The sequence below is a fragment of the Lithobates pipiens genome, unplaced genomic scaffold (assembly GCF_037356315.1).
Source record: "Lithobates pipiens isolate NorthernLeopardFrog02 unplaced genomic scaffold, aLitPip1_a1.2 Scaffold_18, whole genome shotgun sequence".
NCBI lineage: Eukaryota > Metazoa > Chordata > Amphibia > Anura > Ranidae > Lithobates > Lithobates pipiens.
Window position 1 is genome coordinate 460,251,725 of NW_027507758.1, and position 57,831 is coordinate 460,309,555.

At 41.2% G+C, this 57,831-nt stretch overlaps 1 protein-coding gene across 1 annotated transcript; it reads right to left on the bottom strand.

Annotated features, from left to right (window-relative positions):
- Positions 1-21,450: 21,450 nt before the first annotated feature.
- Positions 21,451-53,321, bottom strand: TM4SF18 (transmembrane 4 L six family member 18). Its single transcript, XM_077488266.1, has 5 exons — positions 53,061-53,321; positions 33,909-34,004; positions 32,840-32,982; positions 31,270-31,450; positions 21,451-25,881 (listed from the first exon to the last, which is right to left on the bottom strand). Exons 1-5 carry the CDS (start codon positions 53,235-53,237, stop codon positions 25,867-25,869), a joined length of 612 nt encoding a protein of 203 aa, XP_077344392.1. The 5' UTR covers positions 53,238-53,321; the 3' UTR covers positions 21,451-25,866.
- Positions 53,322-57,831: the final 4,510 nt, after the last annotated feature.

A 57,831-nucleotide genomic window follows, 5' to 3' on the forward strand; every position in this document is an offset into this window, starting at 1 on the left:
CATGATATTTAAAGCAATATTTCACTTCTTTTTTTCACTTTAATCATCATTAACCAGTTGCCGACCGCCGCACGATGATGTACGTCGACAGCATGGCACGGGCAGGCATATTGGCATACATGTACGTCCCTTGCCTCCCGCGGGTCGAGGGCCCGATCGGGCCCCCGCCCGGTGCCTGCGGCGGTCGGTTTTCGTCCGGGAGCGATCCGGGACGAAGGGGCGGCCATTCATTCATGGCCACCCCCACGCGATCGCTCCCGACGAATAGGAATCCCCCGTGACATCACTTCCTCTCCTGTAATGTAAACACAGGAGAGGAAGTGATGTATTCTCTCCTCCGTGTCGGTATTTTTCGTTCCGACACGGAGGAGAGCGGATCGGTGAGTTGCACCAACACTCTACACACACAGTAGAACATGCCAGGCACACTCACACCCCCCCGATCACCCCCCCCAATTACCCCTGCCCCCCAGTCACAGTGACACCAATGTCATTTTTTTTTTTTTTTTTTTGCATTGGTGTCATTTGTGACTGTAATAACTGTTAGGGCAGTTAGGGTTAGCCCCCTTTAGTTCTAATGTACCCCCCTAACCCCCCCAATAAAGGTTTAACCCCGTGATCACCCCCCGTTGCCAGTGTCACTAAGGCTGGGTTCACATTGCAGCGGTTTATGAGAACGAATGTGATTCGCACCGCACTGCAGTGCAAATCACATCCGATCTCTGTGCGATTCGAGTTCAGCCATTCGCCGCACCCGCCACACCCGCCGCACCCGCCGCAAATTCGCACGGGACCCTTTTTTTGGCCCGCAGCAGAATCGGATCGCATGGGTGTTCACACCATGCGATCCGAGTTTGCAGATCGCACTGCGATATGCGAACTGATCTGGGGGTGTCAGTAACATTTCACTGACACTCCCAGCAGTCCGCATAGGGCAGTGTGAACTGCCGCCGGGAGGCATGCGATGCGGGAACCCGCCGCGGATTCGCGGCGTTTCCGCATCGCTCCAGTGTGAACCCAGCCTAATAAGCAATCATTTTTCTGATCGCCGTATTAGTGTCACAGGTGACGCTAGTTAGGCAGGTAGGTATTTAGGTTCGCCGCAGCTTTTTATAGCGCCAGGGACCCCCATATACTACCGCATAAAGCCCCCTGATTGCCCCCTAGTTAACCCTTTCACCAGTGATCACCATATAACTGTTACAGGTGACGCTGGTTGGTTAGTTATTTTTTTATAGTTTCAGGGCACCCGCCATTTATTACCTAATAAAGGTTTAACCCCCTGATCACCCGGCGGGTGTCATTTGTGACTAATAACTGTTAGGGCAGTTAGGGTTAGCCCCCTTTAGTTCTAAGGTACCCCCCTAACCCCCCCAATAAAGGTTTAACCCCGTGATCACCCCCCGTCGCCAGTGTCACTAAGGCTGGGTTCACATTGCAGCGGTTTATGAGAACGGATGTGATTCGCACCGCACTGCAGTGCAAATCACATCCGATCTCTGTGCGATTCGAGTTCAGCTATACAGATAGTATGGCTGAATTCGTGTCGCACCCGCCGCACCCGCCGCAAACTCGCACGGGACCCTTTTTTTGGTCCGCAGCAGAATCGGATCGCATGGGTGTTCACACCATGCGATCCAAGTTTGCAGATCGCACTGCGATATGCGAACTGATCTGGGGGTGTCATTAACATTTCACTGACACTCCCAGCAGTTCGCATAGGGCAGTGTGAACTGCCGCCGGGAGGCATGCGATGCGGGAACCCGCCGCGCATTCGTGGCGTTCCCGCATCGCTCCAGTGTGAACCCAGCCTAATAAGCGATCGTTTTTCTGATCGCTGTATTAGTGTCACAGGTGACGCTAGTTAGGCAGGTAGGTATTTAGGTTCGCCGCAGCTTTTTATAGCGCCAGGGACCCCCATATACTACCGCATAAAGCCCCCTGATTGCCCCCTAGTTAACCCTTTCACCAGTGATCACCATATAACTGTTACAGGTGACGCTGGTTGGTTAGTTATTTTTTTATAGTTTCAGGGCACCCGCCATTTATTACCTAGTCTCACTAGTGTACCCCTAAATTTAGGGGTGTCTACTTTCCAAAATGGGGTCATTTGGGGGGGGGGGGTTTGTGCCATCTTGGCATTTTATGGCCTTCAAAACTGTAACGCCCTTAGAAAGCCTGAAGGCGGTGCTTGGTTTTCGGGGCCCCGTACGCGGCTAGGCTCCCAAAAAGTCCCACATATGTGGTATCCCCGTACTCAGGAGAAGCAGCAGAATTTATTTTGGGGTGTCATTTCACATATGCCCATGGCATGCGTGAGCAATATATCATTTAGTGACAACTTTGTGAAAAAAAAAAAAAAAAAAAAAAGTTTGTAATTTTCCCGCAACTTGTGGCAAAATATAAAATATTCCATGGACTCAACATGCCTCTCAGCAAATAGCTTGGGGTGTCTACTTTCTAAAATGGGGTCATTTGTGGGGGTTTTGTGCCATCTTGGCATTTTATGGCCTTCAAAACTGTAATAGGTAGTGAGAAGTGAACTCAAAAATTTACGCCCTTAGAAAGCCTGAAGGCGGTGCTTGGTTTTCGGGGCCCCGTACGCGGCTAGGCTCCCAAAAAGTCCCACATATGTGGTATCCCCGTACTCAGGAGAAGCAGCAGAATTTATTTTGGGGTGTCATTTCACATATGCCCATGGCATGCATGAGCAATATATCATTTAGTGACAACTTTGTGAAAAAAAAAAAAAAAAAGTTTGTAATTTTCCCGCAACTTGTGGCAAAATATAAAATATTCCATGAACTCAACATGCCTCTCAGCAAATAGCTTGGGGTGTCTACTTTCTAAAATGGGGTCATTTGTGGGGGTTTTGTGCCATCTTGGCATTTTATGGCCTTCAAAACTGTAATAGGTAGTGAGAAGTGAACTCAAAAATTTACGCCCTTAGAAAGCCTGAAGGCGGTGCTTGGTTTTCGGGGCCCCGTACGCGGCTAGGCTCCCAAAAAGTCCCACATATGTGGTATCCCCGTACTCAGGAGAAGCAGCAGAATTTATTTTGGGGTGTCATTTCACATATGCCCATAGCATGTGTGAGCAATATATCATTTAGTGACAACTTTGTGTAAAAAAAAAAAAAAAATTTTTTTTGTCATTATTCAATCGCTTGAGGCAAAAAAATAAAATATTCAATGGGCTCAACATGCCTCTTATCAATTTCCTTAGGGGGTCTACTTTCCAAAATGGGGTCATTTGGGGGGGTTTTGTACTGCCCTGCCAATTTAGCACCTCAAGAAATGAGATAGGCAGTCGTAAACTAAAAGCTGCGTAAATTCCAGAAAACGTACCTTAGTTTGTAGATGTGACAACTTTTGCGCAAACCAATAAATATACAATTATTGACTTTTTTTTTACCAAAGACATGTGGCTGAATACATTTTGGCCTAAATGTATGACTAAAATTGAGTTTATTGGATTTTTCTAATAACAAAAATTAGAAAATATCATTTTTTTGTTCAAAATTTGCGGTCTTTTTACGTTTATATCGCAAAAAATAAAAATCGCAGAGGCAATCAAATACCATCAAAAGAAAGCTCTATTTGTGGGAAGAAAAGGACACAAATTTTGTTTGGGTACAACATTGCATGACCGCGCAATTACCAGTTAAAGCAGCGCAGTGCCAAAGTGTAAAAAGACCTCTGGTCATTTACCAGCAAAATGGTCCGGTCTGAAAGTGGTTAAAATCAGTGCTCCCAAAATAACGACCATTTAAAAAAAAGTTTTTTGCATTGATCCATGTCCCCTGGGGCAGGAGCCGGGTCCCCAAACCCTTTATAGGACAATATCTTGCATATTAGCCTTTAAAATTAGCACTTTTGATTTTGAACGTTTGAGTCCCATAGACTTTAATGGGGTTCTAAAGTTTATACGAATTTTAGGTCCATTCAAAGGTTTTGGTGCGAAGCGAACCGGGGGGTGTTCGGCTCATCCCCAATATCAAGCATCAAGATAATTTGAGTAGTCCCTGTTAGCAGAAGTAAGGCTATATGCCTACTAGGCTTACAAAAAAAAACACCAGTTCCCTTTGCTAATAAAAAATAAAAAAAATGAAACATGCTCATATCGAGTGTTTTTTTACATGAGTTTAGGAGAGCTAGGAGTGTTTAGCATTTTTAACCCTGGGCTTAAAATATGCCTCTAATCATCCTAGCCTGCATAGATACACAGGGTAAAATTTAGCTTCTTCTACAGGCAAAAACACAAAACTCCTGTAGAAGCAGCCCTCTTTAACCGCTTGCCGACCGTCATTCAGGGAAGGGAGCTCTGTGTTGTAAAGAGCACAGAACTCCGAACACTGACAGGTGATCCTGCTTTTTTTTAATTCCCTGCAAGGCAGGGAAAAAACAACAAGATCACTTAGTAAAAGCAGCAATAACACACACAGTAAACTATGTTAGGCACACATTTAACCCTTTGAGCGGCCCTAGATGTTAACCCCTTCCCAGCCAGTGTAATTAATACAGTGACAGTGTATAGTATTAACACTGATCACCGCATTAGTGTCACTATTGATGTCAGTGTCAGTTAGTAAGTTGTGTACCCCCCAGCCAGTGTCAGCTATTATTATTGTTATTATTATACAGGATTTATATAGTGCCAACAGTTTGCACAGCGCTTTACAACTTGGGGACAAGAGGGGAATCAGAGAGCCCTGCTCATTATAGCTCACAATCTAGGAAGTGTCAGGTTGCCTGTGAAACTATCACAGACCCACTATAAGTCACAGATCAATAAAAATTCCAGTATCCATACCAAACACTATAACTTTCATGCAAGCCTGATATACAGTACACCTATTGAGCTTTATTAACCAAAGACCTGTAACAGAATACATTTTGGCCTAAATACATGATGAAATTAGATTTAAATTTTTTTTATTGGATATGTTGTGTATATATTTTTCAAAATGTTCCATCAGTGTTGTATGACTGCAAAACTGGCAGTTAAATTACCCCATTACCGAATAGCAAAAAAATGCTCAGGTCACGAGGGAGTAAAATTTTCCACAGATCAAATGGTTAGGCCAGTGTGCATGGACCTTTATTGTCGGTTCACTGAAGGGACTTGTCATCTGACAAGTCACGCTCCATTCAGTGCAATGAAACTGTTCCGAGTCATTCCGACTTAGAAAAGGGTTCCTGCATTACTTGGAGGCGACTTCAGAGAGGCTTGCATTGATTACCATTAAAGAAGTCCTTTGCAAGCGGTGCTGAAGTCGCACTGTGTGGGGCGGCTTCAGAGTTGGGAGACTTTGAAGCCGCCCCAGTGTGAACCGAGCCTTATAGTTATATATACTGCACAAAAGTTTATCTGGAATTATCATATTAATCTCTGTAAACCTCTGCTGATTTCTATCAACCAATCATGCACAGATGGGGCCTTCTGTTCTATGCTGGTGGGCTGGTCTCAGCATGGGGTGAACAATTGAAGTGGAAGTGTCTGGCTCAAAAACAAGAGGCGTCAACAGTCTTCTGACCAAATCAGTGTTGGTGCCTTTAATGGTCCCTATAATGAGGGAACTCTTGCTGGCCCCTGGTGGATGAGGACAGACCACTGCCAAAGTGTCTAAGGTCTCTGCCTTTCCAGCCACAGGGGAATCGAAAGTCAGCTTCACTGGTAGATAACCATCAAAGGGGAGTCCCAGACCCTGAGTCGGTATCTAGAAGGGCCTTGGTGTAGACTCCCTCTACTTGGATGGGGACAACAGGAGAAAGGTCCACTAGCTTGTTAGGGAGCTTAGAGGAAGTGGTGGCCTTGGCCTGTTAAGTGGATTGTATCCGCACTCCTCTCTTGTGGAGATTTAAACCAGTTTAAGTCTTTGCTGAGTTCTGGGAGTCAGGTGTACATTAACTCTCCGATGCCAGGCAGCCTGTGTTAAAAGGGTTGGGACACTGGGTTACTTTGAGGCAACAGGGGCCCTCTGAGAGTGTTTGGACTCCCGCTGCTGTCTCTTTGCGTCTTTGGCTTTGGAGCTAGCTACTGTAAATGTACACCTGGTTGGCTCCTTCACTGGGCTTGGGTACACCCGTCGATAATATTCCACACCTCCACAGTTGAAGCATACTTCATTATAACTTGCCCCCTTACCAGAGGCAGTAGATGGAGTCAGAGGCACACTTGTCTTTGTGACACTCTCATCAGTTGTCTTGGTGATTTTCACAGCCAACAAGCTCATCATCTCCATTACCTAATTACCTATGCCATATGAGACTTCATAGCGGCTATTTCAGAGTTGTGCTCTACTGCTCCCACAGAGTCGACTCCAGCCAGAGGTGCAGAGGCTGGACGAACAGCTACTTGCTTGTCATCGAACATGGCCTCTTCTTCTCTCACTGCTTTGATGAGTTCAGGGTATTTTAGGGACATAACACCCATAGAGGTCTTCAGTTGAAGCCAGACTGGGTCGGAGCGCAGGGCCCCCTTCAAGATTTGCTGTATTCTGGCCTGATCTATAGCTGTAGGCATCATTCCTTTTTTCAGCAAAATCTGATATAGCATCTTGTTCAGCCGTCTGATGTATTCAGACAGGCGTTCAGCTTAGAGTTGAAGGGCATGTTCAAATTGATAGATCAGGTCATCTACTTTCTCTGTCCGCCCAAACTCCTCCTGTAACATGGCCAGGTAATCATAAGCCCTACAGGTCATGTTATAAATCTCAAGTTCCTGATAGCCTCCTCACAAACTCTCACTGATGCGTTGCATCATTTGGGCCTCTGGCAGGTCCCACTCTTCTAGGGTCTGCATGGCCTGTTCCATCCAGACTTCATACTCTTCCTATCTTGTGGGCAAGGGCTGCTTTCCTGAGAAGATCCTCAGCTTCCGGTATCCTGCTCCAGAACACACCGAATTGCCCCTCTGGAATTTTGATACAAATTCTCCCATGACAGTGAGCCAGTGGTGTCGAGGAGGGAACTTCTTCCACTATTGTCTCAACTTGACTGGAACTGGTGGGACCCTCATCTGGAACCTTCAGATGGATTATGTAAAGCTCCATCTTGTTGGCCAATTGCACACTGATGCACACAGATGCCTATGAAGCTTTCAGGAACTCCATGCTTCCACTCTAACAGCGCATGAGTGCGGGAGGTCCCACGGTCTGTTTTGATAGCAATCACCCATACCTTCCTGTCTGGGGACAGCGTCTTCACTGCCTGGCTGATTTGTTTTTTAGTCCAGGTCTTGCTTGGGAAGTTGAATACCATGCTCAACTCTGAGTGGGCGCCTTCTTCCTCACTCCACTGATTAGCAGCAGCAAGGTCAATCCTGGTGCTTGTAGGGGAGTTGATTGCAGAGTAGCAGAAAATCCCGGATACGAGCCGCCACATTTAGAGATGCCCCCAAAGGAGCTGCTTAAATTGGTTCAGACCATTACTCTGCCTCTCAACACCAGGAATGGCCTCAGCCCCTCTGGCACACTTGGCAATGTGATTAATAGAATACCACAGTAAAGACACACTGACATAGTTCAACTATTAATGTTTTTTTTCTATTTATTTAGGCAGAAAGAACTCAAAATGGTATTGGCCAGCCAGATGCCAGACTAACAACCAGGATTTGGTTGAAGTGATTTTTATAGTGCTCAAACAAATATGCAAATAGACAGCATCAATACAGTCAGTGACAGATAATCCGTATACCTTCTTCAAAATTATTGAGTACTTGTAGATATTACCAATACTAATGAGGAACCCCAGGCCAAACTATTAACCGTTAACTCTAATGAGAGGTCTGACTTAAAGGTAATGGTATAAGGGGCCTTGTAGCAGCAATGACAGCAATGTCCCCATTGCAGATCTGATGGTCTTTACTGGCATGGAGGAGCTCATTAACTTTTATCCAATAAGATGTAGTAGCAAGCGATAGGTTTATTGAAATGAGGAAAGCTAAAGATGTCTCTGCACAGTGTTCAAAGTAGATTCAGAAAAGTATTCCTAAGGTAGAGATGTCTGTGCAAAGTGTCCCATTGACTCTCTCAAAAATGACCAGGCTGATTCGATGCCTCCAAGACAAGCACTCATGCAGCGGATCCGCCGTATTGATATCCCGATGTGAAGCTCAGTACACAGGTTGGCAGGCGACCGGAGTAGTGCTGGATGGATGTCAGATGAACAGCAAACAGAGCCAGGCTCCCCTCATCTGGGTTGGCTGCAATCCCCCTCTCACAGCGACAGGATGGTGTCCACATGAGGGGATCCAGGAGCAAAGAGACTTGGGCCTAGTCCCCCCTGTACTTTTATAGTCTCTCCTACAATTTTCTTGACTCACTGCAGAGCATGTCCCACACATCCTTTCTCCTTCTACAGTCTTTCCTTGAGTGGCTGAGTTCATTCTGCCAATGAATAATTAGGGGAAAGGGCAGAGTAGGCTGTCTCCCCTGTGCAATGTCTGTGAGAAGAAAAGGAGGGAGGGTGAAAGCACTCTTAGCCCTTGTACACGCGGTCGGAGAATCCGCCGGAATGTGTCCTATCGGACCGTGTTGTCGGATAATCCGACTATGTGTGGTATGCATCGGACTAATTCCATCGGAATATTCGTCGGACCCAATTTTCCAACTTGTTGGAAATATTTCCCGACAAACTGGTCCGATCGGACATACTCCAATCATGTGTAGAGAATTTTGATCGGACCAAGTGCCACGCATGCTCAGATCAAATTCCTACATCAAAGCTATTGGCTACTAGCCTGAATGTAGTCCCATCGTAACTAAATTACGCCATCACGTTCTGAAAGATCAGATTTTTCGACAACTTTGTCCGACCGTGTGTATGCAACAGTTTGGGACAAGATCCGACGGACAAGATCCGACGGACAAAATCCGACGGATTTGGTTGTCAAAATCTCCGATAGTGTGTGCCGGGGCTAACAGAACTGATAGCCATGTCCCTGTTTAATGAGAGTCCTGGTTGGCTTGGCACTGTAATCCTGATGCAGCAGCCGCTACATATGTAACCCAAAATGGTGTCTATTGGGAGCATTTCAGGATGTATAGTTAACGGGTAGAACCAAAGGTTTCCTTATGCCCGGTGCACACGTTGAGATTATCGGACAAATGATTTTCCGTTTTGTTTTTTTTGCATGCTAATCTCAGATCAAATCTGATGAGTTTACTAAAGTCACGAAAATAGCAGCCGTACTGATTAAATGAAAATTGTGCAATCTGGCATTATAAGAAAGATTTTTTTGCGCATGTCCAATCGAATAATAAAGGATGAATTGTCGTGATCGCCTCTCAAAAGCTCTGTATTAACGATCAGATTATCGTAGATCACTCCAAAATCTTTATTTTTCAGACAATTTTCTGATCGTGTGTACTGGGCATTAGACTAATGCTCTTCTATGCTAAGAAAACACTTGCTCTGCATTGTATAAAACTAGATGATCCCCACTTGGGTCTAAGGAAAAAACTGATAACTCAGAACCTGTCACTTTATAAGCCGACATGCGAGGCGAGAGGTTTCCCCAAAAATGTTCTTAAAACATGGGGACCATGGATAGATTCTCAGGATAATAGTGACTCCTTACTTCACTTAGTCACTGACTCTCCGCCATAGTAAACACTTTCCTTGAGTCTACATATGTTGATAAAGGAGTGATATGTATACAAACCTATTTTGATCTTTCATGACTTCATGACCAAATGGGAAACATGGGTGAGCAACAGTTACTATGCTATTGTGTGTTCACTTCACTATAGTTCGGTACCCCGTAAGTTTATGGGTAATTGTGTTGGTTTTGTTTATATGTATTCTTTGTGTATCATTACCAATATACTACTGGCTAGTACTATATGGACTCATATTGTTAATTCTGTACAATTTATACTGGTAATATATTTCCATTTTTATATTGTACATATGATGAAAATAAATTTTTTGAATAAAGACACGTAAAAAAAAAAAAATTTGCCTTTTGTAAAATCATCCCTGTAAGTTTCAGTCTACATTAGTTCAAAATTTGATTTGATCAGGAATTAGGTAAGGAGGGAGGAGTATTACATTAGAAATACACACAATATATCACCTGGGGTGGGGGGGCGAAACGTGTCAGTGACTGTGGGTGGTAACATAATTTCCGGCCGGTGAGACACAGGTCATTGTGGCCTTCTGGTTACGGTTTTATGCTTATTTTTTCCTATACCATGTGAGTGGGTATATTTTAAACGATTTTATTTTATAATAAAATGGAATTACGCTATATGGATCTTTCTCTGCCATTTATTCACACCATATACAAGCATACCATTGCCCAATAATTAAAGAATGATGAAGGAAGATTACAAAGCCCATAGCAACTGGAGTGACAAAGGAGGACTACAAAGCTCAGCAGACCTAGGATATTTGCACACGCACATATGACATTGGGAGTCCATAGCAGCTGGTGAATGAGTGGGCACATAAGAGAGGAGCACGATTTGCACCGCATTTGAGTTTACAGCACTTGGCACTTTAGCGTGATGGAATTTTAGTTCACTATTGAGAAGATTTGAGATAATGGACTTTATGTGAATTATGATGCATTGTATTTGATTTATTTGTATTAATCATTCATGGTTGATAGATATTTATTTTGTTTATATTCAAACGATAGGTAATGGAAATAACTCATATAGTGTAGTGCTCTTTATATACACTTTATCACTATTAGTTCAGAATGGCTGGGGAGAGTGCATTTCAAAAGAGTTTCTCTGCTTCAAAATCTCTCAACTATAACTGTGAGAATTTTAAGGGCTTTTGGAACATATCCTTTACCATTGTGTTGCACTTATATATCTTGGTTTATTATTTCCTATAGTGGTGATTATCTCATTTAAAAAGTTTGAAAAATGTTTCTTACTTTAACATTTTAAAGACAAGAATTTGATATATATAAATTCGGATCCTAAAAGTCCTAATAATATTTTATCAGAATTTTTCTCTTAGCAAATACACATTGTGACCCAGTTAGCAAATACAATGTGACCTAGAGGTTGTGTTTGTTAATCATTGAGACATGTTGTGCAAGGTGCTTTCCATCATTAGGCAACATGTAACCCTTGCAAGAGAAAGCACACAAGCCATAAAACAACAATGCTTCTGTTTGGATGATATATACGACCCTGTCCTCAGGGCCCACTTAGGCTGCTTTCACACTGGGGCGGTATTCAGGCGTTACAGCGCTAAAAATAGCGCCTGAAAAGAAACGGCCCCTTTAACTCCAGTGTGAAAGCCGGAGGGCTTTCACACTGGGGCGGTGCGCTGGCAGGACAGTGAAAAAAGTCCTGCTAGCCGCATCTTTGGAGCGGTGAAGGAGCGGTGTATTCACCGCTCCTAAACCGCTCCTACCCACTGAAATCAATGGGACAGCGCGGCAATACCGCCGGCAAAGCGCTGCTGCAGCGGCGCTGCAGCGGGCGGGTTTAACCCTTTTTCGGCCACTAGCGGGGGTTAAAACCACCCCGCTAGCGCCCGCAGACCGCCGCTAAAACGACGGTAAAGCGCTGCTAAAAATAGCGGCGCTTTACCACTGACGCCCACACCGCCCCAGTGTGAAAGCAGCCTAACAAGCCAGGTTTTATGTATTACCTTGGGGAGATGCAGACTAGAATACTGCAATCACTGAGCAGCAAATGATATCACCTGTCATGTATTTCAGTTATCTTGCAAACCTGGCCTTTTAATGGGCCCTGAGGACAGGTTTGATGACCACTGATATACGAAGATTGTTGGAATCACTTCAAGTCACAATCTTCTATCTCTCGTTCGCATTGGATGTGGCTTTGAAATCACGCTTTGAAGTTCACTTGAAATTGCATGATTTCAAAGCCACATGTCACATGTGACTTGGCTGATATCTGTGCGACTTCATGCACGGATGTTTATGCAAGTTGCACCTGAAATCGCCAAAAGTAGTGCAGGCACTACTTTTTCAAATGGCACAGCACCACAAAGCCGGCATTACACTGATTTGAACAATTCCGTTGCCGGCAATAGGGTGTGATTTGTCATGTGATTTGGACCTATCAAGTCACACCAGTGTGAATGGGGGCTTATGAAGTTTGCTGGATAAAAATATGCTTGTGCTCTGGGGTCAAATTAATGTATGTTGAATGAGAGAATGAGTCAAGAGATAGGCAACAAACAATGGTAAAATGTCTGAAGGATAAAAAATATCAAGAGAGACCTCAGGAGCTTATTATATACAGTATGGAGGAAAGAAGGGAAAGGGGGGCATGAATGCAGCATTTAAATACATTAGAGGTGTAAATGAGGTTTAGGGGGGCAGCATTTCAATAATAAGCTAAGTTTAAGAAAACAAGGTCAGGACCTCAAACTCGCAGGAAGACAGTTCAAAATGAATCATATAAAGTATGTTGTACTGAAAGAGTAGTTGATGCTTGATATAGACTTCCAGCTGAGGTGAATTCAAACATGATTGGGACAAACATAGATCTACTTGGTCGTTTAATATACTAACTACTGTATTCTTTTTTTTTTAAATCTGCAGTTACATCCATGGCAATGCCTAGTGTATACTATACTGTAACTCCAGCAAGTACAAAACACTTAAGCACTTGGGCTTTTAAGGTACCAGATTTTGATTTCAATAGATTTTTATTGAAAGCTTAAATACAATAACAAATTATATTTAAATACAGTGCACACTTGTATTATAAAAGTCAATAGAATACCGAATCTACAGAAAATAAACCCTGATAGTTATTGAGCAAGGCAGAGCAGTAAAAGGTATCTGGTGAGAATCAGGCAAAACTTGAAATAAACACTTTTTTCATAACAACATCTTCATAGCATTAGAACCAATGATTCCAGAGAACCCATAAATGAACATCGAGGACGAGCCTCGTGGATCTGACACCCCATATGGGAACATTGCTGTGTCGGGACCCCCGAGACCCCAACTAACCCAGGCTTAGGGTTCCATGAAACCTCCTACTGAAAAATCAATATCGGTAAATAAATGCATCAAAATGAAGGACAATGAATAATATTAAACTAAAGATAACTAATCCAAGTGAACCAGATAGGATAATGAAAATCTAGATACAGATCTGAAGCCAGAGGTTTATGATCTTAATGAGGGTGTAAGCCTCACGATGTACCTATACTAGGCCCGATAAGAAGCACTAAATCATAGGTAAAACAGAACCACAATAAAGAAGAGAGAAAGAGAAGAAAAGAAGAAAGGAAAAGAAAAGGAGACAGAAAAATGATAGCTAAAAAGGAAGCAGTTCTCTCTCACCCTACAGCAGCCTGGATTCCCCGATCAAGATAAGCACTTAGCGGTATAATTTATCCAAGGATCCCATATCGCTGCATGTTTGTCTACCGTATCAAGAAATATGCTTACTGTTTTTTCTTGTACCATGATCCAAGAAATTTTCCTTTTGACCATTCTCAGGGAGACTGTCGTTTTTTTCCAAGCCCTAGCAATAGAGATTTTAGTTCCGACCAGAATAAATCTAATGAGTTGTTGAGTTGATTTCGGGACCCCATGCAAAGGGAAATTGAGTAAAGCTATTTGAGGTGTTTTATGAATGGGAAAGGATGTGATCTTCCGAATGATGTGGAAAACCTTGTTCCATATATGCCTAATTTTTGGACAATCCCACCAGATATGTAACATAGAACCTATATGGCCACAATTTCTGAAACAAAGGGGAGAGGCATTCGGGTAGATTGTAGCTAGTCTCATGGGCACCATGTACCATCTCATAAGAATCTTCAAGTTAGCTTCCATGAGAGTCACATTCAGAAAGCCTTTGGAGGCCATAAGAGACGCCGTATGCCACTCCTCTAAGGACCATTGTTGTTGTAGATCTGTTTCCCATGCCCGCATAAAAAGTGTTTTACCTTCCGCCCTGGCAAGAGCGCGATAGATCACCGATATCCCTCCCTTCTGTTCCATGGCTTGTCCACACCAAAGCTCGTATTCAGTGATAGAAAGAGGGGGGTCAGTTGAAGACCGAAGCGACTTTAGAAAGTGGTAAATTTGATTGAATCGGAATCTTTCAGTATCGGGCAGATGATGCTTTTTAATATAGTGATCCAGAGAGAAAGGACCAGAGGGCGAGATAAAGTGACCAATCCTGTATAAACCTTTATCTATCCACCAACGGAAGGCCATAATATCCTGCCCCGGCGGGAATAGTGGATTCCTAAAATTGTGGGAGAGTGGTTTCCAGTGTGAAGTGATATTATGATTATTTTTCAAAGAGTCCCAAAGAGCTATGGAATGGGAAAGGGTAGGAGCCATCATGGCTGGTCTGGACTTAGGTGTACTCCAGAGGAGGTAATCTAAAGTATGGTTAGGTACCGCCTGTCTCTCCATGTGAACCCAATCTGGCAGAGAAGTTTTAAAGTAAATAGTAGATAATTGTGAAAGCTGCGCCGCCTGATAATATGTAAGGATGTTTGGGACCCCTAAACCCCCTTGATTTTTATTGCGGAAAAGCGTATTTTTCGAGATTCTGTGACCCTTAGATCCCCAAATAAATTTCAGGATTCTAGACTGAAAACTACGAATGCGGTCCTTAGGGACAGGGATAGGTAACGACCGAAAGAGATACAATATCCTTGGCAGAAGCGTCATTTTAACTGAATTAACTCTTCCCAGCCAGGATAACTTAAGGGTATCCCAGAAGGCCAGATCTTCCTCTAACTTTCGGAATGTCTGGGGGAAATTAGCTGAGTACAATTTGTCAATTGAAGCCGTAAGGAATATCCCTAAATAAGGGAGGTTCGATTTCGCCCAATCAAAACGGAAAGTATGTTTAAGGTGTGAAACTAGAGTAGGTGTAAGGTTGATATTAAGCACTAAGGACTTGGCATAGTTGACCCTTAACCCAGAGATATCGCCAAAATCATTAAGGAGTTTGCATATTACTGGGAGCGAGGTGGACGGAGAGGAAATGAAAAGTAGAACATCATCAGCAAATAAAGCACACTTGTGAGTTTTCGGTCCACAGCTTATCCCCTTAATATCAGGGTTTGCTCTAATTGATATGGCTAGTGTTTCAATGACCATGGCGAAAATCAATGGAGACAAGGGGCATCCCTGCCTTGTGCCCCTGAGGATCGAGAAGGGGTTCGAGAAATATCCCTGCATCTTTATTCGAGCCTCTGGAGTCGAGTAAAGTGCGTGGATGATGTTCATGAAATATTGTCCAAATCCCCACTTTTCAAGAGTAGGGAACAGGAACGACCAGGAAACTGAGTCAAACGCCTTCATTAGATCCAGTGATAGGAGACACCCCTGTTGAGAAGGACCCCCGTCCCACTTGGACTGCATCAGTGAGATTATGTCCACGGCCCTCCTTATTTGATCTGGGCCTTGTCTCCCCGGGATAAAGCCCACTTGGTCAGCATGTACGTAAAAGCTAATGAATTTAGAGAGACGATTCGCCAAGAGCTTAGTTAAGATTTTAAGATCGTTGTTGATCAAAGATATGGGTCTATAATTAGATACGCAGCTGGGGTCCTTCCCAGGTTTGGGAATAACCGTGACAAAAGCTGAATTTAGGGCTTTATCCAAGGGAGAGCCAGATCTGAGGTGATTAAAGAAGCGTGCTAGATAAGGGGCAAGAGTTTGCGAGAAATGTTTATAGTAAGGCACCGAGAAACCATCTGGCCCCGGTGCCGAATTTGACTTAAGGTCCTTAATGACCCCTTCTATTTCTTCTGCAGAAATTGGAGCTTCCAAATCGTCCCTGTGGTGATCCTTCAATGTGGGGATTTGGATTGACTGTAAGAAAGAATTAATGGCGTCGGAATGCGAGCTACTATCTGCCTTGCCATAGAGGGAGAGATAGAAGTCATGAAATGCATCCAAAATTTTAGGGGGATTCTGGGTTAGAGAACCATCCTTCATTCGGATTTTGGGAAGTGAAAACATTTTGGTTTTAGGGGTAAGACGTCTAGCCAGACGGGTACCAAGACTATTATTATGTTGGTAATGGCGTCCTCCCTCCCATCTGAGTTCTTTTTCAGCCACTGCAGTAAGTGCAAGATTTAAAGCGTTGCGAGCTACATCCAACCTATCTAACGAGAGTTGTGTTGGGTTAGCTTTATGACTTCTGCTAAGGGAAGAAAATTCCCTTTCAAGATTGCGAATTTCTGCCTTACGAGCCTTGCGTAACCTAGAAGATATTTGGATGAGGACTCCCCTAATGGTGGCCTTATGAGCTGCCCAAAGCGTTGAGGGGGAAATGTCTTCCACATCATTGATGCGGAAGTAATCTTGGATATGTTGTTCTATTTCCGTAACATGTACCGGGTTGCTGAGAATGGAGGCATTTAAACGCCAATGAAACTCTGAACGAGGGATCGAACCTCCCTGAATGGATAGCAGGACCATGGAATGGTCCGAGTAAGCAGAGTCCCTAATGAAAGACCGACACACTAGTGGGATATGTTGTTGGAGGATAAAGAAATGATCAATTCTTGCAAACGTTTGGTGAGGACTAGAGTAGTGAGTATAATCCCGAACCTTGGGATTAAGTTCCCTCCAGGCATCGATCAGACCATAGTGATATAATTGTCTGGCTACCTTAAGGCTCTGCTTAGTCGGACGAACCCTATCCCTTCCAAGGGGTCGTGATTTGTCAACCCCATAATCAAAAGCTAAATTAGAATCACCACCGTAAATAACTATTCCTTCCGTCAGTGGAGACAAGGTGCTTAGCATGGATTGGAAAAACTTTGCTTGCCCCTTGTTGGGAGCATAGTATGAGATAAGAGAGTAAATTTGTTCATCAATAATAATTTTAAGAAGAAGAAATCTCCCCTCTGGGTCTTTAAATTCGGAAACTAGAGAAAATTGCACCCTTCCGGAAAAGCAAATACCCACCCCCTTGGTTTTGTTGTCAGAATTAGCCAAGTAAAATTTAGGGAATTTTGCGTGAATGAAAGAGGGTTGATAAGATTTCGGGAAATGTGTTTCTTGAAGAAGGAGGATATCAATTTTTAGGGAGTGACAATGCTGGAAAATCTTTTTACGTTTGATTGGTGAGTTAAGGCCCTGCACATTATGGGAGGCTAGTCGCAAAATTGGTTTGTGGTGGGGAGTGTTAGCCATGGAGCAGAAAGGTACCGAAGGTAGGGATATCCTTATGACCTACCTTCTCGCTTGTTACCAGTTGCAGACTGCGAAACGCCGGGGACAACCACCATGCTGCCCTAGGAGCCATAAGGGAGAGAGAGACCGCTTCCTGAGCTATAGCATAGAGAGAAAGGAGGAAAAAGAAGAAAATGAAGCAGACAATAAAGGAAAACAAAAATAAAACATACACAAATTTCCCTGGTGGGGGATAATATCGGCTCCTCCCACCGAAGGAATACGACATTTCTGTCCTCACAACGGAGGAAACGTCCAGTCTAGATGCAACAGGCCCCTCAGGAACTGTCCCACCCAGAAAGGAAAGAGTGCTCAGTAGGAACGTCCCAGCCCCCACAACACCAATCTAAAAGCAAGCAATATAGAATTAGCAGAGAAAACTGAACACCTGTAGCAAGCCATAACTAATGAATGTGATATATGACTTGGACACCACTTAGGCGTTGTAAAGGGGTACAAACGATATGAAACAATAAACCGAAGGTCCTGAAACCAAAGAACCTAAAAAGGTTCAGACTCCATAAAAAGATAAAAAAAAACAAAAACCACAAGGAGTCCCTAAGCAAAAGAAAATTTTTGTGCCAAAAATAGGACTATGTCCTTGTCATGGAGGAAGACCATCTTTAGCTTTCTTGTGTTTGGGGGAGATCCAGAGTGAAGTGAGAGGGCTGGATGGTGGCGGACGTTTGGCCATCCCAGAAGAAGCAGTCTGCATGGGGGACGGTGGATCCGCAGGGAGGAGGCCTAGCTTGCGGAGCAGCAGTTCTCCTTCATGGAATGAGGTGAAGCGGTGAGGTTTTCCGTTATAATCAAACTTCAAGCCAAATGGGAATAACCACCAGTACTTAATGTTCTTCTGGGACAGGATTGTCAGCAATGGTTTGAGTGATCGCCTTTTTTGGATAGTAAAGGGAGAAATGTCAGCATATAGTTGAATTTGGTGACCCAGAATTTGTAGTTGGGGTGACGAACGAGCTCTCTTCATCACCTCTTCCTTGACGCTGTAGTAGTGCGGTTTAACCACTATATCGCGCGGGAGCCCATCCTGACGTGGGGGGCCCAGTGCTCTGTGAGCGCGATCCAGCTCCATTCGGTGTGATCTGATATCAGGGATTAGGGTCTTAATGAGTGAATGAACAGCGTCATGTACATCTGTTACCGATTCAGGGAGCCCCCTGATGCGGAAATTAAGTCTGCGGGATCTATTTTCCAAATCGTCGATTTTGGCGTAAGCCCCCTCAAGTTGATCGTGTAGTTCCTGGAAACGATCGGAATTCTGGTTCACTCGATCGATCGTGGCGTCCATTTTAAGTTCAATACTTTCAATGCGGGAGCCTAGCATATGGAGATCAGATTTAATATCTGAGGTAATTCTAGATGCCGTCTGCGCTAGCCCCTTATCAAGCAGCTCTGCAAATCTGGAGAACATAGCAGACATGTCCTGTGGTTGAGGGGACTGGGATGGCTGAGGTATGAGCTGAGCTGCGTTTATGAAGGCTTCTGTATGTGGTGATCTGTGTTCCCCTTCAGGAGATAGGTTAGGAAAGTCCTCCAGTGTATGCTGAATGAGTGAAATTGTGGAAGCAGGGGACTGTGGACCTCCCTGGAGCTGATGGGGGAGGCCCCCTCCACATACCTCTGCATGGAGTCTGTCCCTCCAGGGAGAAGAGCCTGACGCTCCAGTGAGGGCCTCGTGAGGCGGCTGCTCCGCCGCCATCTTGGCTATGTCGGCCGCTCCGGGGAGGACAGCGAGACGGGTACTCAGCCCTCTCCTCGCTTTCCCTTTAGGCATCCGCCAGTGCCCTTGTGTCGGTGGGAACCTCCGCCGTACAAGGCGCCGAGTTAGTCGCCGGCGTTCAGCTGCTGGGCGAGCGGGAAGGCTGGGACGTTGCGGAGCCCTGTGTTCAGGCGTCCATCACAGGGCGCCGCGCATGCGCACTCCTAAGGTACCAGATTTTAAATTAATCACAACCATACAGTATATCAACATACGTAATTTTACTTTACATAAAAAAGGAAGCTCAGCAGACCTAGGATATTTGCACACGCACATATGACATTGGGAGTCCATAGCAGCTGGTGAATGAGTGGGCACATAAGAGAGGAGCACAATTTGCACCGCATTTGAGTTTACAGCACTTGGCACTTTAGCGTGATGGAATTTTAGTTCACTATTGAGAAGATTTGAGATAATGGACTTTATGTGAATTATGATGCATTGTATTTGATTTATTTGTATTAATCATTCATGGTTGATAGATATTTATTTTGTTTATATTCAAACGATAGGTAATGGAAATAACTCATATAGTGTAGTGCTCTTTATATACACTTTATCACTATTAGTTCAGAATGGCTGGGGAGAGTGCATTTCAAAAGAGTTTCTCTGCTTCAAAATCTCTCAACTATAACTGTGAGAATTTTAAGGGCTTTTGGAACATATCCTTTACCATTGTGTTGCACTTATATATCTTGGTTTATTATTTCCTATAGTGGTGATTATCTCATTTAAAAAGTTTGAAAAATGTTTCGTACTTTAACATTTTAAAGACAAGAATTTGATATATTTAAATTCGGATCCTAAAAGTCCTAATAATATTTTATCAGAATTTTTCTCTTAGCAAATACACATTGTGACCCAGTTAGCAAATACAATGTGACCTAGAGGTTGTGTTTGTTAATCATTGAGACATGTTGTGCAAGGTGCTTTCCATCATTAGGAAACATGTAACCCTTGCAAGAGAAAGCACACAAGCCATAAAACAACAATGCTTCTGTTTGGATGATATATACGACCCTGTCCTCAGGGCCCACTTAGGCTGCTTTCACACTGGGGCGGTATTCAGGCGTTACAGCGCTAAAAATAGCGCCTGTGTAGCGCCTGAAAAGAAACGGCCCCTTTAACTCCAGTGTGAAAGCCGGAGGGCTTTCACACTGGGGCGGTGCGCTGGCAGGACAGTGAAAAAAGTCCTGCTAGCCGCATCTTTGGAGCTCCTAAACCGCTCCTAAACCGCTCCTACCCATTGAAATCAATGGGACAGCGCGGCAATACCGCCGGCAAAGCGCCGCTGCAGCGGGCGGGTTTAACCCTTTTTCGGCCACTAGCGGGGGTTAAAACCACCCCGCTAGCGCCCGCAGACCGCCGCTAAAACGACGGTAAAGCGCTGCTAAAAATAGCGGCGCTTTACCACTGACGCCCGCACCGCCCCAGTGTGAAAGCAGCCTAACAAGCCAGGTTTTATGTATTACCTTGGGGAGATGCAGACTAGAATACTGCAATCACTGAGCAGCAAATGATATCACCTGTCATGTATTTCAGTTATCTTGCAAACCTGGCCTTTTAATGGGCCCTGAGGACAGGTTTGATGACCACTGATATACGAAGATTTTTGGAATCACTTCAAGTCACAATCTTCTATCTCTCGTTCGCATTGGATGTGGCTTTGAAATCACGCTTTGAAGTTCACTTGAAATTGCATGATTTCAAAGCCACATGTCACGTGTGACTTGGCTGATATCTGTGCGACTTCATGCACGGATGTTTATGCAAGTTGCACCTGAAATCGCCAAAAGTAGTGCAGGCACTACTTTTTCAAATGGTACAGCACCACAAAGCCGGCATTACACTGATTTGAACAATTCCGTTGCCGGCAATAGAGTGTGATTTGTCATGTGATTTGGACCTATCAAGTCACACCAGTGTGAATGGGGGCTTATGAAGTTTGCTGGATAAAAATATGCTTGTGCTCTGGGGTCAAATTAATGTATGTTGAATGAGAGAATGAGTCAAGAGATAGGCAACAAACAATGGTAAAATGTCTGAAGGATAAAAAATATCAAGAGAGACCTCAGGAGCTTATTATATACAGTATGGAGGAAAGAAGGGAAAGGGGGGCATGAATGCAGCATTTAAATACATTAGAGGTGTAAATGAGGTTTAGGGGGGCAGCATTTCAATAATAAGCTAAGTTTAAGAAAACAAGGTCAGGACCTCAAACTCGCAGGAAGACAGTTCAAAATGAATCATATAAAGTATGTTGTACTGAAAGAGTAGTTGATGCTTGATATAGACTTCCAGCTGAGGTGAATTCAAACATGATTGGGACAAACATAGATCTACTTGGTCGTTTAATATACTAACTACTGTATTCTTTTTTTTTTTAATCTGCAGTTACATCCATGGCAATGCCTAGTGTATACTATACTGTAACTCCAGCAAGTACAAAACACTTAAGCACTTGGGCTTTTAAGGTACCAGATTTTAAATTAATCACAACCATACAGTATATCAACATACGTAATTTTACTTTACATAAAAAAGGAAGTTGTACAATTAAACAACATCTACTACGACCTAAAAAATTATCCTGATAAGCATTACTATTGGTGTACCCAAAGCAGATATCCAACCCACTACAAACTTAATGCATTAAGAGTCAAGGCTCCCAACTATAATGTCTCAGAAATTTAGACAAGAAAGGGGGGGGGGGGGGAGGAAGGGTCACCAATAAGCCTTACACATTTCACAGCCAAAGCCGCTTTATTAGGAGCAATATATATATCAGAATCTGTCATTTAATATATAGAGTAGTAAATGTATACAGTAACAGATTATGAAAATCTAACAAGCAATATTAACATACATATCATATATTCTTTATCATATTATATCTTCTTACCCAAGATGTATGTGATTATCCAGTCCTAGCCATTGGCTTGTAACCCCCTCCCTGAAGCAACTTTGGCTGCAAAATGCATTGAGCTAATCAGTGACTCGTCTGTTCCTCTCCCTCTTTCTTGCAAAGGCCTCATCTGCCAACGGCAGTATATATGACCCATTATTGGTACAGATCAGTTGGTTATCTTGACTTTTATTGTAATACAATTGTAGAGGGCTGAAATTTTTATGTACAAATAAAATTCTCAGTACAAACAAATGGCAACTGCTCCAGCCTATAATTGGCCTTAACAGCAAGGAGCACATGGAAGGGTGACACATATCAAACAAAAATAAAAAGAAATAACCAAATTGTCCTAACAGTTCACTTTAAAAACAGGGGCTTAGTTTGTACACATTTGCAAAGATATAAGCTGCAGAGGGTGTGACAAGGCACCCCAGTATCATCTGCAGTCATAACTATATACATTTTGAGAACCTCCGTAGTAGGAGCAAATATACATTAATGGATAGATTGAGGGCAGGCTTACCTGGTGGGAGCCCACTGGGTTACCTGGAGGGAGCCCACGCCCAGCAAATAGCACAATGGCAGCAAAAGTGTCCAGTGCCCCCCCACCACCAAATGACCAATAGTTCAAACAAATGACAACTGCCCCAAGCTATAACTGGCTTTAACAGCAAGGAACACATGGAAGGGCAATGCATGTCAAATAAAAACACAGAAAACTTCCAAGCTCAACTTTTCTATAAATAATCTTTGATCATATTGGCATGATATTTTCACCACATATTGGTAACAACCCATGCAATCTATACATACAAAGAAACCAAAAGAAATAAGTTCAGAAATATAAGGGGTTGTAAAGTCAGAAGGTTAAAAAGCCTTCTGTGTGCAGCAGCCCCCTCGGCCCTGCTAATATTTACTGGAGCCCCATCTCTGTCCAGCGAATTCCACGAGTGTCTCGGCCATCTGGGGCTCACCCTCATGATTGGTTGAGACACAGCAGCGGCGCCATTGGCTCCTGCTGTTGTCAAAGTCAGTTAGCCAATCAGGAGAGAGAGGGGGTGTGGCCGAACTGCAGCTTCGTGTCTGAATGGACTCACGGAGCTGCAGCTCGGCTTGGGTGCCCCTATAGCAAGCTGCTTGCTGTGGGGGTACTCAACAGGAGGGAGGGGCCAGGAGCGCCATAGAGGGACCCGAGAAGAGGAGGATCTGGGCTGCTCTGAGAAAAACTACTGCAACCGAGCAAGTAAGTATGACATGTTTATTATTTTTATAGAAAAAAATGAGTCTTTCGAATCACTTTAAGTTATGTGTACTAAAATGGAATGACATAGGGAAAAAGTATTGAACACGCTAACTAATTTACTTAATATTTTGCACTAAATCCTTTGTTGTTAATGACAGCTTCAAGACGCCTCCTGTATGGAGAAACTAGTCACATGTATTGCTCAGGTGTGATTTTGACCCATTCTTCAACACAGTCTTCAAATCCTGAAGGTTCCGTGGGCCTCTTCTATGAACTCTAATCTTTAGTTCTTCCGATAGATTTTCTTTTGGATTCAAGTCAGGTGATTGGCTGGGCCGTTCTAGCAGCTTTATTTTCTTTCTTTGAAACCAATTGAGAGTTTCCTTGACTTTGTGTTTGGAATCATTTTCTTGCTGAAGTGTCCACCCTTGTTTCATCTTTATCATCCTGGTAGATGGCAGCAGATTTTAATCAAGAATGTTTTGGTACATTTTTCCATTCAATTACATGACGTTTGCCAGTACCGTATGCTGAAAAACAGCCCCACACTCTGATGTTTCCACCTCCAAACTTCACTGTTGGTATGGTGTTTTTGGGGTGATGTGCAGTGCCATTTGACCTCCAAACAAGGTGTGTATTATGGCATTCAAATAGTTCAATTTTGGTCTCATCTTACCAGACTATATTCTCCCTCTATTTTACAGGCTTGTCTAAATGTTGTGTGTGATGGACCCCCGTACTTCTGAGGAGTATGTCCGCCATATTAGCTTCCCTTGCCCAGTACCAGTATGATTCAAGATCACTCTGCTCACCCGTCACTTGTCGAGACAGAAGTGTAGGGTGAATAAAAGCATAAGATGTTATTGAAGAACAGACATAAGTATATATCTCTGGAGACAATTCCCCCTCCTTGTTGGCATAGAGCCACAGGGTGGGGTAAACTGTACATCCAATCACATGAGGCACAGGTAGGTAAACTGTACATCCAATCAAATGAGGCACAGGTACATTCAAACATTTAAACAAATCTATAAACAAAAACTGGGCATGCAGTCAGCAACTAGTGGTACTGAAACATTTAAACTTTCAACAACTATTTAAAACAGTAACTGGGCACGTAGACCACTTCTTTCATGAACAGACCTGTTAAAGGAGCTTCTCCTCTCCTATGACTTGGGCATGCGTGCCTGCACACAGCTCAAATGTCCAATGCCAGTGTTCTAAACATAGTGTAAACAACATGGCTGGTTCAGGGGTAAAATGAAATGCTGAGTCCAGTGTGGTTGTACTGAGTCTGGTTAGATCAGACGAGACTGGGCTTCTCACCTTGTGCCCCTAATATAGACATGGTAACTTACACATAAGAGGGGGAACTGAAAAGGGAGTTTCCTGACCCCTCTAAGGTAAGCTGATGAGCCCCCCACTCAATGTGACTCATGTCACATTGTGCAACAAACTTTGAACAAGCTTCAACATGCTTTTTCTTCAGCAATGGAGTCTTGCATGGTGAGCGTGCATATAGGCCATGGCGGGTCAGTGCATTACTTATTGTTGTCTTTGAAACAATTCTACCTGCTAATTCCAGGTCTTTCTGAAGCTCTCCACAAGTGGTCATTGGCTCTTGGACAACTCTTCTGATAATTTTTTTCTGTCAGAAATCTTGTGTAGAGCACCTAGTCGTGACCAGTTTATGGTGAAATTATGTTTTTTTTTTTCCACTTCCGGATTTTGGCCTCAACAGTGTTTACTGGATCATTCAGAAATTTAGAAACTCTTCTGTTGGATATTTTGCAACAATAAGGTTGCAAAGCTTTTGAGAGAGCTCTTTGCTTTTACCCATCATGAGATGTTTTTTGTGTGACATTTTGGTAATGAGACACCTTTTTGAATGAATGAGTGACTTGTAAAGTCCTACCTATGTGAACTGAATCATCTCAGGATGCTTTTGCTGCCGGTATCCATCTGTGATATAGCATGGTCCGTTGCCCCATGGGGTCCTGACAAGCTTACAAACACATACACATATTTGGCCAATATTTTATTTATTTTTTTGACAGGATCTAATAAACCTACCAGCATGTCTTTGGAGTGTGGGAGGAAACCCATGCAGGCACAGGATGAACATGCAAACTCCAGGTAGATGGTGTCGTGGTCGGGATTTGAACCAGCGATCCTGTTTAATACTTATTTTACCTGCTGTATACTATACGTCTATCTATCTATCTATCTATCTATCTATCTATCTATCTATCTATCTATCTATCTATCTATCTATCTATATATATAGATATATATATAGATATTTATAGATATATAAATATATAGTATACAGTATATACCTCAAAGCTACACAGGAAATAAATCCACTTTGTGAGCATCAAATGTCTTCGGAAATACAAATATTACCATATAAATATAGCAGTGACATCATTACTGTGCTGCACAGTAGAGAGCAGAGCTGTGGGAGTGGCCTAACAGTGATACCCACTACATACAGGATGTCTGCAGAAAACTATAGGAGTGGCAGATACAAGACCAGTCACCCTGCACAAGGGGTGAGAGCAGTAGCGACTGGTCTTTGTTACAGAAAGCTCCCAGACGGAGGCAAAGTTTCAGGGTGGGTTACTGGACAGATCTGGAAGTCATACTCAAAGAACACCAAGATTCAAGTAACAATACATAACCCTCTTGTATTTAGACAATGTTTGTTTATCCTGGAGTTTAGCTTTAAGGAATAACAGGATTATTTTCCATTCTTCAATTCATATTTCATATGTTATCAGGCTGCAAAAGGAAAAGAGACATCATTATCCCTGTTGGGTTTGTATGTACTGTAAGCTTCTTCACATGCTTCCAACCAATCATATACAGTAAATAATTATCCTTTAAATTACAAGTCAAATCTCTATTAATAGCAAATACAATAATCATTACCTTTCATTATTCAAATAAAGATAAATGCAATATAAACCCAATACTAGTGTAGAGGCACCCCCAGGTCTTGCAGAGGAAGCTCAGTCTATCACATGGATGTGAACAAATCAATAAACCCAAAGTCTTACCAACAACACCCCCTAGTGATGGCATCACACAGTGCAAGGGTAAAAAACACATACAGGGTAGAGGTCAAAGAAAGATCACAAAAAGAGCAAATCACAATAATCCATCAAAAAAGCTAAATATCTGGAGTATTACATTAAATACACTTGTATGCATTTCTATCTTTATGTCTGTGTTTTCTATGAATCTATTGTCTTTGTCTTATGGGGAAGGAGGGGGGATTTACACTCTTACACCTGTTTACTTTTGTCACATATGGGGTGTTTGGGTTTGTATAGTATTTTTGTGGCTATTTGATGATTTCTCATTTGTCTAGCACATCACTTGTTGGTTTATTATTATTGCATGTCACTGATTATGGGTGGTCTGAGCCTGCCTGGTGTTTGCCATGTGCAATGGCAGCCATCTATGTCTGAGTGTCTGAGTTCAGAATTTGCCATTTTTATGCAGGAGCTATTTCTGGATAGCGATGTTTAAGCTAGGATTTTGTATGTTTTTCTTTTTTTGATGTATTGATGTGATTTGCTCTTTTCGTGATCTTTCTTTGATTCCCCTGGACAGTTCAGGTTTTGAATCACCAGGGTAAGGTTCACCAGGGTTGCCAGCTGTCTGGAGGGCTAACTGCAGTTATCTAAGCCAAGTGTCTATGACACTCTCTCACCCACTGCCCAGAGCCAATACAGTTCTCTCCCCCCCCCCCCCCCCCACCTCACATGGATGAGAGAGGAGAGACGTCTCGATTTGCTCCTCCTGCCCCTACCCCTCTGTATCTACCTCTGTGTGGGTGGAAATTTGAAGCCCAGCAGCTAGCAAATACATTACATGGTGGATGAAAGGTGCCAATGCCTGAGCCTCCATCCTCGGGTGAGTGAGCTCACCATCCACCATCTCCCCCTTCCCTCCCTTCTCTCTCTTACCTGAGTGAGTACACTAAGGCGAGGGGGACTCAGATGTAAGGGGTGCTCTGCAGACTCTGATGTAAATGTAAGGGGGGCTTGGGGATCCCTGATTTAAGGGGGAAACCTGGGAAGTCTGATGTAAGTGGGGGCTTTGGTGAGCAGAAACCCCCTTACATCAGAGTTCCTGTCTACAACAGAGTCTAGGTGAATTCCCCCTTAAAAGAAGAAAACCCTGTATGTGTCTTTTTACCCTTGCTCTGTGTGATATCATCACTGGGGGTTTTGTTGGTGTTTGGGACTTTGGGTTTATTGGTTTGTTCACTTCCATGTTGTAGTGTCTTGAGAAAAATGGACTGAGCTTCATCTAAATGTTGACAATAAAATAAACTGATGTTTTGACCTCCTCTGCAAGGCCCATGAGTGCCTCTATACTAGTTTTGAATTTGTGAGGATTTCTTAGTGGGTTAGCACCTGGGCATTTACATCAATCATAGAGTGCCATGGCTACCCTTGGGACTGCAATATGGCTATAACATGAAACAAATCAAAAACATACAGAGCTAATTTCTTTCCTCCTTTAACTGAATATATATATATATATATATATATATATATATATACAGTATTTCACAAAAGTGAGTACACCCCTCATATTTTGTAAATATTTTATTATATCTTTTCATGTGACAACACTGAAGAAATGACACTTTGCTACAATGTAAAGTAGTGAGTGTACAGCTTGTATAACAGTGTCAATTTGCTGTCCCCTCAAAGTAACTCAACACACAGCCATTAATGTATAGACCCCTGGCAACAAAAGCGAGTACACCCCTGAGTGAAAATGTCCGAATTGGGCCCAATTAGTAATTTTCCCTCCCTGCTATCATGTTAGTGTTACAAGGTCTCAGGTGTGAATAAGGAGCAGGTTTGTTAAATTTGGTGTTATCACTATCACTCTCTCATACTTGTCACTGGAAGTTCAACATGGCTCCTCATGGCAAAGAACTCTCTGAGGAGCTGAAAAAAAATTGTTGCTCTACATAAAGATGGCCTAGGCTATAAGAGGATTGCCAAGACCCTGAAACTGAGCTGCAGCACGTGGCCAAGACCATACAGCGGTTTAACAGAACAGGCCTTGCCATGGTCGACCAAAGAAGTTGAGTGCACGTTCTCAGCTTTATATCCAGATGTTGTCTTTGGGAAATAGACATATGAGTGCTGCCAGCATTGCTGCAGAGGTTGAAGTAGTGAGTGGTCAGCCTGTCAGTGCTCAGACCATGCACTGCACACTGCATCAAATTGGTCTACATGGCTGTTGTCTCAGAAGGAAGCATCTTCTAATGATTATGCAAAAGAAAGCCTGCAAACAGTTTGCGAAAGACAAGCCAACTAAGGACATGGATTACTGGTGTCAAGTGTGTGTGGCGGCAACCAGGTGAGGAGTACAAAGACAAGTGTGTCTTGCCTACAGACAAGCATGGTGGTGGGAGTGTCATGGTCTGGGTCTGCACGAGTGGTGCTGGCACTGGGGAGCTACAGTTCATTGAGGGAACCATGAATGTCAACATTTACTGTGACATAATGAAGCAGAGCATGATCCCCTCCCTTCAGAGACTGGGCCGCAGGGCAGTATTCCAACATGATAACGACCCCAAACACACCTCCAAGATGACCACTACCTTGGAAAAGAAGCTGAGGGTAAAGGTGATGGACTGGCCAAGCAGGTCTCCAAACCTAAACCCTATTGAGCGTCTGTGGGGCACCCTCAAACAGAAGGCGGAGGAGTGCAAGGTCTCTAACATCCATCAGCTCCATGATGTCATCATGGAGGAGTGGAGTAGGACTCCAGTGGCAACCTGTGAAGCTCTGATGAACTTCATGCCCAATAGGGTTAAGGCAGTGCTGAAAAATAGATTGGATGGATGAATGGAGTAAGCATGTATTAGGTGTGGGTGACTTGTTTACCCCACCCTCTTTTATGCGTTTTTATTATTATTTTTCATTTACTTTACTTCTGAATATCATATTACCCCTTATTATAGATTGAACACGTGCTCTGCTCCTGATGAGTGGTACAAAGGCCACGAAACGTGCGTAGAGCTATCATATGCTGTGCTTCTTTTGAATACATTTAGATTCTGACGTTACTATACATTACCCTAATTGGTGCACAAAGACCTTGGTCCTGCAGGCATTATGCTACATATGCTTTTATTCAATCCTGCTACGGTGAACTTTGGAGTTTTATTATGATACTTTGTGATATTCATGTTATTATCATGCTGTACTATTATTATTACTATTACCATTATCATGTATTGTTTATTACTTTGTTTATCATTGTATTTATCTCTTGTAAATCCAACTGCAACGATTAATAAAATTCCTATTAGTTCACCTTGTACTCTCTTGCTACCACATACTTCATGTAAAGTCCCAATGTTAAATTTGTTCCCCCCTCTTTTTTGAATACAATAGGGATGGAAACGCATTACCTTACCGGGCCATGGTTTCATTTAAAGTCCCGTGGGATGGAAACACATGACCTTACCAGGCCATAGCTTCGTTAAAAGTCCCAATTAATGTCCATTATGCATCACAGTGCTGGAAAATAGACATTAATGACTGTGTGTTGAGTTATTTTGAGTGGACAGCAAATTTACACTGCTATACACACTGTACATTCACTACTTTACATTGAGGCAAAGTGTGTATATATATATATATATATATATATATATATATATATATATATATATATATATATATATATATATATATATATATATATATATATATATATATATATATATATATATTATATATATATATATATATATATATATATATAAATCTATATATCAATATAACTGTACACAAATAATGGATGAAAGCATACTAAATCCATGCAACCTTTCCTAGACCCCATAAATTATTATAGTGACAAAATACACACTACTAAAATATTATTGATAATGTGAACCTTTTTGTCATAGTGCAATTCAAATTACAGCCAAACAATAGAGAGCTGACTAAATTCACACACTGTAGTCACCTAATTATTTTGAATTCCTCATAAATATCTATTATACTATAGATTAAAAAATGAAAACATCCTGGATAAAAATCCCACTACACTTGTGCCCAGAAGAAAAAATAGCAATCAGGGAACACATACTTAAAAATAAATAAACTGAATTAGTGAGCATCTTCTAAAATAGTTTCCATAGATAAATAGTTTTTCTTTGATCAGCAAGCTTGCTGATGATAAATGTAAAGTGAACAATACTCAATGTGGATGAGGAAATCCTCCCCACTGTGCTATTGTATTTTAAAAGTGGGACTCCGCTGTCAGAATACACTGATGAGTGCTGCAGTTGAGAGAAGCCAGTGGTTATAAACTCAGAAAAAAATAAAAACCTGCATGACAAAAGCCCCATACACACTATCAGTTTTTCTGCTGAGTTTTTCCTTCAGATTTACCAACACCATATAATATGAGGTCAAACCTTAGGAGTTTCAATTTATATGCAATTAGGCAGGCCCTTGCACTACATGGTTTTGGTAAACCTGAAGGAAACCTGAACCTGAAACCTGAAGGAAAATCTGATAGTGTGTATGTGGCTAAAGGCATAATGACCTAGTATGCATTGCATACCTGCTCATTATGAAAGACTTACCTTAGATCAAAGCTCTTGTAGCGGTCCCTGACCGGCAACATATCTCCTGGAGTTATTTCCAGGCTTGCGGGCCTCGGCATTGTGTTTGGACGGAGCCGCGATGACGGTACTCCTGTGCATGCGCTCGGGAGCCGCCGGTCTTGGCACAGCTACTAAAAAAACAGCTTGGATGGGCCGTTTCTTCAGTGCGCATGTGCCAATGATCTTGGCACATGCTGATACAGTGAATATCTCCTAAACTGTAGAAGTTTAGGTGATATTCACAGTATCTACAGGTAAGCCTCATTATAGGCTTACCTGTAGGCAAAAGTGGTGTGACATGGTTTACAACCACTTTAAATCGACTTCTCTCTAGAGGGAACGGCCATAGATGGATCAAAATTCACCCAGTCCCAGCTGAACTGGCCAAATTTCAATCCATCTATGGCCAGCTTTAGTTTAGTATATAACTGGAGTCCAAGTGATTGGAAAATCCCATCCAACTATATTGATGTTGTTAAAAAAATATTGTTACCAATATTGTTACCATTTACCTGTGTTAAGATCCTGTGAGTCCCACAAAATATATCTCTTAAATCAAATATTGTTTTACAGAAGCAAATGATAACTTGTAAAGCACTGAGAACAATTTGGATGGAAAATAAGATGAGGTTCCATTGCACCACATAGTTAGGCTCCAGACACTGTGACCATGTTGAAGAATCTGAAAGATACCTATAAAAAGAACCCACATAGATAAGATAAGGTAATATTTTATTGTCATTGTATACATACAACAAAACCAGGATGATTACATTAATACAATAAATGTGTATGAAACCGTATTTATTTCTATCAGTGCATACAATAGGGTTGGTGTGTTCAAATGTCTCATCAGCTAAGACTACTACTGCTTTTTCAAAGCATAAAAAACTCTATGATTTGGCCATTCCCACTAGTAAATGTGGTTGGTCTACTTAGGGGCAACTAGGCCCTCAGAAGCTGTTAAACGTATAACTTCCCCGGACATTTGATGGAAACTCTGTATGGTGTCTAACTCTTAATGAGCTCTATGTAATTATCAAAAGCTATTAACCACTACCTGTACATATAAACTTCAATTTTGATGTCTAGAGTGTATTACATTGCAGCCTGGTTTGAGCATTGTTCTTGCCTGTACGTTGAGGTGTTGTTCCCAATAAAAAAATTTCAATGAGAAAAAAGCCTCATGAGCAACGAAAGGCCGGAAAATGTTGGTAGGGGTACTCCTTGATTCATTATCTGAACACATTTAACTCTTTAGTAAGTATTCAAGTGTAACACAAAAAAGTATTGTACACTATTTCAGCTTAAAACTCTAACAAGTAGGATATTTATAACAGAAGAGACCCTATCAGTCTTTTTTGTCTTAAACCCTTGACCCTGTTCACCATGCCGGTCAGCATTTATGTACACTAAATCACGTATTCACAGCATACATTTATGGCACTGCTCTTTGTTGTGTTGACGTGACTCCTGTGCACATGCATGGAAGTGATGTCATCGATGTCTGGTCAATCAAGTGGCCAAGGAGTCTGAACCTGGAAGCAAGGCCAGGAAAAGACGTAAGTGCTCCTGACAGCTGAGAGCACGGAAGATGATCACTTGACAGGTAAGTCTGCCATAATGGGCTAATATATGGTGTATACTAGTACACTATGCCAAAAAGCTCCCAGGGGCAATTTTTTACGCAAAATTTTAATTCCACTTCAAAGTTTGGCCCTGGGACTCATACTCGTACTGTTAGCAGATTGGTAAAATGATTGGTAACGTTTTTGTCCGGCAGAAACAGGCAGTCCTATGATAGCTCTATGGGTGGGCGGATGTAATTGGACTCCGCTGTCCATTTTCATCTGGCTACTCCTGATCTGCCACGTTTAGGTCTGGAAATACTGTTTTTTTTTTGGCCTAGACAGACTCGGAGGACACAAGTCCGTTTACAACCACCTGTCCATATGGCTGCATGAAGCTTCCAATTAGGTCCTCCTGAAAAACTGACAAAAGGACCTAAATGAAATCCCTGTGTGAAAGGTCTCCTACAGTAAATGTTTTTATACTTTTGTATGTAAGAAAATAATGCAGTACCCCCCGGCAGTGTTGGCAAATGGGTACTTCCATCCATCTGATGTCCTGCAGTATGGACCTTGTGCTATTCCCAGAGCAGAGATGATCAACGTATATGCTGAAAATAACATACCCAGGGCAGCAAACATCATTGATCCCAGCTTCTGAAAAACACATTAATACAGCAGAGTTTAAAGTAATGTTTGACCTAAATAGTACATTTATATATTTTAACTGGTGAATTTTAAAACATATAATAAGAAAAACAAAAGTGGTGTTTCTGTTACAAACTACACAGAAGCACTTTTTAGTTTTTACATCATTTCACTTTGTTGAAGCTTTTTATGTAAAGATTTATGTATGCGTCTGTTTTCAATGTCCCGATAGCCCTATTACATTTACCCTGGCATATGCATTAGTTGTCCTCTTTACAAAGTATATAATGCTATCAATGAGTTTTCTGCAATGGCAAGGCTGCTTACTAAATTTTACTTAAAATCTTGGTGTAGTTTTAGGGCCCATTCAGACAAATACTACTATACTCCTGTTGCTCTGGCAGGAGAAGGAAAGGTGCTGCTTTCTCATACAGAAGCCGCTCTGCCTGCCCCACCATTCATTTTGTGAATGGGTTCACCTAGTACAGAGAGCTTCTTGATTGGCTAAAAGGAGAAGAGGCATGGGCAGAGTAAAAGAACATGATTCTGCAGGGTGGAGCACTAGAAAGTATAGGGATAGCTATTCTCCCAACACTCAATAAAAGTTTAAATTATAAATCAAAGAGATAAGTCCACAAGGTAGCCTGCACCCTGTTGGACTGAACCCATAGAGATCTGGCACATTTTAGGAAGTGACTAAATTCTTGGAGATTAGCTTTATCTTTTTAAACAATATCTTTCTTCAAGAGGTAAATTATTGAAAATAGAAACTGACACCCTACTTCCAAAAGGTCTCTGCCTTAACATAGCAGCAATGAAAACGAATGATCCATGTAAATTAAATGGGCACACATTTTTTTCTTTCTATACTATAAATGAGGCATGAGGCATGAGGCAAAGGTCTAAATAATGAAAAATAAATAGATCATACTTACTGGAAAATGTACATAATATCTCTTTTTCCCTGAACAGCATGTTGTACAGCATTTATAGAAATCCACTAGTAAAAGTATTGTGGCTATAATAATCATCTGAAATAAAGGAAATAAATGTACATAAGGCAGATATAAAATACATGTTATTAAACCGTGCTTTGAAAAAAAAAAACAGTTGTGCAATCAGTTTTTGTTCCAGTGAAGTGCATTTGTAGCATCTCTGATCAAAGCTCTCTAGCTTCCCATAACTTTCTCTTACCTCCTTCTCAACCATTTAGCAGCTTTAAAAATGAAATTACCTTTTTTTGTTATTTTCTTTACTTACCTAACCGGTGCATTCAGCACTGTAGTCGGTGCCTGCATCAACCGATCCCTCTTTGTGACATCATCACACTATGGAGCCTGAGAGCACCCCACCACTGGACAGCTGACTGGAAAAGTCCACGTCACCCAGGCAGTGACGCAGACACATGAAGATGGACTCCTTCTCTGCAGGGAAGTCTTGGAACTCGATACATCACATTATCAAGGTAAAGTATTTAGTAAGTATCTGAGGCTTTCAGTTTGAGATTATACAAAAAAAGTTTAGTTGGGGTGGGGTGGGAGTTATTTCAGGGTTATTCTAGGTTTTAAGCCAATCACAATGTAAACATTAATTTGTAACTTACTGTAATGAAATGGGCACATATGAAGGGGTCTTAAGAACCAACATTACCTTTGGTAAAGGTGTCCTTTAATTAACTACTACTTGCCACCCACCTGGTAACCAACTTGGCTTTAGCACCAGCTATCACAAATAAAAACCTTACCCCTCAAGATAGTGATGAATCAGAAGTTTATGCACTTGCCATCCTCAATATCCTGATTTGTTCAAAAATGTAGATACCATGCTGATCTTGACTTCAAAATCAATGCAAACCCAGTCCTGCAAATGTTTTTCAAGAGGAGATATTGCTAGTTTCAAAACAATATCCGCAACAAAGGTTTTAACCTTTTAGCCTGCATTCAGGGTAAAAAAAAATAACAACCAGAAGGCGAAAGCCGCCCTCCTGAACCCACTACAATCATCTTCGGAGCACTGGGATCCACCACAATCCTTGTGAGAGTACAAGCCCCTAGCCTGGGAAAAAACAAAATATTCCACAATTACAAACAATAAATGGTGCAGCGCTACCCCTGTGACTTAAAAAACAGTGTACTACGTGCTATTACCACTACGTATGCACATATGACAACAATTTAGTGAATAAGAAAGGTATTACCATAGATACAAATATCCTATAAATTGCAGAAAAGTGAAATAAATAAAAAATTGCCTCAACCTCGGTTACTAGGGGCAACGACTGGCAGGTTACCCATAAACAGATGATCCCAGACGAGCCCCCAAATGTAGCGGTACCCCGTAGTGGCTGCTGAGTAATTGTGGCCCACCTGTCACCCTGCCAAGCCCATTATTCACTTCCAGACACTCCAAGACAATGAACCAGTCCATCAGCTTTGTTTTGTATTTTTTTGAGAGATTAAAACTTGGATGGGGTTAAGAAATTGTATGCATGCACCTGGATATGTATTTACATAAATCATCACTATAAGATAAACTTCTAGACTGCACACATGATTGAGGACTTTATTTCAGCACGCCTATACTAAATTGCAGCATTTTATACATTATTTTATTTATTTCACTTTTCTGCAGTTTATAGGATATTTGTATTTATGGTAATACCTTACTTAGTCACTATATTGTGCATATGTGGCGGTAACAGCACATAATGCTTTGTTAATTCAGTCACGGGGTAGCGCAGCACCATTTCTTGTTCGTAGTTTTAGTAGTCATTGTGGGAACACAATAGGTGCTAGCAGCTGCCATATTATTATTATTTATTTATGTATTTATTATTTTGGTTATTTAATGATAACATAGGACAGGGATATGCAATTATCGGACCTCCAGCTGTTGCAGAACTACAATTCCCATGAGGCATAGCAAGACTCTGACAGCCACAAGCATGACACCCAGAGGCAGAGGCATGATGGGACTTGAATTTTTGCAACAGCTGGAGGTCCACTAATTGCATATCCCTGACATAGGAGTTAATTCTTACTTTATTACATTTCCCACATGTAGCGGTACCCCCTAGGGGCTGCTTAGTTGGATGGGGTTAAGGAATTCATGGGATGTTAGATATTCTCCTCCTGCACAACCCTTGCTGCAGACAATCTTGCCTTCTCCCTCCAGCACAATTCTTCAGGTGCAGATATCACATGGTTAGGCCTAATGCTGCGTACGCACGCTCGGAATTTCCGACAACAAATGTTCGATGTGAGCTTGTTGTTGGAAATTCCGACCTTGTGTATGCTCCATCGGACATTTGCTGTCAGAATTTACGACAACAAATGTTTGAGAGCTGGATCTCAAATTTTCCATGAACAAAATTTGTTGTTGGAAATTCCGAGCGTGTGTAGACAATTCTGACGAACAAAATTCCACGCATGCTCGGAATCAAGCAGAAGCGCCACACTGGCTATTGAAATACATTTTTATCGCTTGTCGTGCGTGTTGTACGTCACCACGTTCTTGGCGATCGGAATTTCCAACAACATTTGTGCGGCCGTGTGTAGGCAAGACAAGTTTAATCCAACATGCGTTGGAAAAAAAGCCACGGTTTTTGTTGTCGGAAAATTACAATCCATGTATTTCCTATAATAGGTTTACCTATAGAGTGTGTTTTCAATATGCATTAAACACAGGTTGTCAGTTTGGAATTCAGAAGAAAGTGACAGATCATATGTTGTACAACATTGAATTTAAGTGAGATTTTATTATCCTTAAAATAAAAGCTAATTTAGAGTGTGATTTTCACAGTACACATTTTTTTCCCCGTTGAGGATAATGCCTTAGTAAGAGTTTTGTTTTACCACTGTGAGATTCTGCCTTCAGAGCAAATTTTCCATCCTCTTTCCTCTTAAACCCCCTAACATTTTCACTCTGTTGCCAATTAGACTGTAAAAATATGACTGCAACCCCCTGAGCAGTCATCCCCTCCAAAGGACTACAGGCCAAGTGCCTTATCTCCCTCCTCTGTCCCCAATCACCTTCACATGCTAGACCCCAAACCCTCAGCGTACCCAAGTGCCTGCTTTCCTATCGCCACGCTCATTTGGACTCCTTAAAATAGAAAAAAAAACTTTTATACTTTAAGCCTATGATTCCACAAAGTTCAAGAACAAAAACACTTAACATGCATATACTACAATTTGGCCACTAGATGGCAATAAAAGTCATTTTTATTTCAATGTTTCAATTATGCTTTCAGCGTCTTCTGATAACGTGCGTTGTGTTAAAAAAAAAGAATCAATTTTAAGTATCATGGACAGGCTATTATAAACCTTTTTCTTTGCACAAGCATAACATACATTTCAACTGTCACTTTCTGGATACATTTAATACTGGTATTAAACCCAAAAGCAAATGTTTATTATATTGCTGTTTACCAATTCTTAGATGTGATGGCTGCATTTGTTTTCTTTTTTAAGGCTTTTTTCTTCTATTTTCATCTAGTGATCCAGCCAGTAAGTATTTTGTTTTTCCAAAGCACAAGCTCTCCAGCAGAATGTATCAGTTTACATGGATACGACAAACCATTTAACACTGGCAGGGGTGTATAAATCAATCAGCTTTTATTTATTTATATAAAACCTTTATCCTTTATCCCAAAGGGGCATACAAACTGATTATAAAGTGTGAGTTTGGCTTCAATTTGTTAGTGTATTTGTAATCTGCTAATACATTTAACACTCCCCTAGACTGTTAATGTTGCTGTTTGCTGTACCTCCTGTGCTTATTAATCCAGAATCTACATTCTAATACAGTATGTGTGTTATTGGCCAGATCACCAGGTGAAAACAGAGGGAAAATGACAAAGAATTGCAGCCACATCTAATAATTGGTAAGCTGTAATATATTTAGTTTTTTGATTTAATCACTTTAAAATATTAAAATGAATGTTGTGAAAACATTACCAATCCTAATTTTTACCAGTTTTACAGCTAAACCCCAGCAGACCTGGGCATCATTGTAATAACAGGGTTTCTCAACTGGGGTTCTGTAATGCCCCGTACACACGGTCGGACATTCCAACCCCAAAATCTGCAGTATTTTGTCCTAAACTGGTGTTGCATACACACGGTTGGACAAAGTTGTTGGAAAATCCGATCGGTCGGAATGTGATGACGTTCATTTGTTACGACGGGACAACGTTGAGGCTAGTAGCTAATAGCTTTGGTCTCGTAACTTGATCTGAGCATGCGTGGCACTTTGTCCGATCAGAATTCTCTACAAACGATCGGAAAAAGTCAGATCAGACCTTTTCCGTCTGAATTTCCGACCGTGTGTACGCGGCATAAGAGTTCTATTACTGGGGGTGGTAGAATGGGTTGAGGAGTAGTCGCAATGTGCTCAGGAGGAAAGAAATGGTGGGGGTGATGAAGACAGAGATGTTTGGTGCACATTCAGTGTGAAGCATGGATATACAGTATGTGAAGGATGCTGACCGTGCCTGGATACAGGAAAAGATGTTATCTAAAAATACACTTAAAAAGATTTACATAAAATTGTCACTTTTTGTCATAAAATAAATTGTAAAGAAGAATTCCAGGTATGGCAATTTTTACATGTGCTGTACATTAATCTAGCTTGGACCAATGTAAATATGTAAATATTGCTATAGCTAGACACCCTTTAAAATGACAGTAAGTCGAGCCTCTGCACCAAAAATGTCAGAAACAGGTACATGAATCTGTCAGAGGCCAGGACTGAGGTTGGAGTGTCCATATTGTCCTCAGATTGTGTTGTAGTCAAAATCTGGGACAGAACTCTGTGAAAATTTGGAACAGTCATAAATGTATTTATTAAAGGTACTTATATAACGCCATCAATTTACACAGCTCTTTACATATACAGTATGCATATGTAGCACCCTCCTAGTTCAGTGTAAGCTGCTAGGTAAATTTAGTTTGGCTCTTCTGTAAACAGTTGATTGTTTAGGGCTGTTCAGTGTTTCACAGGCTGAAGTTCTGTTACTCCTCCATGTCTTCTGGAGACTTCTAAAAGTATAGTAGGAGGTTGAACAGGACAGACAGCTTGAATATTTAGGGGGCTCCAAAGAGACTGTATGAAAAAGAAAAGTGTTGGGATAACGGTGCTAAAGTATAAATCAGAATAATTCCAGTGCTGCACCTAAAATTTGTATAAACTAATACGTCACGAAAAATATAAATAAAGGGAGCAAAGGACAAATAGAAAATAGAACAAGTACGCAGTATAATGAGTAGACAGTGCACAAATAAGTAATACATCAAAAATGTCCACGACAAACATATGTGATAAAATCTTCTTGTGTATGCTCCAACACCATGAATTTTAACCACTTGCCAACCACCGGCTCTCAAATGATGGCCAGGCGGCGGACCTATTGTGGCGGGAGGGCGTGTTAGAAGTTTTTGCGGTAATTAATATTTTAAGTAATAAGGGTTTCTGAAAATATATGCAAGTTATATGTTTGGTGGTGAGTGATTGTTTCTGAAGGTCACACTACAGCAGATCATATAGAGAGGAGTGGTTTTGCTGAGTAGGTATTTATATTTTGAGTTACTAGTCAGAACAATGGGTGGAGTTATGCTACTTATCTATAGACTGAACCATATTGGGTATATATGCAAATGTGGGAGTTATTAGGATTTGCTGACATAACATCTTGAAACAGTATAAGAATGGGGTAGGATTATGGGAAGAGCAGGAATGGTGGGATGAGAAAGGATTCTACACGTTGGAGAATGTAGATCAGAAAACCTATTCCTCCTTCTGAAGCCATCACCATGCCATATGTTACCAGATGTCAATCTTGTCTTTGCTTGTCTTTCTGAATAATAAACGAACTATTGGACGGACGAAGGATTCTTCAATTTCTACTCCTGAAAGTACGTTTGAAATGCCTTGGAAGGAAGACAGACTTTACTGATTCACATATAACACAAAGACTTTGCTATTTATTAAGAAACGCCCCTGTGAGTGAGTATGTAGAGTTGTATTTACACTACATTACATTTTACTTCTCTACAGTCACTTTTAACATTGTCGTGCCAGCCGAAATGATCAATTCCTTGCCAAAGGGGGGATATTAGACAACAAATGATCAAAGAACCTAGAAGGAGGCGTTTACGTCAGATGCGGACAACGATCCAGAAGAGACAACAGTGGAGGTTGAGTTTTTTTTCTCTTTGTTTTCTCACCTCTCTGTACACAAAATTAAATAAAAAAAAAAAAAAAAAGATACAGCCTACGAAGTTGATTGACAAGGCCAGTTGGACGGTATACTTCAAGTTATTTTTGGAAAATCCAGGACTTTGTGAAGACGTAATTTAGTTACGTACGTGAAGATATCTGCCAAGGTTAGTTCCTAAGAAGGTGAGAGAGTCTCACATAAGAAAATATTGGGTTGTTACCCAAGAAGAAAAAAGTGTTGAAATAGGAACAAAGACTTCACGTTATTTGAAAAAGTCACCATTGTTGGTACAAAGGCAAATGTACACTTTGGGTGAGCTAATATGGAAGTCGGATTTTGATGTTTGAAGATGGAAGGTCCAAGCACAAAGGCAAAGAATAGATCAACAGGCTATACACTACAGCACATTACAGCACACAATTCAAGAATTCAAGAAACAAGGCAAAGAGCTACAAAAGAAGAAAAAATGAAGATAAAGCAACGAACAACAAAGTTAAAGGGACATTATTCATCTCTTGTTTTATTTTAAGTACACACAGGACTATCATACTAACAAGGGGTGAGTGTGTTTGTTTATATAAAAGGGTAATATGGCAATGGTTAAACATCTCTAGGCTCAGAAGTAAGTCTCAGTATGATCGGGAAATTGATATATTTCATATGTATGGAATATAGGAATACATGCAGTAGTAAGGTAATTAATTAATTTATGCCAGAGTGTAAAGAAGTTCATTAAGAAGAAAATTAAGTTTAATGCTGCATGTATATCTTTATGTATTAAGCCCTGAACAAAGTTTTCAGAGAAAAATTATTGATTAAGATTGTAAAAGAACTGTATGAAATTGAGATAATGGAAAAAACATGATGTTTAGTGTTTTTTACAAAAATTCTAAAGATTTGGTTGTAGGAAATAATAAGTTAAGGATTGAACAATTTTTACAAAAAATCCAAACTTGGATTTGGTTATTACATTAAAAGTAGTAAATTGTTCTAATTTACTTAAGGTGACCCAGAGAAAATATTAAAATATGAAAGTTTTTGTTCAATCTAAAAAAATTTTAAAAAAATAACTATTAAAAGTTCTTGTAAATGAGTATTTCTGGTAAAAGTAAGGACTTTGGTTTGCGGGAGAAGTTTTCTCGGGGAAATGGCCAATCGCAGGTCATGGGCAGGATCCAATCTGTGAGTTTCACGAGATTGTCTTCTAAACAATTTTTTGTCATTATTATAATCAGGAAAGTCATATAACATAGTGTACATGATTTTTCGTAGATGTACAAACAAAATATGTTTAAAAAGTGTTAAAAAAGTTAAACATTTTAAAAACGAGAAACAAGATTGTTACCGAATTGTACAGTGTAGGGTGTACAAAGCATGGTAGCTAAGACTGTCAGTAACAGATCATTCTCTGAAGAGTATGTGACATGTGAGGTGTGTATTACCAACAGAGAGATGCAGATCAAGTTACAGACTGGTCAGACATGCCATGACATTTTTCACTTTAATGGATCAAAGCACAATATATTTTTGTGTTAAATTTTCCAGATACTTGGAAGAGGGTTCATTGATGAGGAAAATATATATTTAAAAGGTATCATCACTTACTAAAAGTAATTGTTTTGAAAAATAAGATTTTTTAGGCCTTAATAACTTTTTCGAGAGTTCATTGAGATTTTTGCAGACAAAGTATCTGTCTGAGTAAATTTTAATGAATTATATAGGCTTACTGTAGGGCAAATATATTTTTAATAACAGAAGATAACTTGTATACAAACATTTGAAGATCTGAAGAAAGCCCTTATAAATTTAGTATTTTTGGTAAATATAGAAACCTCTCTCACTCATTTTACATTTAAGTGTATGATGAGACAATTTCATTGGTATTTATAAATAAATGTGTTAGGGGTGCATTGTCCAATGCTACAGATCTGAGACATTGTGGGTTTAGCACCATTTGTTTTGAAAAACATCTTATGTTACACTAAAGGTGTTATTTCAAGGAAAACAGGAGGTGTCAATACACACAACTTTGTCTAATGGCAACTGAATGTTAGAAAGATCAGTTGTAGTGTGAGGGACAGAGCCACAGTTGTTTAAATTAATCATGAGAATGTCACTTTTTCAACTGCAGGTGTGGTTCATTCAATCATACTGTATGAGGGGAGTGCTGGGTTCTGAAAATAAACTTCAACATGATCAAATTTCTTTCAGAAACAGAATATTTAGGAAAGCCCAACCTAAATTAATGTTCTTTTACTAAATTAAAATAAATTGTCAGTGTAGAGAAAAAACAGTAATCTGGCAAGTTTATTCTTTTAGAAGATTTAATTTAGTCACAGGATAATGAGGGGGACTATGAGTTAGAATCAGTACAGACTGATAAAGGAGATAACATTTATTGTAAAAATAATTGGATTCCAATAATAATGGATAGAGTTATTTTTAAATGAAAATATTTATTTTTGCATATCCAGGTACCTGATTGATTGATTTTTTGTTTTAGCTTATAAAAATTCTGAACTACTCATTTTAGAACACTTTGTCATCAAACTTCTGAAAATAATTTTACTTGTTTATAGAATTATCTAAAGTGAAAAAGGCCTAACCTGATACTACAAAGTATTGAGGGATTTGGCAAGTCTATATAGATTGATTATATTCGTTTTTTCACTTGCTACAGGAGGATTACAAGGATATTGTTTTTTTAGTTAATGTTTCTTTTTGATAAATTAATTGAGGTAATTCTAGAAAAAATAATATTTTTTATAAAAACGAAGTTGTTGTGAACTTATGTCATATTCCATTGGGGTTGGATTCCAAACCATGGAATCAGTTAATGATTTAAAATTTTATAGGACAGGTAGTAAAGGACATGTATGCAATTTTAGGTTTAATAAAGTTTTTGTTTCTTATCATCTTAAGTACTCAGGTTTTGTAGAATGTATGAATAGTATTGGTTAAGATGATAAAGGTAAATATTGGGTAACTTATTTACCTGCTATAGTTTAAAAACGTTATTATTTTCTAAACCTAGGTTTTGTTAACTTTTTGAGTTAATGACAGTCTTTTGAGAATAGCATACTTAGTTTTTTATATTATCTGTTGTATAGAAAGTAGTGTGGTTGTAAGTTTTGCAAACAACAAGAATAGGTATTTCAGAAGTTTGTTCACAAAACATGGCTAGGCCTTTGCTAAATTTTAAAAAGAAATGATGTCTTGAATGAGATTTCTACTTCTAATGAGTATGTTTAGTAATTTATTCCAGTAGCTAAAGTTATGGTTAATAATTCTAGATCTGAAGATACCAAGGATGTTAACAGAAATGTCAACTGGGATATTAGTTGGGAAGATTATTTTGTTATTTTTAAGGTACATTGGGATTATAGTTTTTGTTTCAAAATTAATTGGTAAAAATAAAAATAATTGGTAAAAATAAAAATAATTGGTAAAAATAAGAATAAAATGGGTAAACACAGAAAGGATTATCATTCTAAAATGGTTTACATTGATTAATGAAAATTATTTAGGAAATCATAATTTTTAAAAGAATTTGATACTTGTTTTCATTTTCTTTTATAGATATATCTTTCGTTTCTAAATGTAAAGAAAACGATTTTATTTTATTTTTTATTTAGTTTTTTGAAATTTTTCCATGACAATGCAACAAGCACAACTAAATTTCTATTTGTTACTATTTTTTTGTTTTTTCAAAAATTATTATTTTTTGATTATGTTATCAAGGACTATCAATTTTTGGTGAACTTGCATCAAAAGCGACATATTGATCGGTTGATCATTATGTGAGGGGGAGTTAGGATGTGATTCTCATAAGAATTTTTTTATGAGTTATCTGAATAATGATGATAGTAATAAGATAATAGGAAAGACAAAAATGTATAATTAGAAGTATATGAAGAAAAGGATTTAAATGTGTCTAAACAAAGTTATTGTTGAATTTAAATAATTTTGGAATGTTTAAAAAAAAAAAAAATAGAAAAAGTTGCTTGCTGGTCATGGATAGATGGATAAATAAATCAAAAAATAAATAGAATGATAGATAAAATATATAAAATATGACAATCAAATAATGGGAAAGTTTTTATGTATTTTGTTTCAAATCTGTATTAGGATTAGAATGAAACAAATTTATAAATTGATTAAGGAAGAAATGAAAAAAAGTGAAAAAAAAATAATTATGACAAGTATTTTTAGTCGGAAAATGACTTCTGGTTTATCTGATCCAGTGATTAGCTATGGTACATCTGGAGCAATTGATTCAAAATATGTATGAAAGGGCGCCATAAATGAAGTGTGAGTGATTTAGGTAATTTTTAAGTTGTGTGAATGTCATTTTGGTACCAGTTGTTCTTTATGACCAGAGTTTATGACTAAAGGTCAGTAGGTCAGTGGTTTCACAGATAAGAAAACACATATAGAGTGTGTCATATAATGGAACAGTATACTTGAAAAAAAAAAGATAATTTTTAAAGTAAGATCATAGATTATCCATAAAATATTTATATGATATGGTTAAAGTTATAAGAGTTTCACAAAAGTTAAATACATTTATAAAGTTGAAAGAAGAAAATATTTAATATTACATGATTTAGATGGAGAATTAATTAAAATTAAATATAATAGTTTATACTTTCTCAATGGAATGAAATATTTAAATATTTTTCATAGAAACATCTCAGAATTTTTGAAAATGTTTATGTACAAATTCTGACTCACTAAAATGTATTAATGTGTATTGTATTAATGTTTATTGTATTGTTTGTATTGGAAAAAAAAAAAAAAAAAAAAAAATCAGAGACATTTATTATTTAAGATGAATGCACTTATTATTTGTTGAATATCGTGCATTGAGGGGGAATATGTTAGAAGTTTTTGCGGTAATTAATATTTTAAGTAATAAGGGTTTCTGAAAATATATGCAAGTTATATGTTTGGTGGTGAGTGATTGTTTCTGAAGGTCACACTACAGCAGATCATATAGAGAGGAGTGGTTTTGCTGAGTAGGTATTTATATTTTGAGTTACTAGTCAGAACAATGGGTGGAGTTATGCTACTTATCTATAGACTGAACCATATTGGGTATATATGCAAATGTGGGAGTTATTAGGATTTGCTGACATAACATCTTGAAACAGTATAAGAATGGGGTAGGATTATGGGAAGAGCAGGAATGGTGGGATGAGAAAGGATTCTACACGTTGGAGAATGTAGATCAGAAAACCTATTCCTCCTTCTGAAGCCATCACCATGCCATATGTTACCAGATGTCAATCTTGTCTTTGCTTGTCTTTCTGAATAATAAACGAACTATTGGACGAACGAAGGATTCTTCAATTTCTACTCCTGAAAGTACGTTTGAAATGCCTTGGAAGAAAGACAGACTTTACTGATTCACATATAACACAAAGACTTTGCTATTTATTAACCACTTTCAGACCGGACCATTTTGCTGGTAAATGACCAGAGGTCTTTTTACACTTTGGCACTGCGCTGCTTTAACTGGTAATTGCGCGGTCATGCAATGTTGTACCCAAACAAAATTTGCGTCCTTTTCTTCCCACAAATAGAGCTTTCTTTTGATGGTATTTGATTGCCTCTGCGATTTTTATTTTTTGCGATATAAACGTAAAAAGACCGCAAATTTTGAAAAAAAATGATATTTTCTACTTTTTGTTATTAGAAAAATCCAATAAACTCAATTTTAGTCATACATTTAGGCCAAAATGTATTCAGCCACATGTCTTTGGTAAAAAAAAAGTCAATAATTGTATATTTATTGGTTTGCGCAAAAGTTGTCACATCTACAAACTAAGGTACGTTTTCTGGAATTTACGCAGCTTTTAGTTTACGACTGCCTATCTCATTTCTTGAGGTGCTAAAATGACAGGGCAGTACAAAACCCCCCCAAATGACCCCATTTTGGAAAGTAGACCCCCTAAGGAAATTGATAAGAGGCATGTTGAGCCCATTGAATATTTTATTTTTTTGCCTCAAGCGATTGAATAATGACAAAAAAAAAATTTTTTTTTTTTTTTTACACAAAGTTGTCACTAAATGATATATTGCTCACACATGCTATGGGCGTATGTGAAATGACACCCCAAAATAAATTCTGCTGCTTCTCCTGAGTACGGGGATACCACATATGTGGGACTTTTTGGGAGCCTAGCCGCGTACAGGGCCCCGAAAACCAAGCACCGCCTTCAGGCTTTCTAAGGGCGTCAATTTTTGATTTCACGCCTCACTACCTATTACAGTTTTGAAGGCCATAAAATGCCAAGATGGCACAAAACCCCCACAAATGACCCCATTTTAGAAAGTAGACACCCCAAGCTATTTGCTGAGAGGCATGTTGAGTCCATGGAATATTTTATATTTTGCCACAAGTTGCGGGAAAATTACAAACTTTTTTTTTTTTTTTTTTTTTTTTTTTTTTTCACAAAGTTGTCACTAAATGATATATTGCTCATGCATGCCATGGGCATATGTGAAATGACACCCCAAAATAAATTCTGCTGCTTCTCCTGAGTACGGGGATACCACATATGTGGGACTTTTTGGGAGCCTAGCCGCGTACGGGGCCCCGAAAACCAAGCACCGCCTTCAGGCTTTCTAAGGGCGTAATTTTTTGAGTTCACTTCTCACTACCTATTACAGTTTTGAAGGCCATAAAATGCCAAGATGGCACAAAACCCCCACAAATGACCCCATTTTAGAAAGTAGACACCCCAAGCTATTTGCTGAGAGGCATGTTGAGTCCATGGAATATTTTATATTTTGCCACAAGTTGCGGGAAAATTACAAACTTTTTTTTTTTTTCACAAAGTTGTCACTAAATGATATATTGCTCACGCATGCCATGGGCATATGTGAAATGACACCCCAAAATAAATTCTGCTGCTTCTCCTGAGTACGGGGATACCACATATGTGGGACTTTTTGGGAGCCTAGCCGCGTACGGGGCCCCAAAAACCAAGCACCGCCTTCAGGCTTTCTAAGGGCGTTACAGTTTTGAAGGCCATAAAATGCCAAGATGGCACAAACCCCCCCCCCCCCAAATGACCCCATTTTAGAAAGTAGACACCCCTAAATTTAGGGGTACACTAGTGAGACTAGGTAATAAATGGCGGGTGCCCTGAAACTATAAAAAAATAACTAACCAACCAGCGTCACCTGTAACAGTTATATGGTGATCACTGGTGAAAGGGTTAACTAGGGGGCAATCAGGGGGCTTTATGCGGTAGTATATGGGGGTCCCTGGCGCTATAAAAAGCTGCGGCGAACCTAAATACCTACCTGCCTAACTAGCGTCACCTGTGACACTAATACAGCGATCAGAAAAACGATCGCTTATTAGGCTGGGTTCACACTGGAGCGATGCGGGAACGCCACGAATGCGCGGCGGGTTCCCGCATCGCATGCCTCCCGGCGGCAGTTCACACTGCCCTATGCGAACTGCTGGGAGTGTCAGTGAAATGTTAATGACACCCCCAGATCAGTTCGCATATAGCAGTGCGATCTGCAAACTTGGATCGCATGGTGTGAACACCCATGCGATCCGATTCTGCTGCGGACCAAAAAAAGGGTCCCGTGCGAGTTTGCGGCGGGTGCGACACGAATTCAGCCATACTATCTGTATAGCTGAACTCGAATCGCACAGAGATCGGATGTGATTTGCACTGCAGTGCGGTGCGAATCACATCCGTTCTCATAAACCGCTGCAATGTGAACCCAGCCTTAGTGACACTGGCGACGGGGGGTGATCACGGGGTTAAACCTTTATTGGGGGGGTTAGGGGGGTACCTTAGAACTAAAGGGGGCTAACCCTAACTGCCCTAACAGTTATTAGTCACAAATGACACCTGCCGGGTGATCAGGGGGTTAAACCTTTATTAGGTAATAAATGGCGGGTGCCCTGAAACTATAAAAAAATAACTAACCAACCAGCGTCACCTGTAACAGTTATATGGTGATCACTGGTGAAAGGGTTAACTAGGGGGCAATCAGGGGGCTTTATGCGGTAGTATATGGGGGTCCCTAGCGCTATAAAAAGCTGCGGCGAACCTAAATACCTACCTGCCTAACTAGCGTCACCTGTGACACTAATACGGCGATCAGAAAAATGATCGCTTATTAGGCTGGGTTCACACTGGAGCGATGCGGAAACGCCGCGAATCCGCGGCGGGTTCCCGCATCGCATGCCTCCCGGCGGCAGTTCACACTGCCCTATGCGAACTGCTGGGAGTGTCAGTGAAATGTTACTGACACCCCCAGATCAGTTCGCATATCGCAGTGCGATCTGCAAACTCGGATCGCATGGTGTGAACACCCATGCGATCCGATTCTGCTGCGGGCCAAAAAAAGGGTCCCGTGCGAATTTGCGGCGGGTGCGGCGGGTGTGGCGGGTGCGGCGGGTGCGGCGAATGGCTGAACTCGAATCGCACAGAGATCGGATGTGATTTGCACTGCAGTGCGGTGCGAATCACATTCGTTCTCATAAACCGCTGCAATGTGAACCCAGCCTTAGTGACACTGGCGACGGGGGGTGATCACGGGGTTAAACCTTTATTGGGGGGGTTAGGGGGGTACATTAGAACTAAAGGGGGCTAACCCTAACTGCCCTAACAGTTATTACAGTCACAAATGACACCAATGCAAAAAAAAAAAAAAAAAATGACATTGGTGTCACTGTGACTGGGGGGCAGGGGTAATTGGGGGGGTGATCGGGGGGTAAAGGGGGGGTGTGAGTGTGCCTGGCATGTTCTACTGTGTGTGGGATGTGTTGGTGCAACTCACTGATCCGCTCTCCTCCGTGTCGGAACGAAAAATACCGACACGGAGGAGAGAATACATCACTTCCTCTCCTGTGTTTACATTACAGGAGAGGAAGTGATGTCACCGGGGATTTCCATTCGTCGGGAGCGATCGCGAGGGGGTGGCCATGAATGAATGGCCGTCCCCTCGTCCGGGATCGCTCCCGAACGAAAACCGACCGCCGCAGGCACCGGGCGGGGGCCCGATCGGGCCCCCGACCCGCGGGAGGCAAAGGACGTACATGTATGTGCTTATGCCTGCCCGTGCCATTCTGATGACGTACATCGGCGTGCGGCGGTCGGCAAGTGGTTAAGAAACGCCCCTGTGAGTGAGTATGTAGAGTTGTATTTACACTACATTACATTTTACTTCTCTACAGTCACTTTTAACAGGGCGTTATATGACATCCTCCCATTTAAACAGGGAATGTGCGCGATCGTGCGCACGCATCCCTGTTCCTTGGTGGCGGCGTGTCACTGAGACACCGCTTGCCACCGAGGGGGGGTGAACAGCCATTGGGTATGGCTGTTTACCAGGTGACTTCATCACGGCCGATCACAGATGGCTACACCCCCACTGTGCACGGCAAGTGCGCGTGGGTGGCGGCGTGTTCCCGGGAACATTGTTCATCACCGACGCTGGTAAACAGCCATTGGCCGGCTGTTTACCCACGTGATCGGCTGTGATCGTTTCACAGCCGATCACTAAATGTAAACAAACCGCGGTAACGAGGTGTTACCAGGTTCTCCTCCTCACACACCGATCGTGTGTGAGGAGGAGATTGCGGTAACATCTCCTTACCGCCTACAGTGTACACAAATCACACTGATTCCCCCCAATAAAGAGGACCTGTCACCACCCATCATAGTACCTGTCACTCACATTCCATCAGAGTACCTGTCACAGTCCATCTGAGTACCCGAGTACCTGTCCCAGTCCATCTGAGTACCCGAGTACCTGTCCCAGTCCATCTGAGTACCCGAGTACCTGTCACAGCCCATTAGAGTACCCGAGTACCTGTCCCAGTCCATCTGAGTACCCGAGTAACTCTCCCAGTCCATCTGAGTACCTGAATACCTGTCACAGTTCACCTGAGTACCTGAGTACCTGTCACAGTTCATCTGAGCACCCAAGTACCAGTCACAGTCCATATGAGTACCTGAGTGCCTATTACCGCCCTTCAGAGTACCCAAATACTAGTCACCAGGCCATCAGAGAACCTGTCACCAAGCCATCAGAGTACCCGAGTACCTGTCACCAGGCCATCAGAGTACCCAAGTACCTGTCACCAGGCCATCAGAGTACCCGAGTACCTATCTCCAGGCCATCACAGTACTCAAGTACTTGTCACCAGGCCATCAGAGTACTCAAGTACCTGTCACCAGCCCATCAGAGTACCCGTGTACCTATTTGCAACCTATGCCTCATAGAATATAGGTTGGGGTGTTTGCTTTTTTAAAATGGGGTCATTTTGGGGGTAATTCCATTGTCCTGGTGCTCCAGGACCTTCAAAAGTGTGATGGGTAGGAATGAAATGAGATGTGTCATTTATGTTCCTAGAACACCTAAAGGTACTACTTCAATGTTCGGCCTCTCTATGTGACCAGGCTGTGTAAAAGTCCTACACATGTGGTATCGCCATACTCGAGTAGCAGAATGTGTTTTGGGGTGTAATTTTGGGGTGTAATTTTTGGTATATACATGCTATGTGTTAGAAATATCTTATAGATTGACAACTTTGTGTGTTAAAAAAAAAATGCGTTCTAATTTTTTCCATATTTTCCAAAAACTGGAAAAAAATTAACCATTCAAAAGACTCATTATGCCTCACAGATTATACATTGGGGTGTTTGCTTTCCAATTCCATTGTCCTGGTACTCCAGGGCCTTCAAAAATGTAATAGGTGGCTGTGAAATGAGATGTGTAATTTTTGCTCGTAGAACGCCTAAATGTGCCACTTCAATGTTGGTCCTCTGTATGTGGCCATGCTGTGTAAAAGTCTCACATATGTGGTATCGCCATACTCGGGAAGAGTAGCAGAATGTATTTTGGGGTGTAATTTGTTGCATGCATATGCTGCGTGTGAGAAATAACCTGATAATATGACAATTTTGTAAAAAAATAATAATAATAAAAAAAATCATCATTTTGCAAAGAATTGTGGGAAAAAATTACAACATAAAAAAACTCACCATGCTACTTACTTAATACCTTGGAATGTCTACTTTATAAAAAGGGGTCATTTGGGGGGTATTTGTACTTTCCTGACTTGTAAGGGTCGGTTCACACTAGGACGACTTGTCAGGTGACTTAGCCGCCTGACAAGTAGCGCCCCGCTCTGTACAATGGAACCGTTCTAATCGGAGCGACACAAGTCGCTCCAACTTAGAAAAACGTTCCTGTACGACTTTGGGGGCGACTTGCATTGACTTCTATACAGAAGTCATTTTGCAAGTCGCCGCAGCGGTCGCGTCTGGGTCGCCTGAGGCAGTCGCGCTGTAAGTCGTGCTGCCTCAGTGTGAACCGACCCTTAGTATCTCAAGAAATGAGATACACCCAATGTACTGAAGGCCTGATCAGATGTGATACATTTTCAGTGATTGACACCATAGTTTGTAGACTCTATAACTTTCACAAAGACCAAATAATATACACTAATGTGGGTTATTTTTACCAATGATATGTATCAGTATAAATTTTGGCCAAAATGTATGAAGACAAATTACTAATTAGCAAAATTTTATGACAGAAACAAAGAAAAAGGCATTTTTTTCACAAAATGTACATATTTTTTCATTTATAGCACAAAAAATAAAAAACCCACTAGTGATTAAATACCACCAAAAGAAAGCTCTATTTGTGTGAAAAAAAGGATGCAAGTTTCATATGAGTACAGTGTTGCATGACTGAGTAATTGTCATTCAAACTGTGAGAGCACCAAAAGCTGAAAATTTGTCTGGTCAGAAAGGGGGTGTAAGTGCACTGTATTGAGGTGGTTAAAGTGCAATGTGCTTCAAAATCTTGCTTATGAAAGTGCTTCACCCAAAGTGATAATAAAATGTGCTCACCAGTGCAGCCTCGGCCACAGGGCGACCATAAAGCATGAATTTATAGAGAAATCCTCGATTCAATGGTATATCTCCCTCAATTATCTAATTTCAATCAATCATTCATGTGCAGAAGAAACTGGATCCCAATCCGATATGCAGGTTTTAAACGTAAGTATCTTCACATTATGTATCCTCTACTACATAGAACCAACTCTCATCAAGTAAGTCTGTGAAATAGCTCCACCACAAAGAGCCACAAAAGGCAGGATATAGTGTGATACCGCTTTTTTAATTGCTTAAAATTAGCACTTACATAGTCCAGCATAGGTTCACAAACAATCCGCTCAAGGGGAAGCAGAAGCCGGTTTGATGCCGCTATATGATTCACTGCGTGCGCAGTGCGTCTCAGCTTTCCAAACGGAAGTGGAGGGGGATCCTAATGTTGTGCATGTCAGGCCTCGCTTCTACGCATTTCACGCTAGAGCGTGCGTCATCTGGAGTGTTTGAAATACTCTTTATGAATTCCATACTTTGTGTTACAATGTATCCCTCTTTCCCATTTCAGAATGTGGAAGGTACATTAGGGCCTATTATATTTAGTATAGTTTATCCCAATTGGAATTCATTTACTAAAGAAATTAGGAGTGTTCACACAATACATTTTGGGAATATTCACTTTAACTATTCCATTTATAATAAGTAAACAGGAAATTTTCACTTTTCACTTGATTCGAGAATTAAAGTGAATCTTCACACATTTTATAGTGTGATGATTCAGAAATCCTTTAGTAAATCAGCCTCATTGTCTTCTGTATAAGTGAAATATTGCATTAGTATCTACTGAGTGCCTAAATCTTGGCTACAGCTAAATGATGGCAAGGTTGGATTGTCGAATGCATTTGCTCAAAGAAAAAAGGGAAGGTAACTTCCTAAAATGTTAGTAAAGCATTTTTCCATGCACACAAGACACATCATACAGTGCTTACCATGATGCCCCCAAAACAGATTCCTTGAAAAAACCAGACATAATTAGTGAGCTGGTTGCTTGCTGCATAAGTGTTATCTCCATTAGGAAAGTATAACAGGATATTGACAACAATATTCCATACTGCCAGTGGGATGATAGCAAGGATTGAATACTCAGAGCACTTCTTCAGAAACATGATCAGATGGCAAATCAATCAATGTAGGCCTGTATTGTGAATACCAGAACTTGGATCTCTATGCTTCCTGCATCTGATCTAAGGACAGCGTGGTTGCTGAGATATTTAAACAAACAATTCAGGCACTTAGTAACTGCACAAGACCAAAACAGACACATTACTAATAGTAGAAGTGACAGCATTCCTATATGCTTGTGCAATTAAGGGTACAGTAGTTGTACTACGAGTTTTAGGAAACCTGTAGGGAAAACAATAGCACAGCAGGAACCATAGCCTGTCTGATTTTAAAGTGTATCTCTAGACAAAACCTTTTTTTTCTTAAAGCCAAACATAAAGTAGTTGTAAACACAAGATAAAAAAATAAAATAAAAAATAAAAGACAAAGGCATAATGAGCTAGTATACATAGCACACTAGCTCATTATGTATTGCTTACCTTAGATTGAAGCCCCTGCAGCGGTCCTCATTCACCTCTCTGGCCGGCAACATCGCTCCCAGAGTTACTTCTGGGTATCGTGGGCTCTGGCGCATGCGCACGGAGGAGCTGCCGGTAACAGCACAGTCTAACTGAAGCAACGGCACGTACGTGCCATTGCTTTAATTTGCTTCAGTTCGCATGTGCCGATGATGTCGGTACATGCAAATACAGGGGATATCTCCTAAACTGTTCAGGTTTAGGAGATATCCAGGGTAGCTACAAGTAAGCCTTATCATAGGCTTACCTGTAGCAAAAAGTGTGTTGGAAGAATTTACAACCACTTTAAGTATCACTATCAGAAACGGCGAGCAGACAGGCTCTGTATTGCAGAAGAGACACACAATGCCTCTTCTGCAATAAAAGAAACCTAGTTGTCTGCTCACCATCTTCTTTGTAATGAGCTGAGCAAGTTAAGAGGCCCACACAAGATCGGAATATACGACTAAAAGATTCCGTCTGACTTTTTCTGTTGGACATTCCACTCGTGTGTACGCGGCATTAGTGACACTTTTGACACTTTCTGGGAACCAGTGACATTAATACAGTGATTGGTGCTAAAAAATATGTACTGTCACTGTACTAATGACACTGGCTGGGAAGGGGATAACATCTAGGGCAATCAATGGGTTAAATGTGTGCCTAACAAGTGTTTTCTCACTGTGGGGGAGGTGCTTTTACTAAGGGAAGACATAGATCCCTGTACCTGCTTTGCAGGAGCACAGGATCAATGTCTTCCATACTGACAGACTGGTGAACTGCCTTGTTTACATAGGCAGACCACTAGGCGAGTACGCCGGATCTGCTGATTGGCTGTGATACCCAGAAATGCAGGATCACGTATATAAGTGATCCTGTGCAGCGCGACCCCCCTGTAGCAGTAAATCTGCTATCAGGCGATCGGAAACTGGTTAAGATCATGAGCTTTATGGTAACTCACAGGCAGGGGGCACTCTATCATGGCTCTGGCTGGCTCTGCACACAGTGTGTCACATAACATGGCTGCTGGGTGCTGATTTTGTTAAATTCTGACCAATAAGTGCTGCTGCCTGTGAGTTCTGATATCATCCATTATGCCAGAGAGAAAGACACAGTGCAATGTAGTCTATTCAGACACCCCCAAAGCACGCCTGTGTTGAAGCCTTGAAGGCACTGGCAGCCCCACGATTGGATCTGCTTCCCCTCTATTCCTGCTGCTGGACATCATCAGCTGAGCTCAGCTGCCCCTCTCTGCCCATCACAGCCTCTCAGGTCTCACTCTCCGGGCCCCCGATACTACTGGGTGGGGAACGGAGGAAAATTACTCTGCCGGGGAAGGCAAGGAGATAATCAGGCAGACGACTGGCCGGGATTTGAGCCAAGGCAGAAGAACATGTGAGTGCAGCTGAATGGGCATGTGCCGGAAACTGAAGAAATAGTCCATCCATTCTGACCAGCACATCATCATCAGAAAGGGACAAAGATAATGGAAAAAATACACCCCCATAAGCTAGTAGGAGCGGGGGGGTGTAATTCAGATTTTTTTTTTATTCTGCACTGACTGTCTTTGAAAATTGCCCCAGCTCCTGTTGAAGTCAAATCCGGGGAAAAAACAGGGACAGACTTGGTCCGGGGATTTGTCCCCGTTCTGTCAGGAGCGATCGCAGGTGCCCGGTGGACACCACAGCTGCTGGGCATGCGCATCAGCTTCTAAGCGATGCAACGGCACATGCGTGCCTCCTATTCCTCTTAAAGGGCCTGCTGTACAGCTAATAATCGAATTGTGGTTTCTTAATTTTCTTTGGAATGACAAGGCCCATAGGGTAGCAAGCTCTGTGATCTTCTCCCCTAGGCATTGGGGGGGGGGGGTCTGGGGGCCCCCAAAAGTTTATAAATATTATTTAGCATCCCACCTTCGGGCAGTGGTCCCCTGGTTCAGCCTAGAAGCACCAAATAGATGGGCGGAAATTGAGATGGGCTCGTTATTTTCCACACACCCCTGCTCCTACCCTGATTCAGCACCTGATTTGCACTACTTTTATCTCCAAATAAGTCATTATCTGTCAGCTTTCTCCCTTACCCTTATCTTACCTAAACCAATGACCTTTGAACGTGATACATTCCTGCTATCTACCAAATACTTCAGGACTCATCCCCGCTTTCAGATGATCTCCACACTTACATGCGAAAATGGGCCGAAGTCACCCAGTCTCTAGCCCTTAGTGGGGTAGGATCTGGACCCCCACCTCCAAAATATCCCGCTGCGTGGTGCAGAGAGAAAGCATTCAAAATACTGTTCTTCTGGTATAGAACACCAGAGATCTTACACTATTATGATCCCTCTATGTCCCCTCTTTTCTGAAATGTGGTAAGACCAGAGGCACCCATTACCATATATTCTGGCAACATGAGTCAGTAACACTTTTTTGGTCTTTTGAGTCTCCTCTCCTGTTACATCTCCTGCTTGGCCTTTCCTTCCCAGGTTTGGGGAAAAATTCGAACAAATTAGCCTCATACATTTTGTTAGCAGCTAAGAGAGTTATCCCAATGTGTTGGTTGCATATCCCCCCCTCCCTCTCAGGGACAGCTTCTCAATGTCATTGCCAAAATTTGTAGAATGGAGCACATGACGGCATTGGTGGAGGATGCTGTTGACAGGTTCGATGGGGTTTGCGACAAATCTGAATATGGTTCTCCCCCCTGGCCATATCTGGTTCACATCAACCCTTCCATCCCCACACCTTCCTGACATACCTCCCCTTTATACATTCACTTCCCTTGTTGACTTCTGGATGCTACCCAGATTACTATCCCCTCAACCCATGGTATATATATTTGTGTTGTTTAAAATTGCTATACACTTCCAGCTGTAATCCAGAGAAATATTGTTATAGCCCTTAATTTGTCTACCTTACTCAGCTCTTTTTTTTGGATACACATCTATTCTCGACCTAGATGCCTGTGACTTTTTTTATTTTGTTTGTTTTTCGTTTCTTGTTTGATTTCTTCCAGCTCTCACCGAGCTTATTGAGCTGTATTTGTAATGTGAAAATCTTTAATAAAAATACAATTATAACAAAAAAAGAAAGTGCTAGTTTTAGAATTTTGTCCCAAGAAGGGGAATGAGGTAAAGGAATGGGAAGAATGAGGTCTTCTAATGGGAAGAACTGTCAAAGGGAATTTCCCTAACTTTGGGAGATTCTTTCTAACTTCCTGTTGCATCTCTGTTACAGTAAGTGACAGCAAATTTCCCTAATGGTATACAGATAGCAACAAATTAACTGGTAGGAGTTTTAACCCTTACATAGTCTTTACAAATCTAAAAAAACACTTTAACTCTACATCTACTTCTGCCTAAGATTTGTAAATCCACTGAAAATACCCACTACCTTTAGCTATAGGGGAATACATGTACAGTCTCCCTGACTTCCACGATGTAGTGTCTGAATGCTTTCTTACCCTAGTGCAAGCTTTTCTAGGCAGCAGGGAAATAAATCAGAGGTAAGAGCAACACCTTATGGGTCCTAATATGAAGTATTAGAGATATTATTTATTTTTTACTCCTTGCAGCAGCGATTTAAGAGACCAGCTGGTAAGTAAAGTGTAAGGCCGCGTACACACGCGCGGACTGTTTGCCCAACCTTGTTCGTCAAACAGTTTGGGCGAACAGTCCGCCCGTGTGTACGCGGCCTTAGTTCACATTTGCACCTAAAAGAAAGTCAGTCACGGTGGTGGACGTGTTTGCGCAGGAACAGAAAGATGCAGAAGTGACTGTGACACCTCAGTTGCTATACACAGCTCTACATAAACGTGGCCACCTTGAAACAAAAAATGTCCTCAATCAAACGTGAGAGAACCCAGAAGAGGACTGGAAGTGCTGGTGGTGCAGCCGCTTTGGATATATAGCCAAGAGTTGTGGCCAGCCAAATGCGCACCCAGGCTGCCTTTAAAAAAATGGCTCCAGGGGCAGAGGGATGACCCCTTGGGCAGTCATCACAAGGTCCCAGCAAGCCAGGGTCCACGGTCGCACCCAGTCCAATGATGACCACCCTGGTTAATGGACAGGAAGTCTAATGGCTGATTGACACAGGCTCTGAGGTCACTGTCATGGAAAATGACTTCTACGCTCAGCAGTTCGGGG

Excerpts from the sequence above, each read along its gene's own strand:
- TM4SF18 (XM_077488266.1), bottom strand. The coding sequence starts at position 53,237 with ATGTTTCTGAAGAAGTGCTCTGAGTATTCAATCCTTGCTATCATCCCA. Across the intron at positions 34,005-53,060 it reads TCTGTTTTGGGGGCATCATG|ATGATTATTATAGCCACAAT; the intron begins GTAAGCACTGTA and ends CCTTTATTTCAG. Across the intron at positions 32,983-33,908 it reads GATATTATGTACATTTTCCA|AAGCTGGGATCAATGATGTT; the intron begins GTAAGTATGATC and ends TGTGTTTTTCAG.